General features: G+C 40.1%; 6 protein-coding genes across 11 annotated transcripts; 4 read left to right on the top strand and 2 right to left on the bottom strand.

Moving 5' to 3' along the window:
• The first annotated feature begins 1,175 nt into the window (after positions 1–1,175).
• On the top strand, positions 1,176–6,443 carry clp1 (cleavage factor polyribonucleotide kinase subunit 1). Of its 3 annotated transcripts, none has more exons than XM_086315405.1 (6): positions 1,176–1,275; positions 2,157–2,431; positions 2,578–2,685; positions 2,778–2,897; positions 5,039–5,176; positions 5,293–6,443. In XM_086315405.1, the coding sequence occupies exons 2-6, from the start codon at positions 2,159–2,161 to the stop codon at positions 5,977–5,979; spliced, it is 1,326 nt and encodes a 441-aa protein (XP_086171531.1). In that variant the 5' UTR covers positions 1,176–1,275; positions 2,157–2,158; the 3' UTR covers positions 5,980–6,443. The 3 variants fall into 3 exon arrangements, with proteins under 3 accessions (XP_086171531.1, XP_086171536.1, XP_086171527.1); XM_086315410.1 differs by having other exon boundaries at positions 1,191–1,275; positions 2,109–2,431; XM_086315401.1 differs by having other exon boundaries at positions 1,192–2,431.
• A 2,460-nt stretch (positions 6,444–8,903) lies between these two features.
• On the top strand, positions 8,904–20,832 carry zdhhc5b (zDHHC palmitoyltransferase 5b). Of its 2 annotated transcripts, none has more exons than XR_015131902.1 (12): positions 8,904–9,061; positions 10,927–12,420; positions 12,877–12,998; positions 13,182–13,339; positions 13,870–14,042; positions 14,197–14,299; positions 14,424–14,515; positions 14,774–14,906; positions 16,165–16,273; positions 16,434–16,540; positions 17,304–18,348; positions 18,676–20,832. XR_015131902.1 is itself a non-coding variant. In XM_086315366.1 (12 exons), exons 2-12 carry the CDS (start codon positions 12,272–12,274, stop codon positions 18,779–18,781), a joined length of 2,187 nt encoding a protein of 728 aa, XP_086171492.1. In that variant the 5' UTR covers positions 8,904–9,061; positions 10,927–12,271; the 3' UTR covers positions 18,782–20,832. The 2 variants fall into 2 exon arrangements, 1 of the variants encoding a protein (XP_086171492.1); XM_086315366.1 differs by having other exon boundaries at positions 17,304–18,238.
• Positions 20,121–26,426, bottom strand: tmx2a (thioredoxin-related transmembrane protein 2a). Its single transcript, XM_086315419.1, has 9 exons — positions 26,338–26,426; positions 25,729–26,067; positions 25,520–25,580; positions 24,904–25,017; positions 23,788–23,864; positions 23,329–23,435; positions 21,777–21,842; positions 21,538–21,667; positions 20,121–21,434 (listed from the first exon to the last, which is right to left on the bottom strand). Exons 2-9 carry the CDS (start codon positions 25,915–25,917, stop codon positions 21,255–21,257), a joined length of 924 nt encoding a protein of 307 aa, XP_086171545.1. The 5' UTR covers positions 25,918–26,067; positions 26,338–26,426; the 3' UTR covers positions 20,121–21,254.
• pmf1 (polyamine modulated factor 1) lies at positions 25,915–29,263 on the top strand. The gene is made up of 5 exons (XM_086315452.1): positions 25,915–26,309; positions 27,424–27,529; positions 27,888–27,988; positions 28,333–28,528; positions 29,081–29,263. The coding sequence occupies exons 1-5, from the start codon at positions 26,098–26,100 to the stop codon at positions 29,144–29,146; spliced, it is 681 nt and encodes a 226-aa protein (XP_086171578.1). The 5' UTR covers positions 25,915–26,097; the 3' UTR covers positions 29,147–29,263.
• A 44-nt stretch (positions 29,264–29,307) lies between these two features.
• Positions 29,308–33,818, top strand: med19a (mediator complex subunit 19a). Of its 2 annotated transcripts, none has more exons than XM_086315432.1 (6): positions 29,308–29,671; positions 30,055–30,177; positions 31,431–31,564; positions 31,722–31,818; positions 31,912–32,006; positions 33,461–33,818. In XM_086315432.1, exons 1-6 carry the CDS (start codon positions 29,446–29,448, stop codon positions 33,524–33,526), a joined length of 741 nt encoding a protein of 246 aa, XP_086171558.1. In that variant the 5' UTR covers positions 29,308–29,445; the 3' UTR covers positions 33,527–33,818. The 2 variants fall into 2 exon arrangements, with proteins under 2 accessions (XP_086171558.1, XP_086171565.1); XM_086315439.1 differs by having other exon boundaries at positions 29,309–29,665.
• Positions 33,819–33,882: 64 nt separating this feature from the next.
• slc43a1a (solute carrier family 43 member 1a) lies at positions 33,883–58,228 on the bottom strand. Of its 2 annotated transcripts, XM_086315394.1 has the most exons (16): positions 58,032–58,228; positions 53,369–53,481; positions 52,543–52,706; positions 51,794–51,986; positions 48,355–48,410; positions 47,690–47,766; positions 41,371–41,463; positions 40,869–41,002; positions 40,649–40,776; positions 39,946–40,092; positions 39,811–39,846; positions 39,589–39,724; positions 39,267–39,396; positions 39,103–39,176; positions 38,333–38,456; positions 33,883–37,197 (listed from the first exon to the last, which is right to left on the bottom strand). In XM_086315394.1, the coding sequence occupies exons 3-16, from the start codon at positions 52,694–52,696 to the stop codon at positions 37,000–37,002; spliced, it is 1,680 nt and encodes a 559-aa protein (XP_086171520.1). In that variant the 5' UTR covers positions 52,697–52,706; positions 53,369–53,481; positions 58,032–58,228; the 3' UTR covers positions 33,883–36,999. The 2 variants fall into 2 exon arrangements, with proteins under 2 accessions (XP_086171520.1, XP_086171513.1); XM_086315387.1 differs by lacking the exon at positions 53,369–53,481 and having other exon boundaries at positions 58,032–58,227.
• Positions 58,229–69,681: the final 11,453 nt, after the last annotated feature.

Below are 69,681 nucleotides of genomic sequence, written 5' to 3' on the forward strand. Positions count from 1 at the left end.
CAGATAGAGGGGGAGGAGGTGGAGGTGGTCAACAAGTACAAGTACCTCGGGCTGTGGGTGGACAATAAACTGGACTGGTCATGCAACACAGAGCACCTGTATAAAAAAGCCCAAAGCCGACTGTACTTCCTCAAGAACTAACAGACTTAAAAACTCCTTTGTCCCACACGCCATCAAACTGTTTAACTCCTCTCTGGAGGGGAGAGGGAGGGGAAACAGGAGGACAAAGGAGGGGGGAACAACTAAGCTGTAGTGCCTCTGCACCTCACTGTACAATACTTTTGTAAATAGTCAACAGTGCAATAGACTCAATACTTGAAATGTGCAATTCACTTGTATTTTTATTCCTATTTATTCTATTTATCCCCTTCGTATATTTTATTTATATTTGTCTCTGTATTTATATGTGTGTGTGTGTGTGTGTGTGTGTGTGTGTGTGTGTGTGTGTGTATATATATAACAATTCTGTAACTGTAACTTCGGTCGTTGCTGTGCTTTTTGGAAGTCGAATTTCCCAGAGGAACCCACCCGAGGGATTAATAAAGTTCTATCTTATCTTATCTTATCTTATTATCATTGCATTTGATGGCTCACCTGGTCTTGCTCCACAATCGGTGTTCCTCTTATTCTCATGCAAAGCTCTGTAGTGCCTAAGCATGGATGAGGTGTTGTTGTTATATCCCAGCTCCCTGGCACATAGCAAACACTTCACCTTGTACAAAAGTCAAGACAGCTCAACATAAATTGTATTGCACCATCAGTATCATGACAATACATCTTCTGTAGAAATTTACATACCTTGTTGGGAGGAATAGAATCAAAATGTTCCCACACAGGGGAGGACATCCTCCTCTTCTTAGCTGGCTCCATTCTCTCCTGACTTTCTCTCCTCACTCTCATAAACCTCCAAACTGTCTCCAAACTCTCACTAACCGCAACTCTCCATCAAACACCCACATTTTGAATGAAGTCTGAGGGGTTTATATCGCTGTCATATCTCGCGGCAAAGTTCGAACCACTTCCTGAACCAGTCACGTGGTACAGCCGGGCAGCGAGGCTTCGGACGTCATCATTTTCAGCTCCTCCCATAAATGAAGCAAGCCTCGATACGCGCATCGCGGAAACGCCCCCTCCATTACTCGACACACGCTCCGAAGCCTCGATACAGAACGTCCCATCACTATGTGACGTCATTGTCCCGCGACCAGGCAAGTCGACTCAACGGTTCCTCATGAGCACGGGACCGATTTCCTTCTACAATAAGTCTTGAAATTGGTGCGTAACTTTTATATATTACAAATTAATACGTTTTAGACTTTTGCTTGACGTTGCGAGAATCGTCTGGGCGGGTTTGTAAGCAGTGATTCGACCTTTGCTAATCTTAGAAAGGTCGAATTATCCGTGGCTCCGCTAGCTGGTTTGTTGATTTAAGGGGTTTCCCTCTTAACTTTACTTGAACCCATCATTGTACGTAATCAGGTGTGTTTTTATAATTTGACTTATCCGTTTCACTTTACAGGTAGCCAAGATTAATTACGCCGCCGTGGTTTTAGGACAAAATCACTGAAGTGTGTTTCCATTTCAGAATATCGTGGGCCTTCTGCTGGAAGGGCTGGAGTTGTGTTGTATTTTATGATTGCTTTTAGCATCGTATATAGAAAACATTTTTCAGAGAATAAATATGTTGAAAATATATGGACCAACTTTGGAGCATAACATTTTTAGGGAAGTCAAAAATGGTCGAGCAGAAAATGTTCAAAAAATGACTCATGATCTCAGATTGACTAATCCTGCAGAGGGAAAACACCGATCACATCACAGTATTTAAACAATTCCATCTTTTACTCTGTGTGATCAAGTTTATCTTTTATGCATACAATGTTAAAACACCAAATTAAAAATAATGTGAGGGGTAATGCTAGAGTTACAATTAGTGTTATTAAAAAGTTGTAAAACTACAGTGGTTAGCTTGTGACTTTAAAATGCAAATACTTAATAAAGATCCATGTTAACACACTTTCCTTTAAGCATTGCTTTATTAGAGAAGCTATATGGAATGTTTTGTTGTATTACTACGCTATGTATGCATGTAACTTTTTTCTTTTCAGCATGCTACTTCTGCCAAATTATTGCAACCTAAAATTTCTCGTTGACAGTCATGGCAACAGAGGGGGTGGAAAAGACGAGTGAAGATGCTCCAGCAGCTGGAAAGGCCAGCACCAGGTATGACCTGGAAAAGGAGACTGAACTTCGCTTTGAGGTGGAGTCAGGGGAAGCAGCTGAACAAGTTGAGCTGGAGCTGCTCACAGGAATGGCTGAGGTGTTTGGCTCCGAGCTAAACCGAAACAAAAAGTATACATTTGGACCAGGCTCTAAGATTGCAGTTTTCACTTGGCAAGGCTGTAGTGTGAATCTTTATGGGAAGCCAGAGGTAAGCACGTGGATGAGAATACTTGCAGATTTAGGAGAGTTCAAATGTGTCTGTTGTGTTACATTTAGTCGCATCATTGTGTGTTTCACTTTGGGGGGAAAAAAGACAAAGCCACAAATACCATCATCTTGCTTTCATCACCGCAGGTTGCTTATGTGTCCAAGGATACGCCCATGCTGCTCTACCTAAACACACATGCAGCCCTTGAACAGATGAGAAAACAAGCAGAGCGTGACAATGAGAGGGGGCCAAGGGTATGTTTGAATGGGGAACTACTTCATATAGTAACTTATCAGATCCCATGAGTGCTTCTTGGATTAATGCTAAATTATAAATCGACCCTCAGGTGATGGTGGTGGGACCGACAGATGTTGGGAAGTCAACGGTGTGTCGGCTGCTTCTCAGCTATGCTGTGAGGGTTGGAAGGAGGCCAACATTTGTGGAACTGGATGTTGGACAGAGTGGGGTAAGATCAAGTGGAATTACCATTATAAATATCAAACAGTCGGCTGGTATTTAAAATATTGCATATCACAGCCTGCAGACTCAGCTGTCTTGATTTTGTGCAAAGTGATGCTAAAGCATGTACAGCATCTACTTTGTTTATTTAGCTTTATAGCTGTGATGATCCCCCTGTTGGTCTGCCCATGTGGCTTTTTCTGTTTTATCAGATGCACAAGTTCTGGAAAAAAAATCTTGACATCTGTTTTAATATCTGTACAAAGAAAAAGAACATTAGTCTTTCAGTTGTTTAGTCACTGGTGTTAATTCAAGTCATTGCAGTAAAGAACAAAGAATTCTACACAGGATTGAGAGCACTGAATTCCTCCTTTCATTTATTAAAGGGAAAAACTATCCAAACGTACCTGGTCCTGTGTGAAAAAAGTATTTGCCCCCTAAATCTAGTGACTGGTTATGCCATCATTTTCAGGAAAAAACTACAATCGGGTATTTGCGATATCTGGGAATAACTTTCAGATTACTTTGGAGGAATTGTGGACCACTTTTCTTTGCAGTAGTTTTAATTCAGCCACACTGGAGGGTTTCCAAGCATCTCAATTTGATTTAAGTCCAGGCTTTAAGTAGACCACACCAAAGTCTTCATTTTGTTTTCTTACGAGTCATTCAGAGGTGGACTTGGTGGCATGTTTTGGATCATTGTTATACTGCATAAGCTAAGTCCGCTTGAACTGATCGACACCCTCATTCAGGATTTTCTCATAGAGAGCATAGAGGTTCCATAAATTACAGCACCCTAGACTATCGTACTACCAGCACCATGTTTGCTGATTAAAATAGTTCCACTTTTCTCTCATTAGTCCACAAGTCTTGGGGATTATTAAGTTGTTTTTTGCCAAATGTGAGATGAGCCTTTGTGTTCTTTTTGGTTAGCAGTGGTTTTCTCATTTTAGCAGTAGTTTTCTTATTTTAGCAGTAGTTTTCTTATTTTAGCAGTGGTTTTCTCATTTTAGCAGGGGTTTTCTCATTTGATTTCTCCCATGGATGCCATTTTTGCCCAGACTTTCTTATTGTTAAGTCAAAAACACTGACCTTAACAGAGACAAATGAGGCCTGCAGTTCTTTAGATATTGTTCTGGGTTCTTTTGTGACCTCCTGGATGAGTCATCGATGCGCTCTTGAAGTAATTTTGGTTGGCCAGCCACTCCTGGCAAGGTTCACCAATATACCAAGTGTTCTCCATTTGTGGCTAATGGCTCTCACTGTGGTTTACTTTGCAGTCCCAAAGCCTTAAAAATGAATTTGACCCTTTCCAGACTCATAGAAGTCAGAGAGTTTGTTTCTAAACTGTTTCTTTAGATTGTAGCACAATGTATTTCTTTTAGCCCACTTCACATTGTCATACAGGATCTATATTTCTTGATTCAACAGGTCTTGTAGTAATCAGACCTGGGTGTGGCTAGTAAAATTGAGCTCAGGTTTCCAGAAAATGTGGTTAATCATAGTTGATGATTCAATAAGGGAGCAGATTACTTTTTCACACTGGTAAGTTTAGATAGCTTTTTCCCCTTAATAAATGAAATTGTCAATTTTTTTTTTTTTCATTTACTCAGGTTACCTTTGTCTAATATTAAAATTTGTTTAATCTGAAACATATAATTGTTTACAATTACAAGAAAAAATTGTCAATATACCAAGTATTTTTTTTAGGAATGGATCACCTAATAAGTATACTTATTGGAACAATAAGGGGATAGGTGTTCGTGCCTTTGTTGGTAATATAGCATATGAAGCAGTTTGGTCAAAGTTTGTAAATTACAGTATGTCTGTTAATAAAGTATCTGTGTTAGTCATTTGATTGCACTCTATGTTGACTGTAAAGATCTGAACAATGCTGAACAGGACATTTGTTTTATGTGGGACACAGACAAAGTGGCTTTCTTCATATGATGCAGCATGATTAGTGCTTCCACAGATGGTATCATGTATCTTGTTTTTTGTTGTTTTTTGGGGGGGTTGTTTGTTTGTTTGTTTTAATCTGCTTTGGGTTTTCTGTTTTTTTGTGGATAATCTAAAGACCTTAATTTTAATTTTAAAAAATGCAGTTGTTATCAGTTTGAGTAGTAAAAGAAAATTCTGCTCCTTCAGGTGTCTGTACCCGGCACAGTGTCAGCGCTCTGCATCGAGCGTCCAGCGGACGTGGAGGAGGGTTTCTCAGTCCAGGCTCCTTTGGTCTACCACTTTGGCTCTACTAGTCCAGGGACCAACATCAAACTTTACAACAAGGTAAAAAAAAGAATGAGTCTAGACCCTTCCTGACATAGTCTGGAGACAAAACTCTAAATTTTTCGTACGTTGTCTTTACCTGTTGAGCATTTAAATCTTTTTGTCACAACATGCAGCTGACATCGTGCCTGGCTGAGGTGTTTTCCCAGCGCTGTGAAGTGAACAGGAAAGCCAGTGTAGGAGGCTGCATCATCAACACCTGTGGCTGGGTGAAGGGCTCTGGATACCAGGCTCTGGTCCACTGTGCGTCAACCTTTCAGGTGGATGTGGTTCTGGTATTGGACCATGAAAGGCTCTACAATGAACTCAAAAGAGACCTCCCTCACTTTGTGCGGGTTGTGCTCCTACCCAAGTCCGGGGGAGTCGTGGAACGCTCCAAGGAGTGTCGGCGGGATACTCGGGATGAGAAGATCCGCGAGTATTTCTACGGCTTCCGTGGAGTCACCTTCTACCCCTTTTCTTACGAAGTGCGTTTCTCAGACGTTCGCATCTATAAAATTGGCGCTCCATCCATCCCGGACTCATGCCTGCCACTGGGAATGTCCCAGGATGACACACAGCTAAAACTGGTGCCTGTTACTCCAGGAAGAGACCTCACATACCACGTCCTAAGCGTGAGCAGTGCTGAAGACGGAGATGAAGGTGCTAGAAAGGGCATAGTGGAGAGTCCTGTGTGTGGCTTTATTGTGGTGACTCATGTAGATACTCAGACACAGGTGATGAAGGTGCTCTCCCCAGCACCTAGACCCCTGCCCAGGCATACTCTGCTCATCATGGACATTCGCTTCATGGATATGAAATGAAGCAGGCCCTCAGAGGAGAGGACTTGGATCGAAGACGTCCTGCTGGGTACCCTTTTTATTTTAAGGCTATCTTGTTTGTACTTTACAGAGAAAACATTTTAAGTGTTGAAATTCGGAATGCATCATTTTTTGTGGTTCATGTGAATCCAGTTTTCAGCCTGTTTCATACATTTTATGATTTAATTTCTACTTATTCAACAATAAGATGATGGGGAGCAGGGTTTTTTATACTGAAGATTTTTCGTCTCATTGCACAGAAGAGGGAATTAAATAAGAAAAAAACATTACTCTCTACACTAGCCGTTGGTCAATTTGTTGTGTTATCAATTTTAGCATGAGCTGGGAATTGGTGCATCCCTAATAGAAATTGAAAGCAGCTGTAAATTCTAGACCACACTGCACAGATGTCTGTAGAAAAGGATTTTTTTTTTATCAAAGCAAAGATAAAATATTTTTCTTCATAATCTGTTTCATAGAGATTTTTTTTCTCTTGAGTAATAAATTTTTTAAATGTAAAAAGTTGTGTGAGTTTGTTTTTAATTACACTATCTGACTATCTATCAGTATGTTTCCCTTACTAACAAACAATAATTTAATTATCTGCATACCCAATATGTAATGAGCTGAGGATGGAACACACTTAATGAACTTAATTCTAATCCAATCAAACCTGGGAATACTTTGCAGTTTTATAACCTTTCCTAAAGAAATTTTATGTTTTATTCAGTAGGTCTTCTGTTTTGACAAAAGAAAGGCAAATAATAATAACCTGTAGGCTTCATTAAAACACACACAGTACCAGCATGCTAGTGATTGTTTGGGAGCACTACACTAGCAGGTCATTTAATATTTGTTCTGTAAACACTTACCAGCTTACCAAACCATACCAGATGCTCTTTTAATTTTTTAGAGTAACAGCGTTTCTATGTATGACAACATGACTTATAAGCATACACAAAAACAACACTGTGTGATGCATAATACGTGCAAATATCTCAAACTAAGTATATAATAAATAAGTGCAGATATTTAAATGTAAGCACGTGGTTCAAAAAAATAATATTGGATAGATTTGTTGTCTTTGAATCTTTTCTTGCTAATATTTTGTGTTGTTTTTTTTTTTTTTTTTTTCTGAACCTTTTTGTTTTATTAAATTACTTAATTTTTCTTTTCTATTCCCTGCCTGCCATATGTAGTGTTTCTTTGCACCTACTTTATGCATGTCAGTGTTAACCATTTGTCATAACCAGCAGGGTGTGGATTAATCGTAGGTGGGTCTTTTGTGGAGGGTTGAGATGGCCATCTGGAACGTAGATTGTGAATTTTGTGGAAAAGAAACAGTGTAAAACCATTTCAAGTAGGTGTACCGTCAAAATATTTTCACAAACAGCTTATGGCAAATAAAACTCCTTATTAAAAAATATAGAAATCAGTATCTGGTGTGACTGCTGTTTTCTTTTTAAACAGCAGTTGTTCTCTTTGGTGTATAGCATTTTTTTCCCCTAAGGTATGTTCCAGGTGGGTTGTTTTAAGCATTTTCGGTGGATTTGCCACACTAATGTGAATTTAGGTTTTAAAGCTGTTTTCAAGCAAAACTGCCCTTTCTTTCTTGTTTGTGCTCCTTGCAGCTTCACTGTTACAGCTTTATTCCTCTCATTCATATGCATGTATTCTATCTTGCTTTGTTAACTTTCCTCTTCTCTCTCCAGGCTCTCTTCTATCTGCTTCATACTTTCACTACAGATCACAATGTTATCTGCAAACATTATAGTCCACAGATACTCCTGGCTTACCTCATATATCAAAATGTCCATCACAATTACAAACAAGAAGGGTCTCAGAGCAGATCCCTGATATAAACCCACCCCGACCATGAACCCAACCAACTGATTCACTAACTTTCCGCAAAGCTCTTAAACTCCTTCTATCATCTCAATACACTCTTTCACTGATAAGTATCTTTCCATCTCTATTCTTAACCATCCAAACTGCTGCACATCCTTTCCAGCTTAGTCTCCAGTCTCATAAGCATTTTCCTTTACCAACTAGCCACTAGGAACTCCTGTCTACTGTCTGTCTCCCACTTTTTCTTCGCTACTCTCTTCCATTTGTTGTGCCAAAAGTGATTGCGTGCCAAAAACTGATTTCCAGCGTTTCTGTGTATTTTTACGTGTAATATCTTTATGTATGTTGGTAAATAGACTTCGGTGAACACTGTTTATATAAAAAAAATTATAGAATTAAAAATATAGAATTAAAAAATTATCTGTGTTTCAAGTATCTTTATAACTCTATTTTATTGTACTTACTTTATAACCAATCTGGTCCTGTATCCCCACTTAAAGTATTTTTACAGAACTATTGTAATATTTGCTGCTATTTCTGGAGTCCTCTTGGCCAACTTACATTTTTAATGTTAATGAGATTTTTTTTAACTGCATAAATAAAGGTTATATAAAAGTCACTGCCAAAAACTGATTGCGGCTTCTACCTTCTTGCACGAATGTTGTTTGTGGCTCAAGATAACTTTACGTCATCCATGAGGGACGCATTTGACATATGTTTCACATATTATAGCCCAACAAGTTACTTAAAGCAGTTTAAATACGAGCAATCAGTTTTTGACAAATACCGGAAATCAGTTTTTGGTAGACTATCACTTTTTGGCACAACATTTTGAACACTTGCCAGTACTTCTTCATTCCACCATTCAAACGCAGCGCTTGTTTGTTTTGTTGCATACAAATAGTACCTTATTGTCTTTTAGAAAGTGTATGAAAGTACTCACATGTTCCTAGAACATAATACATAATCGTTTTAGGGTTAATCTATATAGAATTACTTCTAGTAACAAACAAACAAAAAAATACTGGCCCATCACGCACAGTGTTTTTCTTTTCCCAGAGTCGACGCCTTCCATGTCTGTGATTGGCTGGTTGCCCCACCTGAGGCCTGACGGGCTACTTCCGGGATTCCTACGTCGGCCTAGCAGGCGAGCTAAGTAGGTTGCTAGCGGCTAACTCAAGGAGGACCGAATCGACCCACACCCTACAAGCAAGACACCTCGTGTGTTCATGATTAGGTGTGTGTTTTACCTCTTCTTTTTAGCCATTTTTCAGGTGAAATTCGCCACAGTTGTTTCGTCAGTTGTTAATGAAAATCTATTTGCTACTGTACAGCTCTCATGCTAGCCAGATAACTAATGTTAAGCTAACTCTTATAGCTGTGGTAAAGGATCGTACAGTGTCGCAAAAAAACTTTAGGCTAGGTAAAAAGCTCACTGTATGATTACCTACTCAGTATCTTGTGATTTCCAAGTATGGGTCGTGTTTTAATCGGTTTTTGTAGGTCGCATGGGCTACTACTTCTCTGCGGCTTTTGGATTTAAAACAGTGGTGTGTGTATTTTTATGAGGTTCACGGTGTTGGCAGCTGATTATGATAACGTTAGCTGGTCTTGACTGAATCCTAGCACTGCCCTGGCCTGCTGTTTAACGGTTGGTATGTGTAACGTTTCATTTTGAGATGAAGTCAAAGTCTGTCTATGGGTGTAGATTTAAAGCAGACGGCAAAAATCAAGCGCGAGTATGTCACTGTTACAAGGAAAATGTATTAAATTTGCTTGACCGGTTGTAGCATGCGATGTGTAGATTGTTGCGGTGACATGATAAGCAATGCTCGACACGGAGATTTTAGGATTAACATGTATTACAGTGGTGGTGTGGGGGGGGGGGGGGGGTAGTTTTGGGGCAAGTGCGATTATTACCTACTGACACCTCTCTCTGCCATTTGTTAGTACGGATGGTTGTTGACGAGAGAGGTGTGTCCAAACGATCAGATTACACTGTTGCTTCGGATCCGTTTTCAGTGTACTCACAGACTAGTTTTTCTACAAGAGTTAAGGAGTATGAGCGTGATTGTGTGTGTGAAAGGCGTGCACCTTTTCCACAGATCGTTGTGTCTGTGTGTTGTTTTCAGTTTCCCTTCGTGGAAGGTATTTCCATCTGACAACCTGAGGTCACTGAGGTGGTGACGGGGTTATGGTGAAATACCCACACTGCTTAAGGCAAGCTTGTAGAGAAAGGAGGAACTTGGTCAGTGAGTCTGGTTTGTTGTGAAATCAAACTAAGACCTTTGGCCTGTGATTTAACAAGGAAATACATTGAAGGCTACCTGCAAAACATTGTAGTATACATGTTTTCAAACATATTTGGTAATTCTATATTCCACGCTTATGGTATGAGATGTATTATGCATTGGCAGTCAGAGATGCAAAGATTTAATTTGCCACCACATAGGACAAAGATAATAAATGTAATGCAAATATAGTGGTTATCAAAAACCCATTACTCTAATCCCGGGTTTCCAAAATGGTATTCCTAAAGGCAGGTAGGACTTCACTTCAGCATTGCAAGGGGGCTAATTCAGAATTAGGAATCAACCTAATCTCATCCTTATCTTTGGACTGTGTGAGGAAGGCAGAGTATCTGGAAAGAGCCCACACAGACACGGGGAGAACATTCAAACTCCACACAGAAAGGTCTCAAACTGGATTTGAACCCAGGACCTTCTTGTCATGAGGCGGAAGTCATCACAAATATTGTTCTAGCGACACAAAAAAATAATAAGATTTTAATTTGCCATATTTCTACAGGTCAGAGGGTCTGATTGATAGCAGGAGGGGCAAAAAGATTACTTTCTGTGTGATTCAAACTGCTAAATTGTAGTTGGCATGCTGTGTTCCAATGAAGCAAAATTGCAGATAGAAGTGCCTTGCTATATAGACTTTGTGGGACTATTAATGTAGGTGTACTGTGGGAACAAACTGGTTGGACACTACTGATCTGAACCAAGGGCTCATTAAAGCTTCAATTATTTGAAACAAATTCGTTCTGGTCCTGTCTTTGTTCTGCTCATTGAGTTTTTGTGTGATTTATTTTTCTTACAGGGTTGTCCAGCAACTTGCACAAAGAACCCAAGTGTGAAAGAAGAAAAGGAGCCAAAGATCTTTTTGTTTTTTTTGGGGAGGTTTTGGTTTGTTTATTTGAGGGGGAAAAAGGTGTGAATTCCATCTAACCATGTGACATCCAAACTCTACGTGGCTTTCTTTAGGAGACGCAGTATGGGAAAAGAGCTCAACCTGCAGAGAATTTGGAGGTGGAAGACCCAATCCCAGCAAAAAGTGGTGACATACACGGGACTTCCATGTGGAATGAGTTGGTTTTGTGCCCTTAATGACACAGACTGACAACAGGAGTCTCAGAAGATCCAGGGGACTCCACTTGGTTTTTTGAGTTATTTTCCTAGTAAATAAAAGGCTAGACATTTTTTTTTTTTTTTTTTTTTTTTTAATGATTTTTATTTTCTTTTTAATAGCAGCTTTTTTTTGAAAACAAATCCCAGCTGGACTTTAGTTTGATGTTAAACGGCTTCCCACAACTGGTTTAAAACTGAATTTGTTTGTTTAGTTGTTTTCCCCTGTGGACTAAGTTTGAAATGCTGGAACTCTCCCTCCTGCCACTATCCTCAGTTTCTTCCACCCACCCAGTGCCTAAATAAGCCTTCTCGGGAGGATCACAGAAGTCATCAGCAGCTGCTGCGCTCAATCCTCTGCCTGTTCTCCTCCATGTGCTTCTGCTCTCGGCCTGTTGACTGTACACCCACTACCTCTTTAATTTTTCTGGTCTTTTCATTTTCACTGAGCGGGATAATCAGAACTGAAGCCCAGTGATGGAGCATTAATGTAAACCCTGAGCTGTTCCAGTGTTTTGTGCGTGAGTGCTGGTCCTTTCGCGTATATGCACAGCAGTGTTACGTTTGCACTGGTGCCAGGGAGTAACAGTAGAAGATTAGATTTATTTATATTGTTGCACCAAATACAGTTCCATTAAAGCCATACAAAAATATTTATGAATTACCTATACATATTTTTGTATCACACTGCTCTTGTATAGTTTTGCTTTTATAAGCTTCTATTAAGATTATGCACACAAATATTTACAACAAGCTGTACACAGCAGTTTGTATATTGCTATGTAAAAATAAATAAATCTGTTTTTAGTGATTATATTAGTACTGGGAGACATTTAGTTTCTGGACACAGAAAACCCCTAATGTTTCCCTTTATTTGCTGCTTTGCATAGTGTTGGTTTTCTTTTCCAGTCAGTAGCTATGGCCCCTCCTCCCAGACGAACGCCACATATGCCATTTTGACCTGGAAAGCACCCCTTTACAGCAGGTAGACAGTAGATAGCTACCTCTCTCTGTCTTCCTCCACCCTCTCTCTATCTCTGATGCCTGGCTTCAGCAGTGGGGGGGTTGGGGGAGGAGTAGGTGGCGTTGCTTCTGCTCCTCCCCGTCCATTTCGACCCAGCCGGTACGTCCCGGTGTCTGCAGCCACCACTTTCCTTGTCGGAGCCACAACGCTCTTCTTCTGCTTCACGTGAGTGTTTCTTGGTTTTGTTTCATATCAAACATGGGTTTTAAAGGGCCTACATGTGTGTACATACACATGTGTTTGTACATGCTGGAGCGATGTGTAAACATCCACATGCATTATGTTCAGTGTTAAAATAAGTAGGGTTTTTTTTTTTTTTTTTTGCTGTTCTTTTAATGTTTTTTCAAAGTAAGTTGACAGCTTTTCAGGAACATTTGTTCATAGTTTATCGCAGCCACACCTGTCACCTCCCCAACACAAACACAGTCTCCTATTTCTGCCACTGAGCAACTTCTGTGGGCAGTTGTTTAGCTTGCACATAAGCTTATAAGAAGTTGATGGTGGAGTGTGAAATGTTACTTGGTTACTTTTTTTCCTTTCCACATCTTACCACTAAGTGTGGGGATTGGTGGAAGCTTGTCTAACTGTAATTTTGTTTCCATCCTCCTTAACACTCTCCAGGTGCCCATGGTTGTCAGAGCATTTCTCCTCTGTCATTCCTATATATAATGCCGTAATCTTCCTCTTCACCCTCGCCAACTTCTGCATGGCCACTTTTATGGATCCTGGAATCTTTCCCAGAGGTGAACTTCTAGAAAGTAAAATGTCACGTCCTAATGATGCATGTGCAATACTTTTAAAGTACATGCAAAATAAGACTATTTGTTCGAATACTCACTGCCTATAAAGTAATTTAGAGAGACCGTGTGAGATGGTTATTAGGTGATTATGATACAAGTTTAATCTCAGGTTGTCTGTGTCTGCAGCGGAGGAAGATGAGGACAAAGAGGATGACTTCCGCGCTCCACTCTATAAGACAGTGGAGATCAAAGGCATCCAGGTGCGCATGAAGTGGTGCTCAACATGCCGCTTCTACCGACCACCGCGCTGCTCGCACTGCTCAGTGTGCGACAACTGTGTGGAGGTACATAATTATACATTTATCCCTGCTTAATAATGTTGACTGGGTATTCTTGTGGCTCTAAATTAGAAATGAATTGGTAGTATCATACAGCAATGAGTGAACTTCATTAAAAATTGGATAATGTTTTGTAATTATGTATGCTAAAAATCTTTTAATTAAAATTTCTGTTGTTGCCTTGGTTATGCTATTTCTTTTTAACCTATAAACTAAATGGTAGGGAAACACAATCTTGGAAATCTGATGTTTCCATGAGTTTAAGCACTTAATGTAATAAAATGACCTAAATGACTGTTATATATTCATGTTAAAATGTCTTTCAGTTTTAATAGCAAGTCCTAATTTCACAGTGGGCTTCTATACACTCCTGTGTGGTTTCACTACACAGCCTAGATCTGTCCTATTCTTAGTTTTCATGTGTGAGTGTGGGAGGTGGAAATTGTGTGGACATGCAATATGATGTACTGTAGTTGTTGCTTATTCTTATCGTTTCCCTCTGAGAGATATCTTTTAATCTTTTTATTTATTCTTAGGATTTTGATCACCACTGTCCTTGGGTGAACAACTGCATTGGTCGGAGGAATTATCGTTATTTCTTCCTATTCTTACTTTCTCTCACAACCCACATCATGAACGTATTTGGCTTTGGCTTGGTTTATGTCCTGCACCACCAACAGGAGTTGGACACGCCAGGTGCTGCTGTTACGTATCCTTTACTTGGCATAAGTCTGTCATAGAAATGCACAACACATTATGGAACTCTCAAACACAAAACACATCATTGGAATAGATTTTCCTGTGTCTTATGACAGGGGTTTTTCTTTTTGTGATTTCCTTGACAACCCCCCCCCCCCCTCCAGTATGGGTGTGATGTGTGTGGCTGGCCTGTTTTTTGTCCCAGTCGCTGGTCTGACTGGGTTTCACATAGTGCTGGTGGCTCGCGGTCGAACCACAAATGAACAGGTACATACCAGAGGTGGTTGTGCAAATCACGGTCTGCATCACTGAGATAAGTCAGGCATGCTTTACACTGGTTAATGTGTTTTTGTTAGGTATGCAACTGTTTTATCTCGCGTCCTCTCCGTAGGTGACAGGGAAGTTTCGGGGAGGCGTTAACCCTTTCACCAACGGCTGCTTGAGGAATATTACCCATGTACTCTGCAGCTCCCAAGCCCCCAGGTCAGCAATCTTTCTTCTCTGCACTCATCTATTTACTCCCCCCCGTTTAACACTCAGCTCTGCAGTTATTCCTTTTCCACTACCTCTTTCTTTCCATTGCTCTCTTTCCCCTTCCACTTTTCCACCCTACTCTTTTATAGTTCATTCTGGTCTGTTGAGGTAATTAAATATCTAATGCAGACCTTTGGAGTGAGTGGGTGAGGTGTTGGTCAACAGAGCTGGGTTGTATCTTTTTGAATACGTGTGTGTGTGTTATAGATACATAGGTCGTTGGCGGGGCCGGCAGATGGTGGAAGTTCAGCCACCTTTTCTTAGACCTGCTCTCACTGAAGCTCAACTAGAAGCCAAGGTCTTGGACAACGGCATCCAGAATGACCGACATAGCACTAGGGTGAGTTATAATGAATTGAACAAACACATGCAGTCTGTACAGAGAAGTCTGGATATAAATGGCCTGATAAATGGCCTGTATTTGTATAGCGCTTTATAACAGCTCCACAGATATGCTATATGTCTATATTATTACTGTGGTATGAGTTTTAGAGAAGAGAAATCTGGTGCACAAAATATTTCATCAATTTTAATTTCATGTTTAAATATTAAAAGGTCAGAAGCAACACAAACTCTGGTTGTTAGCAGTCAGCTAATGTAGTTTATATTGGTGCTGCAGCTGCTGGAAAGTAGCAGCAGGTGTAGTTTTTCAGACCATACTATTAGTAGAGATTAAATAACTTAATAGTAGTCTTCTTCTTCTTTGTGTTGTTTTGTCAGTATTTTCCAACAAGAGTGGTTCAAGAGTTGTTGATCACCACTAGCTGAAATGCATGTGAATGGTTTAGGGCTGCATTTCAGCTAGTGGTATTGGAGATTTTGTTATAATTAATGGAATTATGATTGCAGAAAAGAATTGCACGATATTGAGCCACATTGAGCTACTTGTGGAAAGCATCTTAATGGTAGTGGCTTTGTCTGTGATAGTACTCCCAAAAACACTGCAAATACAGTAAAAAATATCTGGATTTAAAAGGAAACAAAAAAAACAAAAAAACAGCAGTGTGATACTATGAGTCATGGATTGGTCTCCCCAAAGCCTGGAACACTCTACATGTGTTCGGGATGAGTGGGATCATCTTGACAGAGAACAGATCAAAATGCAGCTAACATGCAAAGAAGAGTCCTTCAAGAAGCCTGGAGAAGTGCTCCTGAAGACTACTTGAAGAACATAGTAGAAAGCTGCCTGTGTTGAAGAATAAAGGTCATTGTATCAAATATTAACTTGTTAGTATTACCATGTATCACCATCTATGTTGTGAAACTGCGTGTTTTGAGAGAGGTGTGTGTCTGTCGTGACTCAATAGCATGGAGGGCAAAACTCAGAACATTCAAGAGTTTGTGTGATGGAAGATGCTTTTTTTTAAAAAATTAATTAATTATTTTACATTTTCCCCTCAGTCATTGGGTGTCAAACTTTCTTTTCTTTTTTTAATGTTTGGTTATGAGAAAAGATAATTCACTCCCACAGGATCCTGAAATTGTCTGCAACATTAATCAGATATCAAAACCTGGAAAACGTTACAGATGTAGCCCTCTGTTCCAGGCAGTCTGATTTCACTGAATGGCTTTTTGTTTTCGGTCCTCATCCTTTCCAGTCCAAGAGTAGTCTAGATCAGATGGAGAGCCAGTCAGCGGATGCAGAGGCTCCACCTCCTCCAAAGCCAGAGCTTCGTTACCCTGGCCTTCCCCGTGCTGACACAGAGGGTGAGATGCACATACAAATGCATAATTGAACCTAGGATTCCACTTTGTATGACAGAATATGCAGAGAGAGTTCTTAGCTTTTGTGTAAATAGATGAATATTTGTTTTCTAATCATAAACAGACCTTGTTCAAATGTCACTTTTGGTTTCTTGTCACTCAGAGAGCAGCTTGCTGACTGAAGCACCACCTACGCCATCAATGTATAAGTACCGGCCAACCTTCAACAGCCCAGGGAGAAACCACACTGCACTCACACATCCCAACAAGGTAGATCTTAGTTTACAGACACCTTAAAGTGCTCTGTGTAAACCATGTACGAAAAGGAAAAAATAGCTGAAGTTAATTACATTTAAAACGCAGACATAATCAAATCAAAATACCATCTGCACACAGCCTTGTTGATTTATACATAGCTTAATGAGGAAAAACTCACAGATGTGCTCAAGCTTAATGCGTGAAACAGGGGAAGCGTTGGTGGCTTATATGCCCTGCCCCTCTAAATCCTTAATGGTTAATACATGCCCCCTTTTTTTTTTTTTTTTTTTACTTTAAATTGTTCATTCAGTGGCCATCGGTTGATCAGTAAGTCTCAGTACGTGTGTATACCTGTATCCCTTTGGCTGTCTCTGTGTGTTTGAATGGATCTGTCCTTTTCCCCTGAGACTGCATTGACTGCAATGTATAGTTCATGTTCCATATGTTTTTGTATTTCCATTCATTTGTTGACACACACAGTCTTTGACATGCAGTGTTAGTGCTTGTTGAAACCAGTCAATATTCCCAATCCAGTAGTGTGATGATTGAGTAGCACACCGGTCAAGCATCCATTTCTCCCCACCACTCTTTTATTTATTTTTTTCCCTGTTTAAAAATCTCTACAAAATTGCTTTCTGTTCTCTGCTTTCTATTCCCACGGCAAGGTGGTAATTTTCATCTTTCTCCCTCCCCTCTTTACTCCTGCTTTCATCTTCATCACACTTTTCCTTACCCTCTCCCCTTTGGTCTGTTTCTCCTCCTCTCTCCTCTTCAGATGATCCGTGGAGAGAGTCTTGACTCTCCATCTCCTTCCATCCTGCAGTCCAGCCGCCAACCTAGCTACCGCTCTGAGCCGAGCAGCTTGGATGGAACCACAGTGGTGGGGGGAGGTGTAGGGGTGCGCAGAGGGGGAGGGGAAAGGGGCGAGGGCCCCGGAGGCCCTGGCGGCCCTGGCGGGACTGCTGGTGGGGTGTTAGGGGGCATGTCAGGTTACTCCCTGACTGGGCGCTCCTACACCTCCTACCCATCCTCTCTGGTTCTGTCCACTGGTGGCTCACACTCCTCCAGCCTGCGCTCAGCACACACTGCACATAACCCGCTGGCCACGCTCCATTCAGAGGGCACCACAGACACCAGCTACAAAAGCCTGGCCAATCAGACACCTCGGAATGGCAGCCTGTCCTATGATAGCCTGCTGACACCATCCGAGAGCCCAGAGTTTGAGTCAGCCGCCCACGAGCTGTCACCACAGAAGCCTCATGCTCCATTTCTCTCTTCAGCTGTAAGGGGCCAGACTGAGGTGGTGTCACCCAGTACTCCGCTGCAGGGCTACACGTCGCCCTTTCTCTCAGCTCAGATTGCCCAGCAGAGGGAGGGGCAGCTGCTCCAGGGCTCTGCCACTTTCTCCTCCCCCCACAAGGCCTACCTGCGTGCTGTCAGCCCTCCCCTTCCCTCCTCCGCTGGGCCACTTGAGACCCACCACCTGCTTCAGCATAACCAGGACTTCTCTTCCCGTCCCCCTCGTAACCCTTCCTCCTCATCCTCTTCTCCTGGGGCTCGATTGCTCGAGCCCCCTGTCTCCCCGCCTCCTCGTGGCCTCTCCCTAGGCAAGTCCCTGCCTTACAATATGGAGGCAGGGCCTCAGCACAAGCCTCGACTTGCAGGAGGAGGCGCTGTGCTGGGAGGGGGAGGAGGGCAACAGGCTACACAGTGAGTAGTGATCCGTCGCCAGATCCGTCAGCCTGCTACTCTTCTTCCTCCTTTTCCTACTACTCTTCCTTCCTGGTTTGTGTCAGCCCTCCTCTTCTTCCATGATCTGTGTGAGTCTTCCTTTTCCTCCTTCATGTTTTACTTAGTCTTTACCTGTTTAGTGCTTGAATAGTAAACTGTGTCTGTGTAAGTCTTTTTGGTTTAGTTGTTGGAATGTGACATGTCTGCCCATGCTGCTGTGTTTTGCCTTGTAGCCTTTTGTGTCTTTCCCCTGTCCTCACTCAGTGTAGTTACCGAATGCCTTACAAGATCTCGTGTAAAGAAACTTCTGCGGTTAGTGCTTTATTTTCGAAAAAGAACCACTCACCTGCATCTCCCTCTCTTCTCTCTCCTCTACCCTGATGTGGCTCCTCCCCTCCCGATGGCTGTCCAATCAGATCCACCTCTCGCCCAGTCTTGGCTAATCACACCACATCCAAACCAGGGGGAGGGGTGAAGAAGGTAACCGGTGTCGGAGGGACCACATATGAGATATCGGTTTAAGTGACAAACATCCCACATGATCTGCCACAAGGATGGGAGAAAGTCACTGGACAACTTCCACTTGTCTTTTACCCGAGCTGGATATTATTCATGACTACAGGCTCCTGCTGCGCTGGACTAAGGGAGCAGGCCTGTTTGGTACTCACTTTATTATCTTTGTAATGCCACTGGCCAGTCTTATCTGCCAGCCTTTCAGATTTGAACAAACAATTAGCCACTTTGTGAGCCATAGACTGATGCGACTGTATCATCACAGCTGGGTACAGATTTGTCTATAGAGCACGCATAGCTAGTCAATGATTTGCCATTTTACTTTGGTACATTAGCACACAGAGTACTGACAACAGTGTCTGACACTCATAGAAAGGATGGCCTTTATCCAGTGGATGTAAAACTTTAAGAGGGAGGATTTCGGACTGTTGACCAATAATAATGTCTGAACGGACCACACAATCTGTATATTGATAAGAATCATGGAGTAAAGAGTCCAATCTATAAAGACAGTATCATTTTAGTTTTATAAGTCTTTTTTTTAAATATTGTTTTATATAAATGTATACAGATTATTATTGGGTGAAATTGTCAGGTATTGGAGATGACGATTGATAACGGTGGCCGTTATACTGTATGTAATTATTCATGAAAGCGATTTAAAAATCAGTTGCCTGTTGAGAAATGATGGCTGCATCAGCTATTCAAAGTTTTTGCTGGAGTTTTCACTGTCCAAAGAAGAAGATGATGATGATCCTTTGGTGGACACCTGAAGTGGCAAAAAATTACAGGTTGTTTTTTTTCTATTCTTTCTTAAAAGCCACAAAGAAATGTTAATTCTCACAATCGCAGCACAAGCATCTTTGTGGAATGTACGCTTGTAATGTTTATGCTAGAGACATTATGCAAAATCTGTTTGTAGCTTTAAGATCATCGTATGTCTTTTTGGTGTTTTTATTCTCTTTTCTTTCTGAGAGGTTTTTGTCTGTCAGTCAGTCAAGATGCTAGCAACCTTATACCTTTAACAGATGGCCAGCCAAATAGGAGCAGCGGGGAAGGGCTTATTTATTTCACCAGTGGAAAGAAACTTTGTAGTTCTGTACATGATTTCAAACCAGTCCCAGATAGTTTGTTTGTTTTTTTTAAAGAGAAAATAGAAACTATGGTTATATTTCATTAAATTTTAATGCCATGCCACTGAATATGTAAGAGGGACTGGTTTGAAATTGGCCAGTGTGTTCGTTGGGGTTTGTTTATTTTCCTTGCCTTGAGACCATTCGTAGTGAAGCATGTTTTTATTTTAATTTTTTTTACACTTTTCTTTAAGTATTTAGAATTTCTTGCTTCATTTGCTTTTTTTTTTTCTTGTTAAAAGGAACACTTCTCACTTTGATACCCACAGCCATGTTAAGAAAGGGATTAATCAGAAGAGGAGTGTGTTTGTTTTTCACGATTGGGCATTACAGAAAGCTTATTTATTTATTTTTTTTCTGTAAAGGCCCACAGCAGTGTTTGCAGAATGTTAAAGGGAACATGGCACATCATTTTGGGGGAGAAAGTACATGCTTGAAGCACACAAATATCACTGTTCAGTACGAGTTTTATACCCTACCAGGCTGTGTCTTCAGTGTGCATGTGACTCTTTAAAAAAAACTTTATTTTTCGGTTCATTGCTGCTTCTCTGGCGTGCATTCTTGTGAGATTATTGTCAAACGCCCATCCGGTTTCTGTGCGAGTGGCATCCAGAAAAAAAAAAAAAATCACAAATGGCACAAAGCAGCCGTCGTACAGAGAAATAAAGAGAACCTGTGTTGACTTTTTTTTTTCTTCCCGCTCTGGCCAAGGGATGGTGGCCACTGAACAACCTGAACCTATGTGAGTATAGCAAGTAACTTCTATGTGAGATAAAATATTGCTGTTGTTGGCTGTGATGAATGGAACGAGTTTCAACTATCTGTAATGAGAACATTTAAAAAAAAAAAAAATTCCAAAATGGCCTTATAAAGAATTTTTAAAAAGATGTCGTGTCAGAATAAAAAGGTCAAACTGTTGAAAGAGAATGTGTCTTGGATTTTATCATTGCACGCAGTCTTACTTTGTTTCACCTCAAGCTTTTACTTTGGCTTTTCTGACACAAAAGTAAACAAACCAGTCAATAAATACAGGCAGCAAAAGAACCAATGACACGTTGACAAAAGTGGAAAAAAAATTAGCAAAAATCTTTTTTTGTTCGTCAATAACTTAGTGTAATAAAATGCTCCAAAATCGCTGCTGCTTCAATCTGCATCACACACAGATCGTTTAAATAAGATCAGCGGTTATGGGTATTTCCCCACAATAAAGACTTACAGTGTAGAGACTATTTCTTGTGGTAGTGGAGCCTGTTTTCTTCCCTTAAACTAAAAATATTTGGCTGTTACAATAAGGAAAGTAACAGAAATGTTAAGAGCAAAGCAAAGACTTGATGCAGCCCCTCTCCTCTTCACTGGTCTTTCTTGCTCTCTTTTGGCTGCTCCATATTGTCGGTGTCAGGAGGAAGCTCCTCGCCACCCTCTTGTGGCTGAGAGCCATTCTGCTCCTCTTCCTTCGAACCATGGCTTTTGTTCAGCTTCTTGGATTTCTGGAAGAGCTCGTTGAGGTTAAACTCTCGGATGATGTTCTCCTGTGGGTGATATAAAATGTATTTATACTGTCTGCATGTGTAAGCAAGCAGCATCTACTCAGGTCTTATTTCATGTGTTTTCTTACAATCTGAATAGACGTACCTCGTTCATGGTCCAAGACACAGCTCTACCTTTGCTGTCCACCATTGGACGCCTCATAACTTCCCGTCCTCCTTGAAAAAGCAGAACTGAAGGTAGCTGCTTGGCCAGAGGAGAAGTACTAACCCTGTACCTGTTCAGAAAGACAGTTAATACCAGTCAATAGAATTCTAGAAAGAATCGAGCAATACTGGATAATTAAAGACCATTTATTATAGGCAAAAAAGCCCCCCAAAACTGACTTCTTTGAAACCTCTTCATAGCGACCAATGTCTATCTTCCCAAAGCGGAGTCCAGCACAGTTGTAGCTGCAGAATATAAAGGACGACACATGAGACATTTGAGACAAATATACAGCTGTTTCTCTAACATGAAGTAAATTACATTATCTTGCATTTGAAGTGACTCTACAACAGGGACACCAGCAACAATCAGGCATAATGTATCTGCAAGGGTATTGTTTCAAAATGTTAACTAACATCTTGGATCTTTTTTTTTTACTTAGTGTCATTTCTGTTTTCAAATAAGAAACCCTGACTGAGATTAAATATCATCTAGACTCTTCTTCTTTTCTATATCAGCACATAATTAAAAAATAATTTGGTCCTTAGCAAGTCTTAAAATTTAGGTAAATGTTACCTCATATGAACAATACCACATGACGTGTTTTACTGTGTCATTAACAAAAATGCAGAAGCAGTGTGTGATAAACTAAGCACATCCTTACAGCTTCCATAAGAAATTAAGAGGGTAAGTAGCAGTTGGGTAGCAGATCCATAAAAACAGATGTTTTGGCAGCTTTTCTGGTCCGAAGCGTTCAGGTGCGTATCAACACACACCTGTCTTTCCTGCTAAGGAAAGTCTTCACTCAGGGGCTGCTGCTTAGGACTGAACATGCAGTTTGCCCTTCGTGCCTCCCTCTTTGAACTTTTTGTTAAACCCTGTTCATAGTGTTGAACTTTGCTTGTTAACCTTGGTATATGGGTGAACTTAGTTTGATTGGAGTTTTGTGATGCGAATTTGCCTTAGTTAAACCTTAACTTTTACCCTCGTCTGTGTTATCGTATTATATGTTAACTGGTTGCACAGTGGCCTGCAGAATGCAGCCCTGTCGGTTTTCAGTTTGAATTTCTGCAATTAAACCTTTTCTTCATTTAGTTTCCTGTGTATGTATGCTTATGTATGTTATTCCTCCCTGTCCCCTAGCAGTGGGGGTCGTAACAGGCCATAACATGCATCGCCATGTCTGGAGACACCCAAACAAAGCTTATAAGCCACAAACACCTCAAAGCAACTGTCAAGCACGGTAGTGGAGTGCTGATGATTTGGGCTTGTTTTGCAGCCACAGGACTTGGATACTCCACTGCGTGGACCATGAACTCTTCCACATGTATACCCATCTCTCCAAAAAACTAAACTTGGTCAAAAAAAGGGTCATGTAGCGGGACAATGATCCCAAGCACAGCAGCAAATCTACAACAGAATGACTGCAAAGTGTTCAAAGTGTTCCGATGGCCCAGTCGAATCCAGACCTCAATGCTGTGCATAACTGCCTCACTGCAAACCTCAATGAACTGAAGCAATGCTGTGAAGAACAGTTGTCCAAGCAAAATTCCTGCACAATTTTTATTAAGTATTTAATGACATGGTGTATTATGACACGTGTCTATCTGAAACTGTATTCAAATCATTTTAAACTTGGTAGGAGCCAGGTGATTTAAAAAAAATTATGTTCTGAAATATTTAACCTTAGAAAACCTGAATGCGACTGAAGTAAAGAGTGTGATTTCTTACTTGAGAGAAAGGTTTGCAAAGATGGGAGCAAACGACTGACAATCAGAGGACCAGTTGGCGTAGAATTCAACGAGCCATGTGACACGACTGTCCCGCTGCAGCTCCTCCTAATGAGTGAAGAACACAAAGTTACACTCAAACCAACCCACCCCTCTGAGCAGGGCATGATCAGTTAGAGAGTTCACTTTTTTTTGGTATTTTAGTTTAGGAATTTTTAAATGTCAGACATACAATTAATATAATATCATATAACTGGATTTCAGTGTTTGATGGAAACTGCTCTAATTTCAAACAAAATGATTAATAGACTCAATCACTCCATGAACTTTCAAATAAAATAACACTCCCAACTGATGTAACTGTAAGTAATTCCCACCTCTTTTGTTTTTATCTATCATTACAAAGACCAGTGGCACTACTATACATGCAAATGGTCAGCTGATATTAGACAGGACTCACGTCGATGGTCTTGTCACTGAAGTACTTGATGTACTCTGGGCCCATGTAGAGAGGTGGCTGACAGGTCATGACAAATGCTGCAGAAAATACACAGATAAACAGACTGATGAGCTTAAAAAGGATAAAAACAATGTACATTTTACAGTTTATCCAGTGGTAGTCTCTGTTCACCTATGATACTTTGGTAAAAAACATTTTTATTTGTGTTTTTTCTTATTTAAGTTTTCTCATTTTATGTTTCCTTTCTTAAATTCTGCCATCTTGTCCTATGTTTTTATGTAATTTGATTATTTTAGGTGTACACTTTGGTCAACAGCTGTTTTTAAATGTGCTATAAAGATAAATTTGACTTTGAATGAATTCTTCTTTTGTTGGGGGGTGGGGGGTTGTAAAGGACACCGTTTTTATAAATTACACAATGGCACCACCTGTAGGCCAGTTAATAAAAAGTTCTGATTGCAGAAAGCTCAGAGAAGTTTCTAAACAGGGCTCAGATTGCTGCTTTACCAGGAGAACACTTCACAGAGAAGATGTGAAGCTTTTTCTTAAAATAAATACATAAATCTTTGCCAGATGAAAAATTCAGGACTTCAGAGTAAAAATACTCATTGCACCTCACGTGCATTGGAAAATAATCTAAATATATACAAGAAAACTGGTGATGTCACTTTTCTGTACAGTGATAACACCGACTTCCCACTGGATGGTATTCAGATGAAGAAAAATTTGTCAAAAGTGTGAGGACTTTTATCAGTGGAATGAGCTTCAAGTACATTAGATTAATGATCATTTTTTACAGCAGTAACAGAAATGGGAACTAATTGCTGTTGCACATTATGTCTCAGAAACACTGGCTCAAGGAGAAACCCCTTGATGAGCTTTAGTTATCAGTACAAGGTGAATACAGAGGGCTGATTAATTTGGTATGTCAAAACAAAACAAAAGACCACTCCTATTCTCATTAACATATCTCTTTAACTAATGAATGAGTGCAGCATCACTGCCTTAAGACTGGGGATGGTTAATGCAGTAGAGTTGTGCTTTTCTAATTAAGAACCACTGGTAGACACAGTTTACACTACACAATTTTAAAGGTGGTTGTGACAGACCACTGACCGAGGCACAGTGCAAGGTAGAGGATGCCAAACCGAATGTCCATCCTGAAGAAGAGGATACAGTTGGCCACTTTGCTGAACATTAACAAGTTCCCAATGTGCTGCTCCACTGTGACTGAGGAAACAAAGAGCAGGGAACAATGAATGAACAGCAGAGGAACACCTTCATACTGTTGACCTTGCAGTGTGTAAGTGAACCCCTCCCACTCCCTTAATGTTTACACAACAAACCCAAAGTTTACAGTGAATCACTTTACAGATGTGTGTTCTCAGTAGAGTGGGGGTTCCTCTCACATGGCTTATCAGATCAAGGAGTGGAAACAGTTAAACATCAGACTGTGTGGTTAAAGATTAACAGCAGCATGTAATAAAGACACAAACAAAGCGACCTTCCTGACTTTATCTAAAAAGTTAAGGTCAACAAATAAATCACAACATATCCCGGTGCTTCCTATGATTCGCTGAGTGGTTTGGATCATTGGCCACATGGTTGATTGGGCCACTTTTTGTGATGTGACAGTTTATAGTGTAAACACACTTTCATCAGTAGGTTTACACATAAGACAGTGTGTGTGTGTGTGTGTGTGTGTGTGGGGGGGGGGGGGTAGACTACTCACTAGCTCTCCTGTTCTTCATCATCACTATTGCACTGAGAAACATGAGGATCTCCAGCTCTCTCTGTAAAACAAAAGGAGCAAAATCATTAAAACAAACAAACAACAACTTTGTGTCAAGTTTATTTACTACTTCTATTTATTTCATATTTCAGAGGCTTAATTAGCCCCACCAAAGGTAACCGCAGCTCCCCCACCACCACTATGCTCACCCAGTCAAAGTCACAGGAGTTGCCGTCCTCGCGCTGGGTCACCAGGTGCTCGCAAAGACCTGGAGTCTTTCGCACCACCACGAAGGAGATGGTCAAGAGGAAGGACGTGATATAGTACGGCTTGAGCAGCCATTTGTAAATCTGAGGTAAGTGATACAAGAAAGCGCAGAGTCCCGTGAGTAAACCCATGCTGACGGAGAAGACGAACCACCGCGACAGAGTGTTGGAGGAGAAATGACAGCTGGAGCTGTTGAGCTACGGTGTTACAGTGCGCATGTGCCAAATGGGGGCGGCGGCGTCGTTTCTGGGTCCGGCGGCTCGCCGTAGATTTGGCGGGCGCTGCAAAACATAAACAGAGGCAGCTGAAAAATGGAGGAAAGTAAGTCAGCAACAGAAGTGCACAGTGCAGTTAAAACTGGTGCGGAAGATTCAGCTGAAAGCCAGGCTAATGAAGCGACAGGAGAAGCTTCCTCACAGATGCCGAATAAACCGACAGCGGAGGCGGAGGCTCGGTACAAGAGGATGAAGCTTTTTGACAAAGTCATGCAGAAGAGCCTGAACAGGTTTATCGAAGATGTCAGGTAACGTGTTGGGTGTTGTGTTTATTACCTTGTTTTTACGGTGAACTACACGTATGTCATGATATTACCGCTGCACGAAGGATATAAACAGGGGTGAGAGCTGGTTTGAACGTTTCTCATCAAATAGTTACAAAGGTGGTGGTCATTAAATAAACAGTAAACCAAGTGTGAAGATCTCATTATTAGAACACATACAGTCTTAATTTATCTCAAGTGAGCCAATAAAACTCCAGTATAATAACCTAGAATACCCCAAGAGTATATATAAGATATTTCCTCAATCTAGCCCTAAATTTAGGGGACTCATTGTGTCACAACACCGAGGCATTAAAAACAACATAAAACTTAATAGCTTAAAAACCCTGGAATAGCGAGATTAATTTTAAAAAGTAATACAATAAGGGACTTAAAAAGTAAAACTAACAACTAAGTGTGTTAAAAGCTTCATATTTAATGAACCTCCGCTTTAAAAAAACATTCGATGAACAGCTTACTTGCAGTTTGTGTAGTCTGTTGTCGTTTCTGGGGTAAAACAGAGGGAAGCTTGTTGGGAATTGTGCAAAATCATAGGGTTATTATTATTATTATTTTTAACAAATAAATAAAAATAAGGGATGGAGGTTGGGCTGTTTAAGAGCCCTAGCATTTTTTTTTCATTTTACATTCTTTGTTATCTAGAAGACTACTTATGATCACTTATGATAAATATTGGACTTGAATTTGACATATTTCTTTTTAAGAAGTGTATCTTTCCCATACAGATTTTTTGTCCTTGCACATGTGAGATAGTGAGATAAATTGACAAAGGAATGATCCTGTGGTGTTTGTTAGCAAGAAATCTATAATACGATTATTCAGAACTCTGGTTTGGACAAATCTAACACTTCAGACAGGCACTCTGTTATGATTATTTTTTAAATGTATATTATTTTACTTACAGATGAAAACCAAACAATTCCACTGCCCTCCTGTCCTCCAAAAAAGAAGGCCTATCCAAACGTACTTTTAACATAGCAGTAGTGTCTTATAATGTTAATGATCTACTTATTCCTTAGCTATCATTTTCAGGAAAGGTCATAGTTTACTTTACTTTGTTCACACTGTTCTCTCACAGTTTTAACAGATTCGCCAGCATGTTTCGTCCACTGTACAGTAAGAACCCTCAGAGAATGGAGAGCATTCACAAGCAGTTCATAGAGGAGCTGCGGAGCACCATACAGGTCTGTAGCATTTTACATTAAAACCCTGTATTTAAAAACAAACAAATGGGAGGACTTCTGCCTCCTTTGCATTGTGTATTGCTTAGGCTGTATGTGTGGTACACCTTTTTTTTATACATTGTATATATGACATTTATTACATTTATGACATTTATTGTCAATTTCCTTGCTGATAGCAGTAAAATTAGTATTACAAATGCATTTTGTCATTCAACAGGACAAACCAAATAACTTTCCTGGGCAAAACCAACATTTGTATAGCTGTCCAAATACTCATTGTATGCCATATTCACTGATCTACTACTGGTCTTTATTTAAACTTGTTTACATAAAAGTTTGTGTTTTCCTTCTCATGAAGGAAGATATCAACAGACTGATTGAAGAAGGCCAGCTAGAGTTAAAACTGAATGAGCTGGACAAACTAGAGAGAGCCACCAAGGACAGTCCAGACCCTGCATGGTCAGTAAACCGCTTTGAAAACACTTGAACTTCTGAAATCTTGAGTATTTAATTATATATGCTTTGTGCATTTTCTTACCAAACTGCTGAAATTCTCTCTTTTCTTATTTTTTATCTAATTAAATAGTGAAACGTAACTAAGTGGAAATATTTTTTCATTAAATGTACTAACTGTATATTTAAGAATTTCATTTAGTCAGTGAATCAGATTGAAAAGGTAACTTTGCATCTTGTATTATAGTTATATTGCCTTCCTTTACTATACTGCATATCACCACTGTGTTATTTCAGCTTTTTAACAATCAAAGCATTTTAATCCCTCATCATCTCAAATGTTGTCTTAGGCGACCAAGCGGGGTCCCTGAGCAGGACTTTTGCAGCTTTTTGATGCCGTACTATCAAAAGCAGGAGGCCTACATGCGACGGGAGCTGAAAAAGATTCAAGCAGAGAATTCTGCTCTAGCACAGAAGGTTCAGGGTGGAAGAGAGAGCATCAGTCAGACTGAACACCGAATTTCTGCTGCTGTTGATGAGTGGAAGGTGAGAGAGAGAGAGAGAGAGAGAGAGAGAGAGAGAGAGAGAGAGTAGATAATTGGCAGAATAGATATGACTTGTCCATAATAAGATCCATGAAAAAACCATATTCAGCATGTATGGAAGTATAAACTGTGTCATTTCGATTTTTATATACAAAATATTCTTTGTACAGTACATTTATTTTGATGATCACATACAGTCTTTTTTTTAGCTGTTACATGTATATAGACCTTTTTTCTCATATTCTTACATTTGTGTGTATATACATCTTAGGTCCTTTTTTAAGATTTATTTGTTATATTATTATTAAAAGCGAGTCAATGCACTGAAAATGCATTCTAATGCGCACTAACTGATGATCTGAATAACAATAAAGTAGCTATTCTATTGTATTCTATGTTTCTATCATTCCTAATGAGGATGTTCAGTATATTTAGTCTCAGTGTAGCTTTAATGGTTTTATTTGGTAACTTGTTATAGAACTTTTCTACTTGTAACATAAATAAATTGAGTACTAATAGTTTTGTTATGTGTGTTCTTATCTCTCATTTTTAGGTATCAGTGACAGAGTTTGAAAGGCTGGCGTCATCTCTTTGCCCCGCTGATGTTTTTGATGTGTGATTTTCCAAATTACACAATATGTCCACTAACTTAATTGTACATAATGAGTTTGTTTGCTGTGCCTGTTTGTTTGAAAATAAACACGACGTTTTGGAAATTGTTAGTGATTATAGTCCTGTTTACACCGACAGTTACGGTACAGTGCGTGTTTGTTGCCTGCATTACGGTAAGTGGTCATGAAAAGAAGTGAGGAGCAGAGCGCTTGACACTCGAATTCACGGAGAACAGCTTCCTCGCAGATAGCAGGCCATAAGCTTGAAGAGCTTTCTTTCCATATAAATGTATTATTCAAGGTAGATATGACGGAAATGTTTTCAACTCTTTTCGGGTCAAATGAAGCTCAGGGACCACCTGGTTCTTCGTCTCTGGGTTTTGGACCGGGGAAGCCTCCACCGCCAATGCCGCAAAACCAAGTTGCCATGGCGGGTCAGATACCACCGCAGCTCGGGGATGAAGGGCCTGCTCTACGGAAGCCTGGAGCTATGAATGAACCTTTCTATTTACTGCGGGAGCTGCCTGGTACTGGTGAATTCTTGTAACTGTTGGGTGCTTCGTGTTTAATTTGTCCTTTATTTTTAAACTTTAGCCGAAATCTAAAGCTGCTTAAATAGTTTGTAAACAATACTAGCTCACGTAGGTTGACTAGCTGGTTGTGGGCTAACATTGAGTTAGCTGATTGTAGTTAGTAGCGATGTGTTTTTCAGTGAAGCGTTTATATTCAGTGGGTAACACAAATGCTGTAGATTTAACACCTTTTTGTGGCTTAAAAATATGTTGTGTAACTACGGTTATTATGGGAATGAACATCCCTGAAGTAGCCCAGGTTCCCTTTGGAAATGGCCATCTATTTCACAAACATTTATGTACAGATTGGTTACAAATGATATGAATTTGGTGTGTGTGCTTAGTGGGGAACGAGTTAACGGGAAACACCAACCTCATCACGCACTACAACCTGGAGCACGCTTACAATAAGTTCTGCGGGAAGAAGGTGAAGGAGAAGCTCAGCAACTTTCTGCCAGAGTTACCAGGTGGGTGCTACAGTCACAGATGTGGTCAGATAACTGTTTAGTAACAATCTTATAATGATCAGTGTTGGACAGTAGCCGTAAAGCTTTACTTTGATAGCTGTGAAATGCAATATTATAAAAATATTTTAAAACCTGGGTTCTCACTGTCCGTTGGATACCGCTGACTGAGAAAAAGTCTTTAAACTGAGTTTTACTAAAGGACACATTGACAACTGAGAGTTATCAGAACTTGTTCGTATGAGCAACCACTTGGAGAAAGTGGGAAAGGATAACTCCCTTTTAAGTGGACTGACACAAGTGTCAGTGTCAGTTATACAAGTAGTCTATCCTCCACACCAGCCTGTTTCACAAGTTCTGATATCTTAATTGTTTGTCATTTTGGGTCATTTAATAATGCCAAATTAGTTCTGAAATAATAAATTCTAAGTGTAGGTGTCATTCATGGGCCTGAAGATCCCAATTATATTATTGTGTGTTTTGGTTATCTAGTTTTAAGTGTACTATACAGGCCACCTTTTGTTATGAAACTGGCTGCAAAATAAACTCATATTGGAAAAACACTTTGTAGTTTATCTTCAGCCATTTCTTCTGCTACGGCACAGGACATAAACAATGTGATGTGATAGTAAAGATGATTGTAATACTCCAATCACATCTCTTGTTTTGGATCTTTATGAGTACTCAGATAATGGAGCTGTTAAACCATGATCCACAACTAGTTAATACAGATATAACATATTAGTGGGAATCAGTGGGAATTTTATGTGAAGCTACATCATAACTGCAAACTTCTCTTAAAACGTTATGACATAACCTGACATGCACCTCCCATAGAAATTTAACTACATGTCAGGTCGAAGCAGTCCGAAACTATTGTGATTCTGAAACTATTGTGATTCGTCCTGTGCATTTCCAGCTACTTTTCTGCTGCACAATTTATCAGTGAGAGAATCATCATATCGATATAAGGAATAATAATCATAACATCAGTAGAAGGACTCACAAATGTCAGCAAATTCCTGGAGGGATATTGTTGAAACTATCAGAATGGAGTGAATCTACAAAAAAGTGGAAAAACTAGAGGGGTGCATGTGAAAAAAGAACTGATCACACCAAAGAGTGGGTGGGGACCCAGGGGGGAAAAAGTTGCAGCAGTTTATTTGTTTCTTTCTCTTTTGATTTGAATATTTAATTAAATTTACCTGTGAACACAGCTGAGCACTTATGCTTTGACCTTTTCTGCTTCTCTGCAGGTATGATTGACTGTCCGGGCACACAGGACGGCAGCTCATTACGCTCTCTGATTGATAAGCCTCCAGTGTGTGGAAACTCCTTCAGCCCACTGACTGGCGCTCTGCTAACAGGCTTCAGACTACACACAGGACCGGTACATACTACAAAATACAATGCAGTATAAAGTTCACGCAGACATTTTCAACGTCCTGACTGACACTGATTATTCAAATTTAACTGACATTTAAATGATCTTAATTCTCATATTTGCATATTAAGTACGCAACTAATTTTTCATCACATCTTTGCAGCTCCCAGAACAGTACAGACTGATGCACATACAGCCTCCAAAGAAGAAGAGCAAGCACAAGCACAAACACCATCGACCGCAGGATCCATTACCACAAGGTATGATATAAGTTTATCCACATGCATGTCTGCAAAAAGGTACAAATATTATCATTTCAATAACCTTTCTTATTTTGATGTTTGATGTCACAGAAACGCCGTCAGACTCTGATCCCAAGAAAAAGAAGAAAAAGAGAGATGATGATCCCGATCGCAAGAAAAAGAAGAAAGACAAGAAAAAGAAGAAGGTAAGATCATTTGTCAAACTTTACCTGAACTAGTTAGACGGATCTCATTATTATAGTAAATTCAGGTTTATTTTAATTTCTGTATTTAATTTCTTTTATTTTTTTAAAGGCTACTTTTGTCTGATCTCTTATTAACAAGGGATCGACACTTCAAGTAGCTCCTCGTATTTGAGTCGGCAGATATATTTATTTATTTATTTTTAAACCAAAAACCCTTCCTCACACAAAAACAAAGGGATGTGTGTCTCTTATCAAAAGTGAGGATCTTTCACTTTTTAGGCAAATACGTAAACCGTTACATGTTTGCAAATGCATCATTTGATCTTAATTCAGTGGAAAACACCAAATGTGCAAAAAGTCGAGGGATCTGAATGCTTTAACTACATGACCATGATGATACCTGTATGTACACTGCTCAACCAAAAGAAAAAATTGAAATCGCACTATTTTAAAATTTTATTTAACTGGAGCTTTAATGACTAAATTAACTTCCAGAGTTGCGCAGGCTTTTCACCAATGCAGTGGTGGCCAATCCAAGTGTAGAAACGATTTCTCATACACAGTTTGAGCCCATTGAATCCTGGCATTTTCATCTTGGAACAAGAGCCTCCCATCAAAAAATTAATTGGTGGAAAATCCAGTCATTAAGTATATCCAGGTTTTTGGCTGACTTTTTTTTTTTTTTTTTAGAAACTTAAAGTTGCTACATAACATTTGTCAACCTGACCAACTGAACCAACCCCAGATCATAACACTGTCCCCACAGGATTGTGCATTAGGCACCAGGCGTGATTTATGCATCACTTCATCTGCCTCTCTTCTTACACCTGTAAGATGTGCCCATCACTCTGGAACAGATTAAATTTCGGCTCATCACACCACATCACCTTTTTTTCCCACTCCTTCAGATTTTGGTCTTTATTCCTTCCTAGCAAGTTATTTTCTTTCCAGTTAACCTCACCGATAAGTGATTTTCTTAAGGCTACACAGCTGTTTAGCCCCATTCCCTTGAGTTCTCTTAAAAATTGTGCATGTGGAAATGTTCTTAGGTTAAATAAAAAACATAACCATGACTTCTACTGCTGATTTTTGTTTATTAGATTTCATCAAACATTGTGAGTAATCCCTGATCGAAATAATTAAGCTTTTTTGCAATAAAGCATTGACAAGTTCTTAATCTCCTCTGCTTTAACCTGCTAAAACAGTTAACATTAAACAATATTCTGCAAAAACCAGATCCATATTTTCTCCACAGTTTTAGTCCTTTCTGAGACACCAAATCTCTAAACAAGGTCTTTAATTGTGTGTGTGAACCTCAATAATTTTAAAACCATCTGGGGTCCCACTGCAGATGTAGCCTCTCTAAACTCCTGCTTCATGTCACTCAGCAGCAGTGAAGACCACACCTGTATTCATCCTATAAGTGTGACAACTCTGTTTCTGCCCCCCCACAGAACCGCCACAGTCCAGACCACCCCGGCCTCGCTGGATCACAACCCAACAGCAACAGCCTCAGATAGACAGCCCACTGTGTGCATGCCTGTGTTTGAATGCGTGACTTTTGTAAGAGGATGTGTGTGTATTTTACAAGTAATTGTATTATTAAGAGTATGTTTAAAGAGAGAAATAAATGTATGGTGTGCGAAAGAGTGAGCTGTGACAGGATGTGATGGAAAGATTGATTTCAGTACAGTGTAAAAGGCAGATAAGCTGTGTGGTGCTGTGGATGACAACGTGTGTGTGTCTCTCTCTTTAAAAATGTTGTAATATCTTTTGACCGTAATGCCAAAATTAAATAAACTTTGGTTACTATCTTGTGTCTTGGTCTGTCTTAGATTACGATCAGGTTTAAAATAATGATCACTCTGGCAATGTCTTGGCATTTGATCATTTATTCATATATCAAATGCACATGCTGGTTATAGTGATGCAAGATTTAATTTAGCTAAGCAGCATTTCAACACTAATCATAGAGGCAGTTCATCTAACAGTCTTTACAGATACAGCAAAGGAGGTTTTCAAGACTGTCAAAGGCACAGATTAAATTCAAGGTGGCAACTACTAATCAAATATAAAGACAAAAGCAGAAGCCATTAGCTTTTCAGACAGCTACTTACACGGAACTATAATACAACAGATGGTTGTTAAATATTTTAACATGACAAGAAGGACATAAAGAAATGGCATAAAGTAGAACCTCAAACTTTCAAATGCTAATCTATACAAAGTAATAAAAATTTCACCCTCTATGAAGATTAAAGGTGAGTTTACAACAAATTGGACTTTACTGCAGAGCTAGTGCATAGTTTATATTAAGGCATTCCTGGTTTACGTTCCTATACTAGCAACTGTTATCACAGTCCCTAAAGATGTCTTTGGTTAAGAGTAGGGTGTGGGGAACGTCAAGCCTGAAGAGCCGGTGTCCTGCAGGTTTTTGATGTGTCGTTGATCCAACACGGATGATTTAAATGAGTAGTTCATTACCAGGCCACTGGAAAAGTTCAAGCCATGTTGAATTTAGCCATTTAAGTCAGCCGTGATGGATCAAGGACACATCTAAAACCTGCAGGACACTGGCCCTTGAGGCCTGGAGTTCCCCCGCCCCTGGTATAGAGTAAGCTGTTTGCTAGAGGCATTAATCTTGCCTTCACTTCCATTGCAAAGATAGCAGCACAGGCACAAAGCTGAAATAAAAACCTCACGTCTAAGCAAGCATGCAAAGAGTCAAGCAGCTGAACACGTCCTATGACCAGGAAAATGGTGTATAAATAAAATGACAAAACATAACAGAAAATCTACGGAAAGCTGCCCAGGCATTGAAATGGATTGAATTAAAACAATTAAAAATATACATTAAAGCTGATTTGTGCTGTAATTTGTGGACACTTGTGCAGAACAAACATGTACACAACACAATGACACAAGGTCATGTAGATCATGTACACAACACTTTGGAATAAAAATACATTTTGTTTTTGCCAGCCATTGGCTGAGACTACGTGCTGCAGCTAGATGTGTTTTTATCAAGTTAAAAATCACATTTACAACAAACAAGTTTGACCCCAGCCACTTCCTCCTCAGTCTTCACTTAATATACTGTACACAAAAATGTTAAGCAAGCGGCAGATCATAAAATACAAGTCACACCTCACACTTATTTCTTTAGCTGGTGAGCTTTCTTTAGAATAGGCCCGCTACAAAATAACATTAGCTGATAATGAAGCGCTTCCCTTTTTAATGCTACAGAAATTATAAAAACTACACTTCAATACACATTTTATACACACACTAGTTCATTTCTGTGCATAAAGTAGTATAAAGTAGTCCCCAACACTGACACACTGTGCGTCACAATTACCAAAACCCATCCCGTTCTTTCTTTGTAAAAGTTACAAAATGTGTTCCTATAGATGTTTATATTTATAAAAGAGTTCAGAATGTGAGGGGAAAATAAGCTGGTTAAACTTCATCTCTGAATCACACAAATGCACGAGGAGAAATCTCTCTGTTCAGCTCGGGTATTTTAATTTAAATGAAAATGCTGGATAGGGTGTGTTAAATGCTGGATAGGCAAAGGAGTCTGTTAAAGAGTGACAGTACAAAAAAAAAGAAAAAGTAAATGGAGGTAGATGTGGTGTCCGCCTGTGTGTTTTAATCAGAGAACGTTTGTGAAGAGCTGAAGTTCTCATAAATATTGAAATGTTCAAATCGTCTAGGTCTTTAGGATTTTTTTTTTCACATGCATTAACAGTGTCTTACTGTGTGTGTTTTTTTGTTTTGTTTTTTTGTTAAGAGTTTGTTGGAGACTACAGTAGAAAAAGCACTATTAATCTACACTTTAGACCACCTACACAATACACTTACAGGAGCTTCTTGGCCTGCCACAAAGCTCCTGGCGTACAGTTTTTGTGCTGATGTTAATGCGACAGGAGGTTTGGAACTCCAGAGTTATCAAGTCAGCTTGTTGGCAACATTTACACATTATGCGCCTCAGCACTCAATAGCCCCACTCTATAACTTTATTTGGTTTACCATTTATTAACTGAATTAACTGTGGTTCCTTAACGCTTCTGCTTTGCAATAACCCCTTTTACAACTAATCATGGAATATCTAAGTGAAGAAATCCCACTAACTGACTGGTGGTAACAAAGGCATCCTATTACAGCACTGTGCTTAAATTCAGTGAATTCCATAAAGCGACCCATTATTTCACAAATGTTGGTAAAGGCAGGCAGCTGGTGAGGCATGTAACTTTATACACCTGTGGCAATGGGACTGGAAACACCTGAATTCAATTATTGAAATGAGTCACTTATTACTTTTGTCCATATAGAGAACTAAATGGTTGAGTCCTAAAATACTGAACTGGAAGTCCATCCATCCATCCATCCATCCATCCATTCGCTTCCGCTTATCCTTTTCAGGGTCGCGGGGGATGCTGGAGCCTATCCCAGCTGTCATAGGGCGAGAGGTGGGTACACCTTGGACAGGTCGCCAGTCTGTCGCAGGGCCAACACACAGGGACAGAAAACCATTCACACTCACATTCATTCGCACATTCACACCTAGTGACAATTTGGGTTATCCAATTAACCTATCCCCACAAGCTTGTGAACTGGAAGTGTAACTTAATATCTTCAAGCAGTTCTTTGGTGTTAACTAGTATTGTCATGATTATAAGTCTTAGAAAACTATATCATAGTATTTCAAGTACTGTGATATCAAATGAAATCCATGGCTTTTTAAACACATGAACTTGATCCTTGACCTAGACCAAAATAAATAAAAAAACAAAACAAGTGATGACAAATCTCCCTAAAATACAAACATGTGGGATATCATATTCTTTCTGATGTGGTTTGTTACGAGAACTAGCACCAGCTTAAAAAAACAAAACAAAACAAAACAAAAAACAAAACTTAACATAACTTTATGGTTGCTTATTTCATAGCTAATCCTACTGTCCCCCCCTATCCTAAGCTGTTGTGTTCTCTAAGCATCTATAGCAGCGAAGCCATTAGTGTGAGGTTTGCAGCCATTGGCGTTGGTGTGGTTGAGCGCCTCCATCTCCTGATTGGCAGCCAGCTTTTCTCTGGCCTTCTTTTCCCTCGTCAGCTGTCTGCAGTGGTAGAACAGGTAACCCGGCAACAGGAAGCCAGTAAACGAGAAGATCAGCAGGCCGAGGTTGATCTGCAGGAAAGAAAGATCAGGAAGATGGACAGTTGTAATTATGATTCACATTGTCAGGCCATAATTAAAATTGACAGTTTCAACTGTGACTATTTTTAAACTACAGGAAAAAAAAACTGTTTGAAACCAACTGAGACAATAACCCATATAAATCAAATTACATTTAACATGTAGCAAGAACCGATCAACTGAAAACAACAACAACAGTTTAAATCTCAAACTTTCTCGCGTCCTATTCTGGCCAATTATGCAGCTTGTTCTTTGAAAACAGCCCTTCTAACTCTTAGTTTGTATTTTTTTTAGGGGGGCATTCCTAAAAGCCTACTTTTTTCTGATTGGCTGGCCCCTCATCTGGCTTCCATAAACAGAACCCTAGGCTTGTAAGCCCCTCCTCTTTATCTCAGGCATGTAGAGAGCTTTAACACAATAACCTTAAGGAAAATTCCCTGTTAAGACCAGCCTGAAGCCAGAAGATTTGGCTAAATTTTACTTACCAATGTAAGCAAACACTGCGACAGTAGTGTCTCCTTTAAGCATAGTCATGGTTTGTGCTAAAATGCTAATGTTACAGTGCTAACATTCTCAAAATAACAGTGTTTAATATGTTCACAGGCTAGGTTAGCTGCAGTAAACAAAAGAAGCAGAAGGGAATGTCTTCAGATTTGTAACTCATGTGACACCCAAACTCAGTACAATTCATCCCGAGGGAAGCTCAAATATTTTTGCTATATTATATATATTTTTGCTATATTCATATTATACTTGCTGAATGTCAACCTACTATGTGGCTCTAGATAAAACATTTGCAGGTGATCAGAGTGATTAGGACTCATTATGTTTGAAACCTGAATGATTGTTTTAACATACACTGAGTGGTCATGTGGACATTTCGAGGTGAATCAACATGATGATCCAATTTAGGATTACCATTTGGCCTCTTCAGTCTTCACTTAGTGCACTCATTACCTAATGAAATTAATGTGTATAAAACTGTAGCTAACAAATGCAAATTCATTTCATTTACAATTTCAGTTATCCCATGGATAGTTGGTGGCGCAATAAACAATGCTGAGAGCTTTTTATGGGCGTCTCATTGTGAAGTTCGCAGGCATGCAGAGAAAATGTGTTTTCTCACATAGTAGGGGTCTCCTTTCAATGGTCCAACCATGGCGATGAAGAGTGGCTGCTGCAGCAGGGCGATCACAGCGCTAATCATGGACTGGAGGCCTGTCAGCGTGCCAAAGTGGTTGGACGGGTAGCTGTGGGAAAGATTTAGTGGTTAGCGTGACATACCAAGTGACAATAGGCTGACAATACATAAAATAAAAACAGCTGATTTAGTGTTGGAGACATAACATCTATGTTGAAATGCAGGATTTAGTGCCAGAGAGAGCTTGTTTTCATGCTGATGTGGCTCTGGAGGGCACTCATAACCAACAAGTTGAATGTTTGCCCACACGATGTTGGGTGATAATGAACAATCAGATATGTACCAATCCTACAATGACATAATTATGCATGTCATACTGAATAAGTATAAAATGTATAAAGCAATGCATAAGCTGAAAGGTTGCAGTTTGTGGTCTCCGGGCACACAATACAGGATCCCCCCTCCTTTTGTTACCACATCTGGTTGCTTTTATCACACTGTAAAGCCGCGCTTTTTGGTGTTTATATGGTGTTAGATAATCACACTAAATGGGTCAGAAAAGAGTTCATTGTCTCATTTCCAAGATTAAGTGATATCCCAGTTGTCGTATTAATGAACTGGAAACTCAACATATGTTCACTTTGATGAGCACTTCTTCCAGTTATTACGTCACTTAAATGCCATGTGATTTAAAAATTAGGTTTTTGTGAAACTTTGCATGTAATTGTGTTGTACAAAGATTTATCAGCACTTACACAGCAGCATAAAGTCCTCCACAGCAGGAGTGGATGAAGCCTCGGACCATAGTGTGGAGGATGAAGGTCAAGATCTAAGGTTGAAAAGAGATGGAAAAAGTCAGGGAATTAATGCATCACACTAATTACTGTTGTATCGTTGTTGTCACAGAATAAGGCATTACCTGTAGAGGCAGGTTGTCGATGAGGCAGCAGACTCCAAATGCAATTAGCAGCAGGTTAGTGAGGATGAACGCCCTCATTGCATTTGTCACCTTCTGAATCTTACGGTCTCTTTTGGGTCCACTGGTGAGCCTGTTGAGGACACAGGCAAAGAAGTTCCCATCACAACATACAGTGTGTGCTTCTCATATATAAATGGCCTCGTCAGTCTAGTCAGTCCTTCTCCATCATCCTATATTCATGTCTTTACTGTCAAACTACCCAATAAAGGCGAAAAATAAATGAATGTTTATTCCCAAATCTGTCAAGTTTCTCTGCACATACCTCTCTTGTCTGCCTGAGGGGACTGTCTGATCCTCTTCACACTCCTTCATCTTCCAGTCCATGATGTAGCCAATCAGAGGACATGTGGCCAGACACAACAGCTGTAGCATGCCAAAGGTGGACGAGTAGAAACCCACTGAAAGACAAAACATTAAATTAAGAGAAGACAAAATAACAAAGATAACAAGTTTCAGTTTAAAGCCTTATTACTACAGTGCTCACCATTGTCTTCTGCCTCCTTGGCTAGCTTGCCAGACGCTGGAAGATACATATAATAAAGAGCATTTCTGTCAGTACTGCTCAAAGGTTTTTCACAGTACTGTAAATACTGACTGTGTTTGAGGGTTGGACACTCACGGTGCTCTTCTCCATGGGTGATCAGGAACTCCAGCATCTTGTTCATTGCCCCCATATAAAAGATGATTCTCAACTGGGACATCCCCATGGTAACCAGACTCCAGAGGAAGATGGGAGAAAACACAGACCGACGGAAAGGAACCGCATCTGTGAGAGGACGAGTGTTTTTATTTTCCTGTAATGATTGTGATGGAAATTCAGGAGAAGTGGTTCAGATTTCTAACTTTTACCGTAAACCTTGCGGGAGATCCAGTCTCTCAGTAATATCACACAAAATAAATCAGTGGTTCTCAGCCTGACATGTGCAAGACGTGAGGCACTTTTCTAGTTTGTCTACAATTTTATAATTTGAGGGGTTGCAAGATGATTAATGGGACAGAATTTTATTGTGGCCACAATACAAAAGGTGCATGACTGCGAGCATTGTGGCTGTGTGTGTGGGTACACTTGCATTACTCATTTTGGGGGACCTATATCTGTACAGTCACACATGTGTGGGGACTCTGTATCTTTTGGGGTCAAAAAGCAAGACCCCATAAGACAAATCTTAAAATTTTACAGTATGTAAAACATACAGTATGTTTAGTAGATGACTTGCTCTATATCCAATCTATTTACCTCAATATAGATTGGCACTTGTATAGTGCACCATTCACATTCACACAAACTGCAGAAGGAAAAGAGGACAGATTTGTTGACCTACTGGGTGCAACCTCATGTCCATTAGCAAGCTTCTCTGTGGAGCGTCGGATGTCTCCGTTTTGGTGGCTCAGTCTCTCACCAACAACCTTCTGCTCAGATGAAGGTGGCTCTTGAACATGGAGGATCTTACTGTTATCAATAAACAGGAGGGTTTCAATTACGGAGTTACGGTTGTCATCAACAGTTACTGTATCAATATTAAAAAACAAAAACAAACAGACCTGTAGTCCACCTCTTCGGGTGTTGGAAAACCTTCTTTGGGCCAGTTAACAAAACAATTTATGAAGACACATGTGGCAAGACCCGCCCACGTCCACATGATCACCGTGAACGACACGCCTGCGTCGTAGATGGCCTGGGAGGGAAAAGAAGTTATGTTTTTACACTCATGTTTCACTTGTGTTTAAAGGTGTGCTCGCTCACTGTTTTGTTTTTTTTTAAACCACATGGCGGAAACAGAACAAGCTGTAAACACAACACAGACATTATCACCTTGTAAAGTTTTTACGGTGAGCGTGCTTAGAAACCATCCAGACACATTTATGCATTTATTTACAGTGGCGTACCTCAATGTTTATGCCTTATAACTCCATCCATAACATTTCTAACATTTCAAAGGCACTCTGAAGTAGACTCACAGTTACAACTCCACCCGGTTTATGTGAGAAATTCATCTAAGCGTGTAACTTTAACGATGTATTTGTTAACATATCCTTAATTTACCTTGACTCCAGGGAAGGTGACTGCAGAGGAAGCGTAGGAGCCGATCATCAGAGACATTATGGTGGAGCTCAGGGCACCAAACATGTTGGGGAGCTGCAGGCACAGGGACATGTAGACAAAACAGACATGGTCACATATAAAAACATTCACAGTGGTCCATGGACTACCCAGAGTTCATCATTTATTCTAGTGAAGGTTCACTATGTTATTTTGCCAGCAGAGGGCAGTGGTCTGCTTTGTGTTAGCAGGACGAAATACTGAACACTGATGAGGTTGCTCCTAACAGCAACGGTTCACTGCTCTAGCCTGCAGCGTTTGCACCCAGTAACACTTCTCTCTTCCTGCAGAGCAGACTCATTAAAAATATTAGTTTCCATGTCAAAACAAAGAAGAAATGAAGACATGGCCCCATGGCTCATTAATGGATTATGCTATACTTAGAAACATTGTTATCCTTGCAATTAAAACAAAGAAATAAAATTCAAACTAGTTCAGACTTGACTAGTTTCCTCTGACCTAGCATGAGGGGGGAAAGGTGGTGGGCATTAGGCACTAGGACACCATATATTAGGTCAACCTATTTACAGTGACAAGGAGCTTAGCAAACACAACAGTGACCTATTGTGCTTGTAGCACAGTAAGTGTCCTTTTAATTAGAGTTTTAAATGGGTTAATCGTGATTATAAAAATCACATGTGTAGGATTTTAATTGTGCTGGATGACAAGCTTACTATTCTCTCTCTCTCTCTCTTTCTCTTTCTCCCAATGACCACAGTTTTCCAAAACTCCTGCAAACGTCACCTAATCTCCCTACGCCGTCAGTGCCACTGTTGTCTCCCAGACAGTTTCCACACCCTTACACTGACGTTATCGAGGCAGAGAGCATTTATTAAACATAAAGGAGCACAACGTTGACCTCCTAACATTTTTATTGGGAGATGATGTATAGAGATATAGAATTTTTTTATGCGAAAAATCATTATCTATTTAAGTTATTTAAACCTCTATTAATTAAGAATGAGCTGAAAACAACACCAGCTTAGGCTACTTAGAAAGTTGATACGGCTGACTTGGACGCAACTTGCTTCAGTTTGCACAACCAGTCAACATGGTGCAACATCAGCATTTTATTTGGAGTCCTGTGTTACAAGCCTATACGTTTAAATGCAATATTCACTCTACTTTCCCTACCCTCTCCACCAAATCCTTAGTGAAATATCAAGCGATGTTTGCTAGTGTAACTTCGCTTTGTATTTGCTAGCGTATCAGCAAGTGTACACAAGTCTTTTCATTGGAAACAGCTGCACCGAGATAGCGGTGAGAACCAAAGCAGTAAAGTTGTGGGTTGGGAAAACCTAAAATAATTTGTAAGAAGAGTATAAACCTCTGTAGAGCTAAGAAAACCGCAGTTTGTTTAATCTTACATTATACATAGTTATTTGAGCAAATGTTGGTTAAAAATATTAATTATAGTACCTTTAACAGATTACAGATCCCTTCTAATTACTATAAATATTTCTTATAGCACATTCTGCAGTCCTTAATTTTCCCATCACTTAGACACACTGGGATTCAGAGCTGCATAGAAAAGGGTTTCCAGGAGTGTTATTACCAAATATCAAAATTCCTACAAACATTTTTGGCCTTTGTGCCAAACAAGATGTAAGGTGGAAGGTGTGGGTGAGAGGTGTGCTTTTTCATCCATGTATGAATTTTGTCTGCTGTCCTGAGATTACATAACTGTGACGATGTGCAAGCTGTGGTGCCTGCGCTTTATCGAGGAAGCATGAGGTCACTTCAGTTGCTGACACTGAAGTGAGATGTTGGCAGGTAAACAGGAAAGAAAAGCTTTCCTGAGGATGTTCGAGGAGAGAGTCTGCCTGTCTGAGTGAGAGGAGAAAAACAACCGCAAGAACACCCGTCCTCATTCAGCACTTCTGAGAACTGAATTACAGCTCGTCTATGAACATAAGGTCTGCAGTGCTGTGGAAGTTTATGGAATGTGGGAAACAGGGCCCTCCGAGCTTGCATCTCATGTTGTAAGATGTCAGGTTACCAAATATGGAAAGTGCAAATGTCTATCCTCTACCTCTGTGTTCTGTCAGATCCTATTAAATAAATATTTTTTTACAGGGCCTTGCAACACTTATGCATGCGAATGCTGCTAGGGGGATGTGGACACAAACGCATGACTGTATGGACGCACACACAGGGTCAAAATCACACACATAAAAAAAAGGATTTAGCCATTCACTTGCCACAGCTAATGAGTTCAGGCTCTACTCCTGCCGTGCTCACTCACTTGGGTGTTGTAAGGCTTTGGCACTGAGTTTAATTAAGACTTTCACTGGGAGAATGGGCCAAATAGCAGATTAATGAGCAGTGAAATTTTGAAAGACAGGACGCAAGAAGGGAAAGTGGGAAAGGAAAAAAAGGAGAGGAAGAAAGACAGATAGGAGTATAAAATCAGCAAGGACATCTGTGACAAAGACACGGGCATTCTCACACTCACACACACTATAAGAAGATTGTTGGCTTATGTATCTGTGTATTTTCTCATTTTTGTGTTCCAGGTTCTGTATGTTTGTTTTGTCTTTTGTGTCTTACAGGTGCGGCAGTTGTGCATTCACCCCCCACCTGTCTTGCCTCTGCATTGTCATACCAAACCACATATAATGTAATTCACATGAAGAAGAGCTGTTCTTTCACCACTGTACATTCAGATCACAATTCTGATTTCAAAATCTGCCAGACAGGACAAGCCACAAGAAAAAAATAAATAAATAAAAAATCAGCAAGGTAAGAAAAAAAAAAGACAGGTAGCAGGAGTAAAACTTTTTGTGTTTGATCTCCCAACGCTACATTTGCAGAGCCTCCCTCTGTGGAGATCCCAGCAGGAAACCCTAAACTGGAGCCGATTAGCACAGACTTCTTTTTGCTCCCTCCCTCAGTGTTCGCAGTTTGGTCAAACTGTCAACTTCAGAGTGTTAGCAAAGCCGTCAAAAGCCTGCTGTAGTGGACTTGTATAAAGACTAGGGACTTTTTAATATTAGGGTATGTACGATAATTACCTTTCCCCCCCAATTCCCTGAAGTTGCTTCTATTCACTGAGTAAATTTAAAAGTAGGTCAGAAGCAGACTGACAACTTTCACAGTCATTACAAGGAACATGATTAACAGAAGTAGCTGCATTGTCTAATCGCATGCCAGTGGTAAAGTATTTGCATTGTCAGTTGCAGGCCAGGCTTCATTCCTTTAAAAATGACATGATACTGGGAGCAGTAAAACTTTCATTCTGTACATAGAGAACATAGGGCGTTCAAAGGACCTCATGCATTCCTAACAATGTGACTCACTGGAAAAGAAGGTGTCTGTGAATCACCTTGTTGTCATTTAAGGCTTTAATTAGTTGGTAAAACCAAAAAAACTAAAGGTGTGTTTGCATATTGAGCACAGTAATGAGTCAAACTAAATATTTAATGAAGGAAAGAAATCAGAAAACGGAAAACTACAGGGCGTCACAATTGCAGCTTTTGGCGCCTGTTGTTGTTCTTTTACATCACCCACACAGGATCTCAGCTCATTGTGCAAGATACTGCACCTCAAATGTCCCAGTGTTCAGTTGTTTTTATTTAATATTCAACCAAACTCAATTATGTCACTCCTCCTTGAAATAAAACCCACAATCTTTTAACCTGTTGTTGTAATTGACAGCATCTCTTCAAACGATTTTACAATTTTCTGCCAATCTTGTGTTATTGTTGGCAACATGAATGTATTATTACAAAATAACACTGAACATGTACGGACATCACAGGGGGACCAAGAGTACCTGTGAAAGTGAGGCAGAGTTAATTACCCTGATCAAGGTTATGGAGTTAAAAATGTTAAAACTTTCATCAACGTCAAACGTCCAGTCCACTTTTGGAAAATGTGAAAACTGTAAAGAATGAGGATAAAATGTGGACGTTCATCAGTGCTTCTGTCAGCTTTACAGTCTTCTTACTGACAAAGACATCAGCGGTTCCTACAGACATTTCTATAGGAAATCCATCCATAGAATTTCCATCCCAATTAAGACCGGCCCGCCAAGGGAGTCTGATATTCCCAGTTTAAAGAATCTGAAGTTATAATGTCTGTCTAAATGAATTACTATATTTATGTATTGTATAAAAATCCAATGATGGGCTTTGTATTGGGAGTTTCCCCCCAGTAACTGACTCATAGAGCACAATACCGCAAAACGACTGAGATGGTCTTGTTTAACTCTCGACCACATGGTATAAATTATGATGGCATTTGTGAATTTACGTCTGTGTGTGTCTGCCCTTGCACTCTTTAGAAAAGCAGCAGCATTGAGGTCACTCAATGTTGGTAAACCTCACCCTGATTAGAAGTGTCGTCAGAGGGAAGGAACGAGGGACACGGAGGTCAGTCAGGGACAAACAACAGGGGGCAGCTGATCATTACTCAACAGTGTGTGTGTGTGTGTGTGTGTGTGTGTGTGTGTGTGTGTGTGTGTGTGTGTGTGTGTGCGCGCGTTATTAACCGTGTTTGTCTGATAGGCTTGAAAGAACATTCTGTGTCGGCGTGAGCTAACACTAAAAGGAGCTCCACGTTCCTGCATGTGTTATGCCTGTTTCCTTAATGCAATGTTAGCCATGCGAGTATTAAAGGTAGCTACATTCTTAATTTTGCATTCATTTCTGCTTTTAAAATTAGTGTTGTTTTTGTACACCTCTACCTGGGGGGGAAGAAGTGCTAATTAAACATCTTTCACTGTTGTGTAAAAAAAAAAAAAAAAGATGAGTCAGCATCTGTAAAAACCTGAACGAACGAACCACTCTGTCGATGTGCTGCTGCACTACTTCCAAAACATTTCATCAAAATTCAAAGCTGCGATTTTGTTCACTGTAGAAACAAGAAAAAAGTCTACCTGCTGAGTCACCACCAACAGGTCCCTGCAAGTTACACTTTTTTTTTTAAACATCTGCACTGTTTGTCTGGTTTATATCACCCTAAACATCTTTCATACCCAATGGCATCCAGTTTCATAATAGACTCCTCTAACGCTTTTCTTTCTGTAAAAACACCCACGTAAGCAGTTTGCAAGCTTAAAGAGAAAAAGGTCCCAGGATAAGGTCATCTGTCCACAGTCAGTCTTTAACTTCAGCATTTAAACAGCTGTTTCTTGTTCATCTCCCCGTGCGCGCACATTTGCGCATCCGCATGTGTGCACAGTCATGCAGAGTTTAAAAGGTTGTGTAGTGATTATTCTGCTGACTGCTGAGCGGAGAAACTGAAGAGAGCAGGAAGAAGGTCGCGAGGAAGAGCTCAATGTGTGCTCAATGTGTCCTTGAGTATCTTTGATTAGAGGTAAAGGGGCCGAGCACTAGGGAGGGTGTGTAGTCACCCTTGGGCTGCAATTGGTGGAAACTTTCCATGTGGTAGAAGTCATGTGCACTCTGACGAAAACACTGTACCAAGACTAAGCACCAACCTAAATACTTGCCAGGACAATGATTTTTTTAAAAACACACTTGCTGATAGAGCACACGCCTGATGTGGACATCACACACCGTACCACCACCACCCCTTACCCCCACCCAGTCAGAACAACACATGCCATTTTGTCAGCTGAGAGACCAACCATGCTACTAAAATGTTTCTGCTCATTTGTTCCAGGAAGAATAAAAAAATAAAACCCTGTCACTACTTTCTTAGAAAGAGTTATGTAAATAGATGGTGTTAAATTATATTATAGGACATAGAGTTACTGACTGACTACCAGATGACTAATAGCATTTAATGTTACTGATTGTACTGCACAGGATTACCAGTCATACTACTATCAACTGTTAAGAAATACAATATATGGTGTCCATGCAAAGGCTCCCTTCTTTTAATTTAGGGGTTTTGTAAAGTTGACCACATTGAATAAGACCTTTGCCACCCAAAAATAAATCCAAACTGGTACTGAGAGGAGTGATTGTCTTGTTCTAACAACATCACAAAAGACACAACGATACCAGTAAATGAGATGTGAACATGAAACCAACTGCACTGGAACTGGCCGTTGACAAGACAAGACAAGCTTTATTAGTCCCACACGTGGGAAATTTGTTTTGTCACAGCAGAAAGAACTGAAACAACTGATGAGGGCTCTGGATATATATATATATATATATATATATATATATATATATATATATATATATATATATATATATATATATATATATATATATCACACTATTCCCCTCAATTAATCAGCCAGACTGCATGTCTTATCCCTTCGCCTGTTAGCCGTGTGTCTTACCGTGATGGAGGTGAAGGTCAGGCAGATGCCTCCGAAGCCATTCAGAGAAAGAGCCAGGAAGATGAGCGCTGAGAGGACTGCAGAGAAAGCAAGAGAAACATTAAAACTCGCTTTGGTAAACTGGAGGACTTCATTTTACAAGAAGTCAGTTTAAGTTAACATTTCAGGAGACCGCCTTCAAAAACAAGCAAATTACCATGGGCCTTAAAATTTAACCGCAGCAGATATTCACTAAAGCAGTTGGCTTTTAACTTGTGAAGTGGTGTAAAGATGAGGGTGTGGTGAAACACATTGATGCAGCTGCAACTCCGTCACTTTCTCTGTGGTTTAAGTGTAACATTGAGCAACACAGACAGCAGCTTAAATAAACAAGCTGGTACATAAAATGGTTCCAGCCAGTGTGACAGACACTTTCATATAACCCTAAAATTAATCTAAATTTTAATTAGGCTTAAAATTATAAGTTATGAGTGACAGGTAGGAACAATTTTTTTTAAATAACTCATTTGTCATGCAAATAGATAGATACTTTATTGATCAGTGATAAAAATCAGTTTGTTTGTTTTTACAGTGATTAAAAAAAATCCAGGTATACAGACTTCTGTAAAGCCTGTGTGCCATTTTGCATCGATTATCTCATTAATATCTTGTCTGTTTTTACTCACCGTCGGTCTTGTAGGCAGAGGTGGCCATCATAATACAGGACAGACCAAAGCATGAGCTGCAACAAAGAGAGAGAAAAATAATGAAACCTCCAAGTAGCTAGCTGCTGGTGACATCGTCGGCAGTAATAAAAAGCTACTTTCTGCTGCCATCTTATCCACAAGGGGTCGCCACAGTGGTTAGCTTGGTGACTTGGAGAGATTGTTGATTCGTTCCAGCTAGAGACACAAAACCCCTTTGAAGTTGCGACAGGAACTCAGGTGTAAAATCTGTCATCTGCCAAATCAAATTTTATCAGTTTCCATCGAGGCTGACACATAAAACTGACAACGGTGTCAGCCACTTATGGAGGTTATGTTGAAACGTCTACAAAGACTAAGACCAGAAGTCTAAATCAGCTATAAAAAGTCTGGTTTATAAAACAGTTGGTCAATGATTTAACAGCCTGAATGCTTTTTGAATCAGATACGTTCAAATCCGATAAGTGTCACGCTTGACTTTTAAAAGTCAAGTAAAGTCAAACTGTGGATGAGAAAGGCAGAAACCATGTGTGTTTGTTTACGTAACGTGACTTTTTACCCTTCTGTTTTGAAGATAACCCAACCTCTAACTGAAGTTTTCCAGTGAACATCTAAATGATTCTGAGTATGCTTTGGAGAAAGAGTGCTGTTGTCAGGTATAACCAAAAATTCAGCCCTCTGGGACCAACTCGATCTGTCGTGTTTGGAGCAAGAAAAATGCTGACTATGACCCACAAAATACCACAAGCAGGAAATGAAAACATGCTAGGGGGTTGTTTTTCTGCTAAGCGTGCAGGACGACTTCATAGGACTGAGAGGCCAATGGATGGGACCATGTACCCTAAAATCACGAGAATCTCCTTTCCCGCAGCCAGAAGACTGAAGGTGGATCACAGATGGGTCTTTAGGCAATGACCAATAGCCCCCCAAAAATACAGACAATACAACACAACAAAGGAGCAGCTAGCCAACCCCCAGACCTCTACCCTATAAAAAAAGAGTACCTATGGAGTAGGGGTGCAACGATACACAAAATTCACGGTTCGGTTCGATACTTTGGTGTCACGGTTCGATATTTTTTCGATACAAAAAAAATGTTCATGCCTTTTTAATTTGTCATTTATTAAAATTATAAATATATATTTTAACTCAAAAGTACAGTTTTTAAATTTAACCCTAACCCTTGTGCGTGTTTTTTATTTTGACAGCGAATGCGCACCTGCGGACCACTTATGTGCAGCCCTGGTTATTTAGCTCGTCATATTGCAGCCACAGAAATTATTTTGTCCATGAAACCATAAAGCTGCACTTTCTTTTTGCCTTATAGTCTGATTTGTCATAACTTCTCAGTTTTGTGGTAAGCTTTTCTTTGGCTGTCACTTCTTCACCCTGACCTGTCTTATTTGGCTCAGCAGAACTAAAATATATATCTGTCTGTGAAGGTCATGGTAGTCAAATATAAATCCTGCTGCTTTTACACACTCACTCACATGAGCTCAGCGATTCTCTGCGCGATCAACCTCTCACATGTTTAAGCTTGCTGCGGGAGATTTCACTTGTCATGTTTGCATAGTAAGCTAACAATTAATAAGACTATGTCAGAGGAATTGGTGCACAAATTATCATCACTCACAGATCAGTGCTGTCATTGCAAAGTGAAAGCAAAAAAACAAGCGCAAATTCAAACGCGATTTCAATATGTCACATATTGACAGTGGCTCACCGATGCCAATGACATAATTACCCAGCTACATTTCTGAAAGAATGCAAAAGCATTGACATATATTTTTCCTTCCTGCAATAGCCCGACAGGCAGGGCAGAGATAGATTTTGGTAGCCCGACTGAAAAGATCGCTAGCCCCAGGGCGTCGGGCTAGCGATATTGCGAGCCCTGTATCTGATTGAGGAATCACTCATCTTTGGAAAAAGAGAGTTTATTACAGAGAAATGGCTCTTTCCAAAATAAAAGCTATACTATCCGCTTCTTCTGGGCTATATTCTCAGCAGCATATTAAACATATAAGGAGAATCATGTGCTAACAGCTGTCTAAATGACTCGGCTAAAGTTAGTAGCATGCTTGCTTGTTTTTTTTCTGCTTCCACTTGTCTTTGCACTAGGATGATGTCGGCGTAAATGTGCAGTCATATTCGTTGTGTTCCCACTAGTGCTTTCAGGTTAATCTCGTTGAAATGACCTTAACGCCACAACACGGCAAATCTCCGTTAACGAGCTACCGCCGATCGCCCCGTGCATGGGGCTAGACGGCCAACACGTTAACGAGCTAACTGCGCTAACACACTAGCTCCCACCCATGTAATTGAGCATTGCATGGCACATCCAACATACTGTTTTACTTTAGTCCATGACTCGCTTACCTTCAGGGTCATGCGTCACATGAAAACCAAAATAATTCCAAACGCCAGATCTGAATGAGGGTGGGGGAGGTCCATCTTGCAAGGAGAGCTTAACTTCTGTCTCGCTAGCTTGCCCTGCGCTCTTCCTTCTGATGATGCTGTCTGTGTTGAGCGCTCAGTGAATCTGCGTTCGACAGCCTAGGCGGAGTAGTCGAACGCAGATTCACTGAGCGCTCAACACAGACAGCATTGTCAGAAGGAAAGTTGATAAAATAAATTAAAAATTTTGTATTGTTCATACATATGCGTCGAACGGTTCAATATCGATACGAATATCGTTGCACCCCTACTATGGAGGGAGCTTAAGCTTCGAGTTGCTGAGCAGCCAAGAAACCTCAAGCATTCCTGTAAAGAGGAGTGGGTCATAATCCCTCCTGAGACGTATGCAAATGTGGTACCAAACTACAGGAAACATCTTATGCACAAATGCACTTGCCAAAAAGGGTTTCTCCACCAAGTACAAAGTCATGTTTTACTTGAGGATCAAACGTTTATTTCATGCAAGTATAACTTTTATGTAATGTGTTGTTGTTTTTTTTATCTTATGTCTCTCGATTAAACTGAAACTACCATAAAAACATGAGACTGTTCTTCTCAAAGTTAAAAATTTAGCAGATCATCAAATAATTATTTCTTCTACTGTATCTCTAAGAGTCTGGCTCTGAAGTCAGTCCAAGCTCTACCTTACAGAACACATCCTGTAATTACATGAACGGTTGTAGACTAACTACACGTGTACTGAGAAAAGGTGCACACATACAAACGAGGACTGCCTACACTCAGTAATTTGCAGAAACTGGATCAACTTCTCGCTCCTGCTGTGGGAATGTGATCCATCTACTTTTTGTACTAGAACATAATTACCAGTAAATGAATTGATTGAATATCAAGTTTTCCTTCCTGTCTCCACATGTGCCAAGGAAGATTTTTTTATGATTAAGCCAAACATACAAGGATCATTTATGAGCCACACATACAAATACATTCTCAAATGTTACAATATTACCTTCCAACCAGTCGAATGGGACGTGGTCCAAACTTATCCATCAGGATACCAAGCGGGAGGGTGGTGGCACTAAGCAAGAAGGAACCGATGGTGAAGCCCAGATTCAGCATCTCTTCCTGGTCCACACAGCTGACCCACTCCTCAACCTTCTGGCCAGAGGAGTTACCCAAAGACGCGTGCGCTGTGTCATTTTCTGTGGGAACAAGTGTGTAGGCTTGATGAGAGATCGCTCAAGAACTATTTGAGTCTTTCAGGTTTTTTGTGGGCTCTGACTTGACTCCAAAACTAAGCATTATTTTCCCCATTTTCTAAACTTGTCTTAAAGGTGACTTTTCTGCAATTTCCAAAACAAGACAATCTCATGCTTTATAGATTGCAATGACACATTTGAACACAATACATATGTTTCCCGAAAAGTAATTCCAAGTGATGAGGCCTTAAAACCTGCAGTTCCTCAAATGGCCACTCAAGGGACGTTTCTAAAATGAGTCAGTCCTCATGGACTCCAATGTTAAAATGTACTTGAGCATTGTCTCTATGCCTTCATAGGAACTGTTGATGGGGTGAACTGTTAGGATTTAATCAGGGCTTAAAGTTAGAAGCCTCCCAAAACAAAAAACTGTAGCAAGCTTGCGAACACATAATTTGGCTGCTGGTATTTTGGGTACGTCTATCTTCTATTTACAATCTATGCAAATGTCTAATAGATGTGTTATCTCCATATCAAGGTTCAGAGATTCTGATCTTACCTGAGCACAGGTGAGAGTAGAAGCCTTCCCTCTTTAACATGATGAGCAAGGAGCCCCATCCCAGCAGCACAGCCGAACACAGCAGGTTTTCAATTACCGCTGTCACTGCCATCCACCAGCGCCTCCTGTAGGCCTGGACGAGAGTGGGCGCCATCGCTGCTGCTCTGTGATTGAGGAGCAACAAAGAGGGAGGGGGAGGATAAATTGAAATGACTTTAGGCAAACATGGAGTTTTTTTTTTTTTTTTTTTCTAACAAGTAAAAAAGATAGTTGATGCATCCAATGTAAATGCGAAGGGTTTTCCATTTGTTTAACACCTTTGAAAAACTTCCAGACACACTAAATAAGCTGAACAGATTTTATTAAATAATATTACACACTGATGTGAGTCATTACTGATGCTAAACCACCTCCTCCAAAGGTTTGATTACCCGGTGTCTTAGTTTGAAGTAACAACATTAATTACTTGAAGCCCTTATTTAGTTTTAGCTCAAAAACATTCAGTAATGTTTTCCCAATGTTCCCATATTTATTAAGGACCAGGAAATTCTTTAGCGACGTGAATGTTAGGATTTTTGCTAAACCAGTTTGTTGTTTCAGGGAAGAAGAAAAAAAGGCACAAACTGTAACCATAAGTCTGAGTGACTCACACCACTTTCCATGACTTTGGGTTTGTGAAATTATTCCAGTCCGGATTTACTTCCTGTGAACTTAAGCTTTCATTCACATTGACATTTGAAACCTGATGAGTACATCTAATAAGTGTCCATGTGGAGAGTCACTGTTTTGTAAATCCTAGGCCAGATAGCTTCAGATGTTCACCTACTGTGCTGTGAACAAAGCACTTGAGTTTGACTCCCAGAAACACTGCAGAGTGCTGAATTGGTCTGCTTTCCTTATGGAAATTGGGGTGGCACCTTAAAGTGCTGCTGTTTCCATCTAAAAGCAAAGGGGAGTGGGATTAAATGAGTATGGAAACCAAATGGAACTACAGCTTGGCTTTGGTTTTAAGTCACAGGATAATCAGGCTGCTTTTACATAAACACACATGGGCAAAAACACAGCAGCTGTGATTTGACTGACTAAATAAAGTCATCTTAGTCACGGCCACCTGAAAAGTACACACAGACACAGACACACATAGACACACAAAGTACAGGTCACTGGTCACAATGATCTGCAACATGAGCGCCCAACACAGTCATGAATCTGATAACACACATATGAAAAACATCTAAACAAGAAGCAATGATCCAAATATGACCAGCTATTCCATTTGGCAGCCAAACCACAAAAGGGGGCAGAGGGGAACAGCGAGAGAAGAGGCCTACAGTCAAGGCCTCAAATAGGAAATCAGTTTCAGTGCTTCTTAATGGCGGCATCCTTTAAGCATGTGTCATACAGGAGAACCAGAGAGGCCCTAATGGGACAGATTTGTCTCCGCTTGTGCTCACAAGCTTGCGTGTGCCTTCACGAGGCGTGTGTGTAATGCGATTATCCACTGCCCGCTGAACCGCCTTTGTGCTGAAAAGAGTGTTTGAAAAGCGGGATTTCGTTGTAACTGACACCCCACGACAAAAACCCCTTCAACACACACTCACTCAACAATGAGGTGACAGCAGAAGACGGTGCTTATTCACGCTGTCGTGTAAATGCCCAATCCACACATTAACCCGTTAATTAAGTCTGAGCACACAAACAGTAAAGAGGCTAACTTTTAGCCAAACCTCTACAAACACTTGAGTTACAACCATTCATATCATCTTTAAGTTAGGAATTTTGTTGTCGATCCATTACCATTTTCAAACCGATTGTTTTATCCACCCAGCACGCCAGAGAGAACCAAAGTTATTAGATCCACTGTTACAAAGGCCTAAGATGTTCATATTTGAGCTTTTAAAATGTGTCAGAGATCCACCTGCTTACAAAAACGGACTCCAGCTATCAATCAAAGGGCAAAATGATAACCAAATTTTCTGTCCATAGAGTTTATTATCATTTACAACCAAATTTATAAATGATAATAAAAACAGACTCCAGCTATCAATCACAGGGCAAAAATGAAGGAAGGAGTTCATTTCCCCTTTGGATCCTGCATGATGTGTCATATATGCTTTGTATTTTATTTTTAGCCTGGAGGAAAAAAACAAACAAAAAAACCCCAACCATTACAGTTATCCCATGTGTCCTTGTATATAAGAGATAACTGTACACAGATAAAAATTTGTTGCTTAGCTGTTGCTACAGTCAACAACTGAACTGCTATTTTGATGATCCTGATAGGGTGTCTGTCGATATGCACACATTACTTCTTTAATCTAGCGTAAATCTAAATCTTGTTAATTTCAGCCAAAGCTGATGTGAAGTAAGGACAGCCTAACCTAGTTAGTATCTCGCTGAGGAAATCTGTCGTTTAATTAACCTCAATGTGCACTTTTAAAAAAATCTTTTAGCGTATATCATTAACTTCAAAGGTCAAATGAGTACAAGGAGTTGAACATACAAGTTTTCATTGTTGCGCTTATGACTTTCCTACTTTCAGCTGCTTCCTTGTCAGAACAGGTCACCACAGCAGGTAGCAAATGTAACTCTGCCAAGTCAAACATGATTGATTTGGCTAATCTTTACACCTGCTGCCCTTCATGACACGGCCCCTGAAAGGATTTGTGTCTCTGGCTAGAATTGAGCCAGCAACCTTTTGCTTGTCAAGCACATATATACACCACTACACTATGCACAAAATTTAACTCTAAAAAACAGCCACTTAAAGTCCATAAAAGTCATTAACTTAAAATTTTTTAAATTATTTAAAAAAATCAGTAACTCCTAAGTAGTGTCAGAGTTTCCACATATACAAACTAAAATGTTAAAGTAACACAGAGACCATTAAAGGTCTAAGTATACAAGTTACAGTCGCATGTATTTGATTTACCGCGGGGGCTGAATTAGGGGCATCAACACACACATGGTGAAATATGTGTGTGCATGAAAATATCGTGCACACACATCGCTCAGGAGGCAAAGCAGTAAATGAAAATGGGAGTTCATGGCTTCTTGGTATCACAAACACATGTCTGTTACTGTAAAAAAAGGCTGTGGTGTCATCTGCTTCGCTTTCACACAAACTGATGCAGGGCACGGATCCATTCGGACTAACTACTACTTATCACACATCCCTCGTCACCGTTTTTCCGCCCATTTCCAGGTGCCTGTTACTACTGCAGTAAACTGCACGCTGTCAATAAAGGGAACAGGAGTGCTACTGTGTTACCGTGCAGGAAGGTCAACACATGACAGACATGTGGCAACAACTTAAAACATGAATGCCCGGCTTTTTGTGTTGTTGGCAGGCAGTTGTGAGTCCCTGTCACAACACTGTGAAGTGTGTGCTTTTAAAGTTAAAGCAGGTGAAGCTTGCTTTGGGATAAATCCCACAAAAGGAGGGTGTTTCCTGAAATACCGGAGCAGTAGCAGCTGAATGATGCAATAACTTCAGGACTTACTCTACTCCTCTTTGCCACTGGCAGCCTGGATAAGCGGATGGGGTTTTAATGGGTTTTGAATTATTGAACAGGGCCTTCCTTCTCAATCAACAACTGAGTGAACATATAGGCTCAATTATCCCTATCATGCTTACTTTCAAGTCTCCCTGTTGCTGCTTACTTCCAGCCATGCTCTTTTTTTCCCTGCTGGTGATATAGATGACCTTGACCAGACGTGTTTATCAAACTCTGCGGGACTAAAAGAACCGCAGGAAAAATGTTTCCAAATAAAATAAACCACAAAGCCCTGGGCCTCTCTGTTCCCCAAAGAGTCCAAAAGTGGCCCGGCCGGCGAGCAGCTGTCTCTCCATGGGTGTGACAGTCAGCCTCCGCTTACCAGGCAGGGCAGAAGAGGAGACGCGTTCATGTGCTGCTCCAAATGTCAAAATCTGGAGTTCTCCCCTGGCCTCCAGATCCCATCAAAGCGTGACACAATTAAGAAATAAATGAAGAAGGCAAACGAGCAATAAATACATAAAATATAGGCATACTGGCTGGATAAAGGGAAACAAATATATAATTAGGCTGTTTAAAGATCAAGATTATTTTTAATCTGCTTTTCAAGGGTTTTGTGACCATTAATCACCCAAAAACATCCACTGATTATGAACGCCAGCGCCCCAGTTCTGAGAGAAATGGGGAGCTCTGCTCTATTTGATGCTTTAGACTGGGTGTTAGAGGCTACACCCAGTGACTTGGGGACATGCTGCATTTAAAATCCACACATATTAAACATACAGTTGCTTCAGCCATCGTTCTCCCCATTTTTCTTATATTCTTTAATTTAAGGGGTTGTCATTTTATTTTGTTTTATTTGATTCCTCATCAATGAAACCAACCAACTTTTGGTTTTCAAGATGCAAACAAGATTTTCATCATGTCATCCCAGCAAGTTTTCACTGACTGACATAAACCAACTTAATAACTCATACATTAAATGCACAACAAATTCATCAGACTACTACCCAATGTAAAGTTTCTTCCAGGTGTTACATATGGTTAAAAAGATTCAAATGCAGTAAGTATACATGTTTCATATAAATATCGTCTATAGCCTACTTATTTTCTTTAGCCCACATAATTAAACATTTCAGTTACATAAAACGTGATTTTGATTTGATGTACTGTATAGCATGTGACACAAGGCAATACAGTTTCTGGCACAATCATAAGCATCGGTTGCTACTGAAAACAAGAAAAATTTTGTGTGTTAATGGTGGGGGAGGGGTACACTATGCAATATATTCAGTTTTAGAATTTATATTTAGTGTTAACTGTAGCTAGGTTATCTGTAGCTAGGCTCAAAGTGTTAATGCAATCTTATTTTAATATGCAATACTGTCATATGCAAAACCAGGGTGGCATTAGGGGTCTATGGCAGCACATTCCACCACATGCCACCGCTCTAGATCCGCCCCTGTTATGCTGTAATTGGGCTATAATAAAACAAACGCCTAACTTAAGACATTTGTGCGCATTTATGGCTTCCCAGGGGTTTTATAAATATTATAAATGAGTCATAACAGGCAGGACTCCGATGCTCCGTGAAATGAAGGCTCAGGTTTCACTGAGCGTATTGTACACATTTTAATCGTCACTTCCGAAACTTTCTCAACATCTGTCGCTCGCGCCGATTCTCACATTTTTACTCTCCCTTTGTGAGCGCCCGTACTTTGCGCCATTTCTCCCCTCACCAGGCCACGGACGCACAAACACACGTGGACACACACACATATTGTGAGTTTAATACGCAGCGTTTGGTCTGTATCGTGAAAGCTGACACTGTCCATCTCATGCCACGTGTATCAGAGGTCGATTGTTCCTCCTGCTGTTTCAAGCCGCCGCTTACGTCTTTTATTTTATTTTTTTTTTTTTTACATATAACACTGAACTCGTGAACACAACAGCGGCAAAACGTGGAAATGTAAGTAAACATCATATACTTACTTCAGTTGTGTGTCCTCTCACAGGGGCTCGAAATAAAGGTTCCTTATTGAATAACAAAATAAGAATTTAAGCTCAACTTTAACTAATTGTTGTCCTAATAGCAAAGTTGAGCCCGAGTCCCCTAAATAAAACTTTTCCCCCTCCCTCTGTCCTCTCCCTTTCTTCCTGGTTGAAGACTGATGTTCCTTGCCTGTAAGTCCACGTTTTTTCTCCCTTTCTCTCTTCGGTTACACCACACACTTCCCCCTTCAATTTGACTTCTCCCTCCCATCTAGTTTACCGCCTGTTGAGGGGAGGAGAAAAGTCACTACGCCACACACATTCGTGCTGGTCTTTCCTTCCATGCAAATGTCCTCCAGCATGGCGCATGGAAGTTTTAAAGAGCCCTTGACCTCGTAGGACCTGGGGTCCACATATGTGGACATCACATTTTGAGTTGTCCAGACCAAAATACTAAATTTTGCTCTTCAGGGGCCTGATATCCACTTACAAGGAATTTATACTACCACTGTGAATTTCCTCATATGTGGATTGCATTTTTCGCAGAAACAAAAATCAGGTAAAAAATAAAATAAAATAAAAAAAATCAGGTAATTCTTTTTCTTCTTTTTCTTTTTACAGTCATCAGGTCCCAATCAGGCCAAACAGCAAAGAGAAATTAAAAATGCATGCCATGAAAGAGTCCGGGTCTTGGGAGGTTAAAGGAAAGTCACTGCAATACGGGATCACATAGAATAACTGATTCAGCACATATGTGGTTAATGTTTCATACCAAGCTGAAAATACATTTAATAGGACAACAGTTTATCAGCTCAAACATCAAACGACATGAGTGCTTTAAAAGCATCTCTGACAGCATGGTGGGAGTTCCTAAAAATGACGGAGTCTTCATTAATCCCATGCAAACATACACCTATCTGGAACAACCCTGACATATTACAAAACAATAATATGATTAACTTCCCTGATTGGAGTGGAATCAAATACTTGGAACATATATTAGAAGGAACAGACTTCATTCCGTTTGACAGAATAGTTGTATTCAGGCCCATCCTGGTCCGGATGGGCCTGGGCCTCCTGGTCTTGGTGGATTCCAGAGAGTATTGGTGCCTACTGGGGTCAGCGGAGGAGCTGGCCCTTCCTTCCCTCCCCATCCCCAGCTGCCTCCCTCTTCCCGCTACACTAACATAAACACACACACCCGCCCTCTCACATCATCTACAATTGACTGAGTCAGGACTCTTCCAGACGCTAAACCAAGGCACAATGTACATTTCAATTCCTTTAATTTTAAATATGTTTATATTGTCTATCCTGTAAAATAGTCAGATGTCTATTCATATTAATGTACAGAATTCACCTGCTTGCTGCTACTACTGCACATTCACCCAATGTATATACTACATATATATATATATATATATATATAATGTTTTTCCTCTACACCCCCCCCAATTTTTTTTTTTTTTTTTTTTTTTTGCACATGTCGAGGAGCGTGTCAGGCTACATTTCACTGTGTGTTATACTTGTATAACTATGCATGTGACAAATAAAGAACCTTGAACCTTGAACCTTGAACATTCAATATTTAGTATTTACTGTTATTTATACTTAGCTAGATTATTGTGATGGCGTTGTGTTTATTATGTTGCTCTTTTTTTGCTTGTTTTCTTCTCTCAACAGGTGATCCAGATGAATCAAATGGACCACTTAGTAAAGTTAATCCACTGGGTATTTTTCTTGGCCTTCAGACAATAATTCTGATGGCTAAAGAACCAAATGGGATAGGCAAGAAGGCAGCACGGTGGCACAGTGGTTAGCACTGTTGCCGCACAGCAAGAAGGTCCTGAGTTCAATTCCACCATCAGGCCGGGATCTTTCTGTGTGGAGTTTGCATGTTCTCCCCGTGTTTGCGTGGGTTCTCTCCGGGTACTCCGGCTTCCTCCCACCGTCCAAAGACATGCAGCTTGTGGGGATAGGTTAATTGGAAAATCCAAATTGCCACTAGGTGTGAATGTGAGTGTGAATGGTTGTCTGTCCCTGTGTGTTGGCCCTGCGACAGACTGGCGACCTGTCCAGGGTGTACCCTGCCTTTCGCCCTATGACAGCTGGGACAGGCTCCAGGGCCCCCCGCGACCCTGAAAAGGATAAGCGAATGGATGGATGGATGGGATAGGCAAGAAAAAAAAAAGACAACCAAAAGAAAACAAACAAAAGAAAATTAATTTGGCAATGAAGGACTTCACCACATAATGTGGAGATGTCTCACATTTAAGGTAATTTAACAGAGAAAGTCATAACTATTAAAAGACTGAAAGAGTGTTTCCGAAGGTTGTTGTAACAATCCAACTCTTTTGGCGTCTGAAACTGTGAAATGTAGGTTGTTCTCATACAGTTTTGTTTATAAATTGCAAACATTTCCCCAGATACATCATGTCTGAAGACAAAGAAGACAAAAATGAAAACTAACAAAGTCTGACAGAGTCAAATCTGAAAGCTTAAAAATATACCTCAAACATGCACTATGAAACATATCTGAATCTTTTTTGTTCACTGTCATGTCTTTTATTTATAGTCGGTGTCATATTTAAACAATAGAACTCGCCCCACAGTGCTTTAGAGTCGGGGACATTTAAATTCCAGGTCTCCAAGAAGCTCAGTTTCAAAATACATGATTTGCTAAAAGGTTTATTTTATTATGTTAACAAATTATTGTAAAAATGAAAATCACAGGGATTTAGTTTTCAAACTGATGATGATTCATCATATAAATTATTACACATTGCTCTCCCCTGCTGCCTTTATAAAGTAAACATGTCAGTGCTGGTAATTGTATCTGCAATACTGGCCCTGTATTTACTTGGTATTGAAACAATAGAAAATCATGTCCTCAAGAAATAGGAAAAAATTGAGCAAAGACCTGACACAGGACCTGAGAGAGTCATCTGGTCCTTTAGTTGATTCATTTACTATTTGCTGAAGTCTCATCAGAAATGATCTCAGTGTAAGGGTGGATGTCGAGAGGCTATTCTTAAGGAACTGAAACAGGAAAAAAGGTATGTGGAATACCAAGAACTGGACTGATAATCACTGTCAACATGGAGTGATGAATTCAAATTTGACATTTTTGGTTCAAAATGTCATCAGTATGTATCGAGGAGGTCAGCAGAGAGGTACAGCAGTGAGTGTCCACTGTTCATCCATCCGTGAAGCTTGGTCGAGGCTCTGTCATGGTTTTGGTCTTTTCAAAAACAAAAAGGTACTGTCAGCTTTGAGCCACCATGGCATACCATCTGAAAAGCATCTGATTGGTATCACTCTTGTCAGCAATGATCCCAAACACACTGCGAATGAGGAAGTTTCAGAGGGCTGGCCAATCAGAAGCACGCTAGCTTAACGGTAGAGGAACTACACAGCCGCACACAGCTGTATTTGGCACATTATGCCGTGGCTACTATAGTTGAGGCCAAGAATTAAAACAGGGAGCTAATTTATATAGCGCCATATCACAACAGGAGTTGCTTCAAGGGCCTTTATTTTGGAAGGTAAAGACCCTACAATAATTAATTATAAATTAACCACCAGCAATAAATATAACGTGAAACTAATATTCTTCAAACAGGAGTTACTTGCATAGAAGAAAGTCATTTTGGACACACAGATCAGATCAACCCTCCTGTATATAGAAAACCAAGCATTATTAATATCTTGCAGTGAGCCAAAATCTGGTAATTCCCTATTAATTCTGGCTCCAGCACAAAAGCATTAGTTCTGCTTAGTCATGAGTCTGACAGGGCTCACATCGCAAAGCAAATCTGCACCCCGCAGGGCTCCACAGGGAACTGTCCAGTTTTCCATTTCAGATATATAGCAAGTGTAGTCTGATTAGTCACAGCTTTACAGCCAATTGCCAAACATTTGTTCCAACTGCAGGTGTAAATCTAAGAACTCTGCCCCTCCAGTTTCTTAATAAAATAATCCCATTGGAATTTGAGTGAGCTCTCTCCAGCTGTGGACACCCGGAAATGTCACCTTTAACCCCACCTGCAAAGTCCAGGGCCTGTGTGAACAAGATAAAAGTGAGGTCGGACTGTGCTTCACAGCAGGGAAGTCTATATGTTGCTGAGGGATTAGACATAAAGTGGAAACAACGCAGAAAATGTGCAGTTTTCGACACTGAAACAGATTAAAAACTAAATCTAAATATTTTGAATACAATAAAGTAAAACAAGGAAACCCACTATGGAAACTTTCTGAAACTAAGCCAAAATTTACCTAATTAGAAAACATAAAACTATAATAACTATAATAAAACTGGAAAGTTTTTTAATGAAGCAAATTTTACCACGTTGCAGTCTGGAGAATCCTGATAGAGGACTCCACCTGCTGGACGTCCCGCAATCGTGGCAAACGATGTCATTTTTAAAAGAGAGAGAGAGAAAAGAAAAAGGAAGGAAGTTGAAGTTTAGTTTAGAGACAGCAGCACTGAAAAAAGACAGGAGACTGAGCTGAAGATAATAAGATTTTCATTGGGACTGACCCAGATGGACAAGTTTAGAAATGAGCGCATCGGAGGGACGGCTAAGGACATAAAGTTATAGAGACAAGGCTGAGATGGCTCGGGCATGTGCAGAGGAGATTTTTCAAATGGAGCTGCCAGGAAGGAGGAAAAAAAGGAAGACCTCAGCATATTTAGCAAAAAAACCAAAAAAACCCCCATAATATTATTGCAGTATTTATTGTAATATGTTTCAGTTTATATTTTTCTACATTTCATATTCGCACTGAGCACCTGTCCAGATGCAGCTTCCCCTGTGACTGATAAAGTATCCTGATTCTGATTGGATCAAAAATCTTTGCCTTTTTTCTCATGTCTCAGCGACTGGAGGGTACTCTTTGCTCGCCGTGTCACCTTAACCAAAGCAGAACGTTAAGTGGCGCATGTATTGCATTACCGAATGGGTGACACATTAAGGATCAACATAAGGAAACAGTCAGCAGCTAAATAGACTAATGAAACTTTGCTGTGCAGCCACAAGTCAGCGTGATCTCAGGCTTTAAAAAGGGCGGATTAGGTTCTGTAGCTCCTATTAAAAAGTGACAGTCCACTCTCACAACAGCCAATTACAATGGATCATCAAAGAAGCTTCTTTACTGCAGATTACTGGTAGTTTACTTGCTTGGAGGAGGAAAGCACATTTTGATCCTTCCCAGCAGATGTTTCAGTGAAAGAAACTGAACAAACAGTACAGAGTCTGAGTTAAACAACGTTATCTGACCTGTAAATAGAGTGAACAACTCTACAGATTTCACAGATTCAGTGAATAAATATCCATGTTTAAACTAAGGAATTATAGAATAAGAAGAAAGGAATACAGCTTGAATGTGCTGCATCAAAGAATCTAAAACCTGCTTTTAGTTTGTCAAAGGTTGAGTCGTGTATGGAGGTTCCAGTGAGCCAAAGTTTAAATAATACTGCCTCATGCTCAAAAAATGAAACACTTGATCATCACAGTATGACACAGTTAAATTTCAGGGATATCAATCTGTCCACTTAGGAAGCGTAAATTGCAGTGGATCAGTTTCGGCTGCTTTGGGGAAACTTAAAGTGATAACGGGTGAACAGGAGAGAAAACAAGTCAAACTCCACAAAGCGAATGGTTCTGCAGGTGGTGGCCACGGACCATTGTTATCCCATCATCGCCCCTGACTGATTTTTATCTACTTTTTCCTCTTGCTAGTGTGCTCGTCATGCTGGTATCATGAGACAGAACCAGGAGCCCATTCAGGCTGCATTGATAGATCAGCACCTCCAGGACTTCACGTGTGCCGTCACAAAAAGCGTGTGGAGTAAGATGTGCTGTAAAGAGCTGAAAAGAGCCAGAGAAGGGTATGAACGTAGAAGCAGAGATGATATCTGCTTCTTTGTGCTGGAGGAACATGAGGAAGACTCCTAGAGCTCTACAAACTGACCGCCAGCAGGCTACTCACATGCATGTTTCTGAACAAACTGTCGGAACCATTTAATACACATACTATATGTATTCATTATTCTCTCCACATTACATCCCTCATCTGCCCATCTGTCCCACAACACCCCTCCGCCACCCGCATGTGGTGCACGATTTCTCCAATTGTTCAGTAGTAGGAGCTAAAATGGTTGTCTTCATGTTGAAGGTTGTTGAACCTTCGTCTAGACGTATCAGGATGATAAAGATGCCTGCCTGCAACATCATCAAGCATGGCCGATTTAGTAGTGTGCCAGTAATGATTTGGGAAGGTATATCCTTTGAGGGTTGCAGAGATCTACAGCACTGCTGATAAAAACCTCAGACTCTTTGGTATATGTTATGTTGTTACAGTGGGCCCTAGGATCCTCTTGGTGCAGGACAATGTCTGCCCTGATATGGACGGAGCATGCAGGCATTTCCTGGATGACAAAGCCATTGATATCACTGACTGACCCTCACATTCTCAAGACCTGAATTCATTTGAGAACCTTTGGGATAGTATATAGCTGTACATCCAATGCTGCCAGCTGCACTACAGAGAATCCAGGAACTCTGATGCTCTGATCTGGGTCTGGGAAGAGATCCTCCCAGGATAGCATGCATTGTCTCTTCAGGAATGTGCCCCTTGTCTCTTTCTATGAGCAGTGACAAAGATGCTAATAAAAATCCAAGCTAGAGAAATATCAGCATGGAGGGATAAAGAGAGAGCAGTGATCTGTGGCCACCACCTGCTAAACCATTCGTCAACCCGTCTCGGGGTTGTCTTGTTGTTTCCTCTCTGGTGCACCTGTTCTCGCTTTGATTTGCACCAAAGCAACTGAAACTGATCTACAATGGCTTATGCTTCCTAACTTTATACTTAACTTTACATATTGTGTTCCTTTAATTTTTTGAGTAGTGTAGTTTGCAGCAACATTGTATTTAGCTTTCTGGCCCAGCATTCCTGTAACCTCATTCAGCATTGTATGTTCTTGTTCTTCTTATTTTTGGAAGAAAATCCACCTGTAGACTATTGATCCACACTGACATTCTCACCTTTAATACCTAACCTACTACCATATTTATATGGGGATATTACATTTGGCTTTTCTACACGTTATCATTGTTCTGCTCAACACGAACAAGAGCTTGGATCTCAGGAAGCTAAGTTAATCTCAGTGTTAAACACATTGGCTGGAATATATGTACAACATGCACGTCTGATGTCCGTATGCAATAATGAAATGTAGGCTATGCACAGTTGTAACTTTGTGTGCTAACACGTGAAATTTAAAAGACTGCAATAAGATGAGGGTGTTCCAATGCAGCTTAGGCTTAGTGCTGTAGAAGGAAGCATTTAGTAAGACAGATTTGTCGGTTTAAGAGACACATTTCTTAAATGGCTCAGGCAGTTAGTGTCAGCTCTAACAGGAATAAAGTCAGTCTGTAAAACAAAAGAAGTATCCGAACTGCTAACCACAATTCATTACCTAATTATGCTGCAAACAATTTACTCGTTACCAAAACATTGTTTCTCTTGCCTTAGCCAGGATCTCATGCTTTTTATATAACAAAAAATAAAATTCCTGCTGTTGTCAGGATTTTTAGGCTGAAGCCGTGAGAAAAGAAGCTGTTTTGCTTAAGGTCTCACAGCGAGCTATATCTGAAACAGAGCAGAAAAATGTGTGTCAGTGATGTCACAGACCAGATGTACATTTACATCTGAAACCCAAACAGAAAACTAAGAGTTTCTGAGCAACTCACACAGGTTGTTTATGTCAAAACAGCTAAAGCTTTGAATTCTACACATCATAAATGCATTTCAGCTTTAGGTGTCTTTCTTATTGCATGTTGACCTTTCCACCACAGTCTCCTCTCCACTGGCCGTTCTTGTAATTAGCATAAATTTGTTTTGAAGCTGTCATTGAGAGTTTTGAGAAATCATATGTGGAGAAATAGATTCCAGATTTAACAGAGCTGGTTGTGAATTCCTCTTTTCATTTCAGATGGCAATATTTCTGCAAGATGGTAACGTTGACTACTTTGGAATATACCCAAAAGCCCCATTAAATCAGAAAGTCACATTAACCCCTTAAACCCTAGACCAGTCATTCTCAAACTCATCCCAGTCTGGAATATTAAAAACACACCCAGACCTTCACTCACATTTCTGATCATTACACAAGCAGGAAATGAAGACACAAAGTATTTCCTTTTTGTTTCCTTCCGTCTTTTTGATCTTCTGATGATTTACTTTTGTAACTTGATTCCCCATCAACAGCTTAATGCCCAAGTTAAGATCTTACCCACTAACAACCCGACATAAGAGTCCAGAGATCTGTCATGGCATTCAAAGGTAAAACCAGTCTGCAGACTCAGAAACTGGATAGTTTATAATTCAAAGGCTTTATTTGTTTGAGGTTTGGGAATGATGAAACTCGCAACTGGGGTGACTCAGGAGAACTGGTCAGCAACTCCAGGAGATGGAAGACAAAAAGTCCAAACAAAGTTATGAGTCAACAGCTGTTATAAGGTGCTGGTGAGTATTTTTACTTGGGAGCAGCGTGACGGGAGGACCAACCGGTCAGGCTTCTGTGAGGAGTTTGTGCTGTAGGCGAGTTAGAGAGGTGAGTGTTTGTCCAGAATCTTCCAGAAACGAACCAGCTTGGTGGAATGTTAAGTAATTTTTAAATCCAATGGTTTTGTTTCGTGAATTCAGTTTCTTTTTAAAATGTAAATATTTGATTGCATTTTTAAGATAAACTGATAGAAATCAGAGTCAAAAAGTCCTGCAGAATCCCAAAAGAAGGTTTTAATAGAAAACTAGGATTTTTGGAAAGGACTGGTTCCTGTGATTAATTTACCCTATAATCCCATTTTATTCTAAAGTATTATCCTACAGAATTAACTTGTACCAAAGTTTAAATCTATTTTTATCTAAATAACTTATCTCTGCTCAACTGCAGTACATTCACAGCCCGTTAGAGGGCTGCAGCCCACACTTTGGGAATCACTGCCCTGGGCTATTTTTTGAAAGAAGAAAACTATATGCAATCTGTAGTTTCTACACAATAGTAAGGCCAAGATGAAGAACCCTGGATATTATGGATAAGTAACATATAGGAGAATTTTGAAAAAGAATAATTCTCATTTTGTCCTAACACTGGGCCGGAATGAGATTTCAAACTCACTAACTCCAAAAGAAATAAAAAAATTTAACTTCTATAATATCATTTTGATCGTCCTAGGGGTCAAAATTATCTCTTTGGCCCACTGCCAAATGGGTTATTGTAACCCTAAGACAATTTAAGTCAGTGAGGACTCGTGCTGTGGTGGCCTGGATTTAAAAAAGCTAATTAGTTGTTGTCACTGCATCACACCCATATCAGTGAGATTGTTTTAAAACAGTTTACAAACCTCTGTAAGACAAAGTATAGAGCTTAATGTTTTGTGTGGTAACTATTTAAAAAATGATCTGCTCTGAATATTCACATGAATACCACAAGGCAGTCTTTAGGGGGCAAACACTAAAAAACATTCTCGAAAACCACAAAGCACTTACTGCACTTCAGCAGTGGAATTGCAGCTCTTCCTGCTTTCAAGTCGTGTTTTCAGTGAAAAACACTGACAACAAACATAGGGGGAGGGGGGGAGACAAAGAATGCGACAGCTCTTGGCAGCTAAACATAAACTGATGCTTTTCGCAGGCACTTTGACCTGCTCTTAAAGCCATCCAGCCCCAGAGAAGTTTGTGGTTTTCACTTCCTTCCAACTTTTTGGTGCATAATATAGCCTCCTTTTTCCACTGATAATGTGTTGGCATGTCACAGAGGGAAAAGTGCAGGCGAAACATATTTCCTTAACAATCATTCAGATCCATTAATCTATGACAGTGTCTCAGTGGTTTGGCATCAGGACCAAAAAGTGCCTAAAAGTGTAATGCAATAATTGTACGTGTAACAGAAATGGGAAATATTCCAATGATATGGTGAGAATTGACTTCCTGCTCTTTTTATATTTAATATAAATGAAAATATAAATGAAATTTTGTCGTAACATCTCGTATTGGTAACACTTCCATGTTAGTCTCAACAGATGCTGTCACAGATTGATTGATGTAACCGCTCTTTACAAGTTTGAAACGTGTAATTAACTACAGTATGACATAAATACTGCTACAACATGCCAAACTGTCTGCTTTCTAAAAAGGCTTGTTGTGTTAGTGGTGTGGTACATTTCTATGTGACTTCAAACGCTTTTGCTTTTGTAGCTGTCAGAATGAAAAACATCAGGCCTGATAAAAAGGAACAAAAATAACTGAGCTTATCGTGCGTCCAGATTTATTACGAAAGTTCTTGGCTTAAGTAGGATCATTTACAGGCTTTCACATTGGCGTTATGTGCAGGGAAGCTTAATTAAATCCTGATGCATCCAGATCCACTGACAAAACAGAAACAACAACAATGCAACTCATATTGTGTTTGACTGTTCATGTACAGTCATGTTCTCACAGGACTCCGAAAGTCCAGTAAAAAACTAAGTGCACCCCATGATTCAGTAGCCTGTAGACTCACCTTTTGCAGCAATAACTTAAATTGTTTTCTGTATGATTTCATGAGTCTCTCACGTCGTTATGGAGGAATTTTGGCCCATTATTCTTTACAGCATTGCTCCAGTTCTTTGATTTTTATGGGCATTTGTTTATGCACAGCACTCTTAAGGTCCTACCACAGCAATTCATTCAGACTAAAGTCAGGACTTCTTTTCTGGAATTCTATTGCAGATTTGCTGCTATGCTTGGGATTATTGTCCTGTTACATGACTCAGTCTGGGCCATGCATTAACTGTTGGACAGATGGCTTCACATCTCACTCTAGAGTACTTTGGAATAGAGAGGAGGTCATAGCTGATTCAGTGACTGAAAGGCGCTCAAGTCCTGTAGCTGCAAAACAAGCTGGACTCATCACCCCTCCACCGCCATGCTTGACACTTGGCATGAAGTGTTTGTGCTGATATGCTGATCTGATGAATGTGGAGCTGTGCATTATGTTCCAACATAATTTGGTCTTACTTTGGTCACATCTGTCCAAAGGACGTTGTTCCAGAAGTCTTGTGGTTTATTCAGATACAGCTTTGCAAACTTAAGGTGCGCTGCCATGTTCTCTTTAGAGAGAAGAGGATTTCGCCTGGCAGTCCTTCCAAAGAAACCATCCTTTTTCAGGGTTTTTCTATTTGTACTCTCATGAACTTTAACATTTAAGATGCCAATCGAGGCCTGTAAAATCTGAATGTAGCTTTTTGCAGTTTCTCTGAGGATCTCACAGTCTGACCTTGGGGTGAATTTGATGGGACGTCCACTCGTGGGGCTCCTTGGCATCTGTCTTTAATGTTTTCCACTTGTGACTATTTCTTACTATACAAATTGGTTTTTAAATTGTTTGGAAAATGATCTTAACCCTTCCCATCCCAACAACTGACTGAATGTCCTCTTTGGCCTTGGTGCTAACACACACCTGAATGCTTCAGACCTGTACTTAACTTCTGCTTTTATAGCATGCTGATGATCATTAATTAAGCACATCTGATCATTAGCACCTGGCTGCAACTTAGCATCTTAATTCATCTGGAAGCAATGTGAAAAAAGCCTTTTTCATATTGTT

Source organism: Aulonocara sp. 'chitande type north' Nkhata Bay, linkage group LG2, assembly GCF_057382095.1.
Source record: "Aulonocara sp. 'chitande type north' Nkhata Bay isolate Kocher_YH1m ecotype deep benthic linkage group LG2, A_spYH_male_GT1.1, whole genome shotgun sequence".
NCBI classification, from domain to species: Eukaryota; Metazoa; Chordata; class Actinopteri; order Cichliformes; family Cichlidae; genus Aulonocara; species Aulonocara sp. 'chitande type north' Nkhata Bay.

Bases quoted from the DNA above. Each gene is read 5' to 3' on its own strand.
- clp1 (XM_086315405.1), top strand. From the start codon at position 2,159: ATGGCAACAGAGGGGGTGGAAAAGACGAGTGAAGATGCTCCAGCAGCT. The intron at 2,686-2,777 runs GTATGTTTGAAT...ATCGACCCTCAG, and splicing joins ACAATGAGAGGGGGCCAAGG to GTGATGGTGGTGGGACCGAC. The intron at 2,898-5,038 runs GTAAGATCAAGT...CTGCTCCTTCAG, and splicing joins TGGATGTTGGACAGAGTGGG to GTGTCTGTACCCGGCACAGT.
- zdhhc5b (XM_086315366.1), top strand. From the start codon at position 12,272: ATGCCTGGCTTCAGCAGTGGGGGGGTTGGGGGAGGAGTAGGTGGCGTT. The intron at 12,421-12,876 runs GTGAGTGTTTCT...AACACTCTCCAG, and splicing joins ACGCTCTTCTTCTGCTTCAC to GTGCCCATGGTTGTCAGAGC. The intron at 16,274-16,433 runs GTGAGATGCACA...CTTGTCACTCAG, and splicing joins TCCCCGTGCTGACACAGAGG to AGAGCAGCTTGCTGACTGAA.
- tmx2a (XM_086315419.1), bottom strand. From the start codon at position 25,917: ATGGGTTTACTCACGGGACTCTGCGCTTTCTTGTATCACTTACCTCAG. The intron at 25,018-25,519 runs GTGAGTAGTCTA...TTGTTTCCTCAG, and splicing joins GATGAAGAACAGGAGAGCTA to TCACAGTGGAGCAGCACATT. The intron at 23,865-24,903 runs GTCAGTGGTCTG...TATTTTCTGCAG, and splicing joins CTACCTTGCACTGTGCCTCG to CATTTGTCATGACCTGTCAG.
- pmf1 (XM_086315452.1), top strand. From the start codon at position 26,098: ATGGAGGAAAGTAAGTCAGCAACAGAAGTGCACAGTGCAGTTAAAACT. The intron at 27,989-28,332 runs GTCAGTAAACCG...ATGTTGTCTTAG, and splicing joins GACAGTCCAGACCCTGCATG to GCGACCAAGCGGGGTCCCTG. The intron at 28,529-29,080 runs GTGAGAGAGAGA...TCTCATTTTTAG, and splicing joins CTGCTGTTGATGAGTGGAAG to GTATCAGTGACAGAGTTTGA.
- med19a (XM_086315432.1), top strand. From the start codon at position 29,446: ATGACGGAAATGTTTTCAACTCTTTTCGGGTCAAATGAAGCTCAGGGA. The intron at 29,672-30,054 runs GTGAATTCTTGT...GTGTGTGCTTAG, and splicing joins GCGGGAGCTGCCTGGTACTG to TGGGGAACGAGTTAACGGGA. The intron at 30,178-31,430 runs GTGGGTGCTACA...GCTTCTCTGCAG, and splicing joins CTTTCTGCCAGAGTTACCAG to GTATGATTGACTGTCCGGGC.
- slc43a1a (XM_086315394.1), bottom strand. From the start codon at position 52,696: ATGGCGCCCACTCTCGTCCAGGCCTACAGGAGGCGCTGGTGGATGGCA. The intron at 47,767-48,354 runs GTGAGTAAAAAC...CTTTCTCTGCAG, and splicing joins CTCTGCCTACAAGACCGACG to TCCTCTCAGCGCTCATCTTC. The intron at 38,457-39,102 runs GTAAGTGCTGAT...TCTTTCCCACAG, and splicing joins GGAGGACTTTATGCTGCTGT to CTACCCGTCCAACCACTTTG.